This window comes from Physella acuta, unplaced genomic scaffold (assembly GCF_028476545.2).
Source record: "Physella acuta isolate Inbredline_101_S28 unplaced genomic scaffold, ASM2847654v3 ptg000285l, whole genome shotgun sequence".
NCBI classification, from domain to species: domain Eukaryota; kingdom Metazoa; phylum Mollusca; class Gastropoda; family Physidae; genus Physella; species Physella acuta.
The window spans coordinates 517421-589509 of record NW_026731804.1 but is presented as its reverse complement, the minus strand read 5'-3'; the positions used below and the strand labels follow the sequence as shown (position 1 = coordinate 589509).

Genomic DNA, 72089 nt, shown 5'->3' with positions numbered 1-72089 from the left:
TAAGACTATTCAACTTGATCAGATTTGATGGCCACCATTTAAATAAATACACATTGTGGGAAAATACGCCTAACATATTGTTTGTGAGATTTAAAAATATGCCTAAAACATTGTTTTTAAAAATATGCCTACAATTTGTTTGTGTTATTTAAAAGAAAATAAAGTACCATGCTTATAACAAAGTGGCCTGCACTTAGAAGTTACGTTACTGAAGCAACAAAACTATGTACAAACCAAGTGTCTAGCACTGACTGATACACACCAACGTATTACATACTTACAAACAAGTTGGCTGACACACACCAAAATATTACGTACAATGAGCGTAATCATTCCAGGTGATTACAAAAAGGCAGTCATGAAAAAAAAACTAAAGCTGATGTAATATGTCCACAGTCAACTCCACAATCATTAGCAACAATTGAAACAACATAACCAGATGTAATATGTCCCCAGTCAACTCCACAATCATTAGCAACAATTGAAACAACATAACCAGATGTAATATGTCCCCAGTCAACTCCACAATCATTAGCAACAATTGAAACAACATAACCAGATGTAATATGTCCCCAGTCAACTCCACAATCATTAGCAACAATTGAAACAACATAACCAGATGTAATATGTCCTCAGTCAACTCCACAATCATTAGCAACAATTTTTAACATAACATTTCTTGCGATATAAAGGTTTGTTTTCGGCATATTTAAAATTTTTATTTTGTTTGTAAAAGTTAATTGTTTGCTTCTTTTGCTTTTTCAAAATTGTAATTAAATATAAGAACAGATAGGCTACTAAAATAATAAAATTAGAACATATTCCATACTAAAATGGCTAGTAGCTAAAAGATTAAAACATAATTATAGAATTTAAAACATGACTGAAATGACAGGAACATGTTTTAAAATTAGAAGTAAATAAGGAAAAAAAGGAAAAAAAGGAAATGTTTAAAATGAATAAATAAGATTATATCTTCATGCAATTTTGTTGGATAAAAGAGTGGTAAAACAAATGTACAAGTATCTTGAACAAAAGATTACACAAGTTTGTGACTGGTATAGATAAATGAGTTTATGGCTCCTGACATGAGTTTGTGAGTGATAAAAGTGAATGAGTTTATGGCTCCTGACATTTTGCAGCTAAAGTTGGTGACCGTAATGACGCTGGTTTGAAAATAAATTACAGTTACTCTAAGAATTCAACAAAATAAATTGTAAAAAGCTGAAGACAATTGATAAACTGGTGTCTTAACTTGTGCTAAGCCATTTTTCCACCAGAAATATAGTAGTCAGGCCAGGTATGTACAGAACATATTTACAAGTTCAACAATCAAGCTATTTCCTGCACATTGAGGCAACTATCAACAAGCAACAGCTAGCACAGGTAAACATGTGGCATCTGCAGATTTCATTGAGTCATTTAGTAGGGCAAGATTTATTTACTAACACTTGCTCACTTTCAAATAAATCACCCTGTACTAGAATAATTTCTTTAAAATTTGAAAAAAATCACAAAAATGCAATTTTCAACAAAGCTTTGGCTACACATCTTTCAGCTAACACAGCACACACAAACAGCGCGCACACACACATACACACCCACAGAGAGTAGGCTCAGCACTAGGATTGTATCCAAGGTTGTTAAGCCAAATGCTACCCCAGAGAAGGTGTGGCATTAATGTTGTTAAGCCAAATGCTACCCCAGAGAAAGTGTGGCTACCCCAGAGAAGGTGTGGCTACCCCAGAGAAGGTGTGGCTACCCCAGAGAAAGTGTGGCTACCCAGACGAAGCAGAAAAACAGCTGAGACCATGTGAAAGAACTGATGAATGCTCCGATTCAAATGCATTGAGGCACATTTACAAATCTAGGTCGATACCCCGCAGCAGCGAGGCCTCCAGTGGAATGTCAAACTCTGTGAGTGAGTCCAGGATGTGCATGACAAAGTTGATGTTGATTGGGTTGCGCAGGAATGAGTTCTCCTCGTACATCTGGGCTGTCACTGTTGTGTTGGCCATCAGTGGGAGCCAGCGGTGGAGGCAGCGCTTCCTACAGAATACATTGGCAGGTCATTAACTAGCTCTAGGTCATCTGAAGGGGTAGCTATTATACTATACATGATCAATGCAGATTGTATTACCTGATCCACTCTACTTCACCTGCCTTGTCTGAAAAGGGGGGGGGGGGCTACTTAACTATACATGATGAATGCAGATTGTATTACCTGATCCGCTCTACTTCACCTGGCTTGTCTGAAAGGTGGGGGGGCCAACTCAACTATACATGATGAACGCGGATTGTATTACCTGATCCACTCTACTTCACCTGCCTGGTCTTAAAAAAGGGGGGGTGTAATCAACTATACATGATGAAAGCAGATTGTAATACCTGATCCACTCTACTTCACCTGTCTGGTCTGAAAAGGGGGGGGGGGGGGGGATACTCAACTATACATGATGAATGCGGATTGTATCACCTGATCCACTCTACTTCACCTGCCTGGTCTTAAAAAAGGGGGGGGGTGTAATCAACTATACATGATGAATGCACATTGTATTACCTGATCCACTCTACTTCACCTGCCTGGTCTAAAAAGGAGTGTACTTAACTATACACAATGAATACAGATTGTATTACCTGATCCACTCTACTTCACCTGCCTGGTCTAAAAAGGGGTGTACTTAGCTGTACACAATGAATACAGATTGTATTACCTGATCCACTCTACTTCACCTGCCCTGTCTAAAAAGGGGTGTACTTAACTATACATGATGAATGCAGATTATATTACCTGATCCACTCTACTTCACCTGTATGGTCTGAAAAGGGGTGTACTTAGCTATACACAATGAATACAGATGGTATTACCTGATTCCCACACAGATAAAAACTTGAAACTTGCCATCCTTGCCCACTGTGTCGGAGGCCGTGTTGATCTTCCCCACCAGGTCACAGAACAACCAGTAGCCTGCCTTACAGATCTCTGTCAGCTGGAGAGAGGAGCTGCCAGACAGGGCGTTCTCAAAGAAAACTTTCAGGCGCTCTGTGGAAAAACAAGGGGTTCATTGAACTTTTACACAACAAAAATATCTTTCTACAGAAAGACAGACAAGAGACCAGAGGTAGACAACACAAATATTGATAGAGAATTGTAATAACCACATACAGGAATCACCTAAATGCTTGATATGTTGAGTTGTAACTTGTACAATAAATTATGTTGTAGATAACTTATGTAATCAATTATGTGAATGTGGCCTACTTTCATTTTCTATTTACAAAAAAATTACTAAAAAATAAGTTCATTTTTCATTTTCCCAAGGTAAGTGTCGTTTTTCACGCACAAAATTAGCCTTAAATTTTACTTGAAAAATACTAAGAATATTCTATTGTATAGAGCATTTATTTATGTTTACATTGTCACGTTTGAACTTGAAATAAATGGTAAAAAAAGACAGTCTATGATATGGTGTGGGTACTAAAAAAAGATCATGGAAAAAAATAATTCTGGTAAACTTTGAGATTAATTTAGCACCGAAATGTATTCATTATTTTTATTTTCCTATTTAAAAAAGCAGACAGCAAGTAAAGATGAAGTAACAAAGTATTTACCCATGTAGTCCCAAATAAAAATTTTGTTCCTAAAGAGTCGCGACGACCTGAAGCCAAATTGAAAGACTTGCTCCATACAGTTGACCAGGCCCTTGTCTCCACACAGGAGAAAAGTGATATTTCCTCGCTGGGGGAGAAACATTGCCGGGTGCTTACTTCCAGTCAAGTAATTTAAGTAGACTTTTACATGATTTATCTTTATCAGTTTATGGCAATAAATGAGTGCATATATGACACACAACACATTGGCATGTTTACCTCTTTCTCAGGCTTGTAGAAATGTTTGACCAAATTGTTGACAGCCTGGCCGAGGTTTTCTTGAATTTCTGCTAGACCTGCATCTGGGGGGTCAGAACATGACATGTATCAATGTATCTAACAGGTCATAGTTCAAGGTAACTAGCAGGTCACAGCACAAGGTCACAGATGGGTCACAGCACAAAGTCATTTACAGGTAACAGTTCTAAACTACCTAGCCAATTAGCTAGAGTTAACTCACTTGCATCTTGAGCTTTCCTTGGAGACTTGGGTGAACATGTCCTGGGTGGGGAGGTAACAACAACTTCATCTACAGAGCAGGGAGAAACAAAGGTATAACATCTGTGTCTAAACTAATGCAGATAGAATCTACATTTTGTTCATGTAATCAAGTAGAACTTGACAGCTGGACCAGACTAACAATAATACAGTCTGGATAGTGTCAATAGAGTTCAGTTTATAATTCACATTATGCTAAACCATCCATGGCCTAAAACAATCTATGCAAATGTTACTTAAAAGTCCCATAGCCAGCCATACAGACTAAAATTGTTTCTTGTCATATAACCAGCTGTACAAACATACCTTCTGTATCAATGGTGTGGTGCATCAGCTCAGCTACGAGTAGTCTCTCAGTGCTACCATCATCAACACCACGACCCAACCATCTGCCACAGTTAAACCTGACAAATAAAACAGTTTCATAAGCTACCATCATCAACACCACGACCCAACCATCTGCCACAGTTAAACCTGACAAATAAAACAGTTTCATAAGCTACCATCATCAACACCACGACCCAACCATCTGCCACAGTTAAACCTGACAAATAAAACAGTAGAGTTTACTAAGCTACCATCATCAACACCACGACCTAACCATCTGCCACAGTTAAACCTGACAAATAAAACAGCATAGTCTCAAGTTAATCTCTCTGGCAGATAAGGCTCGATCCCTTCCAACACTAAAAATTAAGAACAAAGAAGAAGAATCAACAATTTCCTAAGCTACCATCATCAACACCGTGACCCAATCATCCACCACCACTTAAGTCCATAATAACATGATCAACATAAATCAAAACTACCAAATTAAACAAGTTTTACCAGCAATGGCTATTCTCATGAAAAGAATGTAAACCACCTCACAGTAAACTCTACCTGTATGTATGTCCAGTGAGCTCATTCCTGACCAGCACGTATTCCACCAGCCACCTGGGCATCATACCACTGTTGTCATGGCCTATCCTCAGTGTCGTCAACACACCTAAATTTTTATGCTAACAAAACAAAGACAAAAACTATTATGATCATCTAATTTAGGCCCTACAAAAATATACTATAAAACTACATATTAACACTAAACAATTTTAAATAGATTATTTTATAAATACTATATTTTCAAATTTCTATTTTTTTTCTAGTTGAGTATGACCTTTTAAAATAATATTTAAGAGATTTCTAGCACAATTTTTTTTACTAATCTCAAAATTCATCTCAATTTTAAATAGATTATTTTATAAATACTATAAATTTTCAAATTTCTATTTTTTTTCTAGTTGAGTATGACATTTAAAAAAATATTTAAGAGATTTCTAGCACAAATTTTTTTTGACGCACCTCAAAGTTCATCTCCAGCAAGCTCTTAGCGACGTCAATGGTTCCAGTCTCCCCAAGCTGGCCAGCAACTGAGAGCCAGACATTGGCACTTGTGGTAGAACAGCCCAGCTTGGTGCTCGGGTAGATCAAAACACGATAGGGTACCACTGTCAACAACAAAAATTTACAGCTGATTTCTTGTATACATGAATAATGAAATAACATTATACAGCTCTACTGAAAACAGCAAAATTATTTTAAAATTTGCAGGAATACACTAACGTCAAATGTGTATAAGAGTTTAAAACCATTTTTCACCATATGGTACACTCACCGGTATTGGGGAATGTATTTGTAAAACAGAAAAAGTCCACAGCATTCAGTGATAACAAATGATACAAAAACTGTTCTCTTTCATCTTCACATCTCAGGAAGGCATAGCGTTTGTACAAATTTCTGAAAACAACAAACAATGCAGTCTAGCACAAGTAAAAATAGGCAACTAAGTCTGATTAACAGATTGTTATTTGAGGTTACAGGTGAAAGGTATAATAAAAATAAAATATATGAAGGGACTAGAAGTTATTTAAATACTTATTTTAAAACCTTTAGTTTGAACTATCTTTTTGAAAATTTTAAAAACCTGAGAAGATCTGTATCAGCTAATAACTGTTTCAGGTGGCCAGATAACATTTTCCTTTCTAAAGCCAAGCGAATTAATGCCCTGGTTTTGCCAACATCAGTGTGGATGTCTGACATTTGTTGTATTTTCCTGATTAAAAAAGTAAAAAAATTACTTAACATAATTAAATTGATCAATTTAAAAAATATTAATTATTTGCTTTTTTTTAAATTAATTTCTTAAATTATTTAAATTAGTGGTTAAATTTATGAAAAAAAAGAATAAAACATTTTAAGAAAGAAAAAATGAGAAAATTTGTTTCTAAACAAGTAATTTTTAAAGGACAAAGAAAATAAATATTTAATAAAAGAATTACAATAAAACTTTATCAAAATTCGACATGAGAAAATTATTTGCACTTATATAAAAATTTACTCTTCAATGATTTTAAAGTGAAATCATGAAAATGAGGAATTTCAACTAATTAGATGGCAGGATATTTGACTCACTTCATATCAATGAGCAAAGATTTCGGCATAGGACGAAGCACAGGTAACTCTATTCTGCCTTGACTCCCTCGTCTTCTGTGAGTCTTCTCAGGTGGACGGTCTTGTAATTTGTCAGGGTCCACTCCAATGTTGGACAAATCTGGATTCAAACATGCAACATTCAAACCTCTTTTTAGCAATCACTTGTGATGATTTTTCAAATTGTAAAATAGACTTATTTATTTATTTCATTCATACTTATTTACCTTGTGCTTATAATTAATTTTTGTTCAAGCAATAACTTTTTAAGTAATTTAAGTAACAAAGTTATAATATAAATTTATAATATTAAAGGACTCAATCTCAAATATTTTGAAAATGTACTTTTTTTCTAAGCTTTTTTTTAAATGACTATAGTTACCATAAACATTATGTGTATTTAATTTAACCTTAAATATTGTAATTACAAATGAGAGCAAATTAAAAGAGCTAATTATGGACCTCACCCAATATAATGATAATTATATGAAATAAAGCTCCATAAAACTGTTTCAGCATTATTTAAACGTAATCTAAAATGATAACGCTGTACATGTTTATGATCAGGCAATACACATTTTTTTGTTATATAATCTCAAGATGAGATGTCAGAAGTATAGAGAGAAGAATCCATTTCCCAACATGGTGTAGAGAGAAAGACTGGCAGGTGTTATAAGTCTTAGACTGTTGCTTAGCAATAGGTTTGGATTCAAGTTCTCCCCACAACAGCCATTAAAGATGTATGTTTAGGTTTTCCTGATGCCAGAAGATGTATGGAGGTCTAGCCACTTCATGTCAACATTTTTTATTTCATTTGGCTGAAAATTCTCACAACCAGTATACTTTTAAAAAAATTTCAGCACAATAAAAAGTTGTGACGTGGAGTGGCATTTTAAAATAAGGTCACACATATGTAGTGACAGCTGAAAGTTAATTAACCTAATTTATTAAGCAGATAAATATGTTAAAAAATTTTATTTAAGAAATTAATAAATTGTTTTAAAAACTCAACCAAAGGAAACATTGTGAGAAACTAAAGTCAGTTAGCAAAAAAAAAAAATTAGGTTGGCAGGCTGCAACAAATAGCCTGCTAAAATCAAAATTCATACTTAACAAATTTTCATAACGTTTGAACTCTTATATTACAAGATTTTTAAATTTAAAAACTCAATTTAATTTTTTAAACCAATAAATAAAATGTATATACTTAGAGATCCCCAAGAAAGCTCTATGAATTTAGTCACAAGAAAATATAATAAACACTTGGGTAATGATATAAAGATACTTGAAATAGCATATGATTAACTACCTAATGAAAATATAAAAATACTTAAAGAAAAATATATTGAAAAAAGCTAATGTGTTTATCCAAAATGGGTAGGCCTATGCACAGAAGTAGGCAACACACACTGGTCCATAACAATTTCAATTTATTCAATAATGGTAACAACAGTAGGCACAGAGGCCTTTTTCCAACTGGTTATTTTAAAAAATGTAACAAGTAAAATATAGTGAAATACTTTAAATAAACAATCTAATTGTTTCACTTCTTATTTAAAAACTTGAACTGGAGATAACAGAGTAATATTTAAACAAGCAACTTGATTGGTTCTTATTTCAACCACTCAGAACATTAGAAATGTAGATGTTCAAAGTAATGCTGGTGACTTGTAACTTCAAATATACCTCAAAAACTTATCTCAGAATTCAAAACTATAATGTTAAGACAGACATCGGTTACAACAAAGAGTTAAAGTTTGGAACAACAATTAAGTACAACAATCGTGACAGGAAAAAAACACCTTGAAGAATGTATGTTGTTTGACTGGGCATGCCTAGCTACCAATGGACCAATCAAATTGATATCTAAGCACAACAAAAATGCATGTTAACCACACAATCTCTTAGCTACTGAAAATTTGACGAGAAATTCAATAAATCTTTATTCAAAACCAATGAGTAGTCTTTAGTTATAAATCAAACAGTTGCCTATGTTTTGAATATCTGTTGTCAGATCATTCTATATTTCCAGCAATAAATAACTTTTAATTATACAGTGTAGTTGCCTATATAGAGTTATTTTTTTCCTTTCACAACTATTTCTGTTGAGTGTTTCAGTCTATTCTAAATAATAATACATTCATATAGTATTTATATCAATCTTAGCAAGTAATATAATCCACTCATCTATACTATAATGTTTTTAAAAAGGCAAGTGAAATGAAAGTATAATGAATATTGTATTTGAGGGTTGAGTAATCAATTAGCTTAAGCAGCAAAATGTGCTTCAGTTGTCCCCAAAACCTTAATGAGAGAATAAAACAGTTTTCATCTTTTCAAAAGGAGAAAATTTTCAAATAATTTTTTTTAGTTGCAGAATTACCTCACACAATTTGTTAATATAAAGTTGAATTAGATAAACATGCAAAACACAAAATGAGTCACCAGCAAAACAACTGATTCACCTCTTAAATGTCATTTCTACACATTTTTCATACTAAATTTTGTACACAAGATACTGTAAAAAGCAACAAGGTTTGTATTTTTGTATATTCAGTTAAAGCAAGAATATTTAAGAGGACAACTGTAGACTGTCATATTTAATGTTGTTACTTTAGAAGAAGAAACCAGGTAAATGTGAGATGGCCTATAGACGCTAGAGCAAGATGGCCACACCTGGCTTAACCAATAAAATTTAGCCAGCAGTCAATCAAAATTCACAAAAATAACAAACTCAATCAACTAATACAAACATATTTAAAAGAAACACCTTATAAAGGTTTAATTAGAGAATAAAAGTATCTAATCTTAAATTATCCTACCACTCCTGAATGACAATGTGGTTTAGAAAAATATTCATATTTTTTACCCAAAAAAGGATGTCCCAGCATTTTTTTTTGTCTACATTTAAAAAAAAAAAATTAACAATACTCATCACCCATCTTACAATTACTTGTCTTTAATAATATATAAATACACCTTTGGTTAGAAGCTCAAATGTGTTGTTATCCTCATGCATTCTAATTGACCACTATGTCTACATATGGGAGGTAAGTGAAGATGAACAAAACACAATACACAGTCTACAAGTTGAGTCAACAAAAGAGTGCTGTCTCATGCAGCTAGTCTAGCAAGTGGCCAAAGAAAGAAATAACAAATAAATAACAACAACATGAACTGGCCTGCAAGGATGGCTGCGAGCTACTTACTGCTTAGGGAAATAGACCGACCCAGAATAGTAAATGATCCATCAACCAAAGATTTGATATCTATCAAGCTATGGCGCTTGGGCAAACCTTTAAACAGCAGTGGGGATACAGAGAGTTAGCGTGGGTCAAGGGTCAATCTTTACACATAAGTTTGATATCTATCAAGCTATGATGCTTGGGCACACCTTAAAACAGCAGGGTTGATTAAGAAAGTTAACATGGGTCAACCTTTATATATTGATTTCCTTTACAAGGGTAGACAATACTAAATAAAATGGTAGATGCTATTGTTTACTATATATAAGAAAGTAAATAGGCTTATAGCTATTCTAAATAGAATTAATATTAATTTAAAACAAGACAAACGGTTTTACACAAATACAGATCATTGTGGTTGTCCATTTTGGAATTAATGTTAACTCAGTATTTTTAGTTTAATAAAATGTCCCAATAGTTTAGCACTTTAAAGACAAATTTTTAATAACACTGATTTCAATAAACTAATATACACTGCAATGTAATAAAAGAAGGAATGTGATTGGCTGACACTGATAAAAGGGCAGATAACTTGATAAACAAGTTGTGCTTTAACCTCAAGCATTCATTCAACTTAAAATGTGCATTACTAGAAAAAAAAATTAGTTCACAAATATGGTGGGAATAGTCACAGCTGTATAATTAAGTAACAGACAAGCCCCAAGTTTAAATCAGACACACGGAAATATCACTAGAAATCAGACACACGGAAATATCACTAGAAATCAGATACACAGAAATATCACACAAAAATTAATGGAAATTTTCCAACATTAAAACAAGTTAAACTTTATAAAAATTATTAAACTATATTTAATTTTGATGCTTTAAGTTGTGTCATGAGTAAATGAGAATAGTCGTTCTTTGAATATTGGCAGCATTTTAAAATATATTTGCTATCAGTTAATAGATAAAGTTTAATAGGAAACAAGAAGAAGATAATATAAACTATATGTTTCAACTGTGAAGATGGAACAAAACCCTATTTATCTACAGCTCCTGCCACACTGGAACATGACAGAACCACATTTGTCTACAGCCCCCGCCTCTACTGTTTGTCTACACCCACAGCCCACAAGCAACAAACAAACAAACATACCAGGAGTCAAGAGCTTGGGGTCTACTGGTTTATTGTTCTCATTTCCTTCTTCGATTTCTTGGTAGCTTAACAAATGAGACCACACAGCAGATTTGCCCTGGGAAATAAAATTATTTTACATTTTCAGAGACACAATCAAATACCAAATAATCTTCATTTTCTTTTTAAATGTGTAAAATGTAACTTTGTTTACCTTCTTAAGTAAACTGTAACATTATTTAATTGTAAACTTTGTTACCAACTTAATCTGTAAATTGTGGCTTTGTTTACCAACTTAATCTGTAAATTGCAGCTTTGTTTACCTTCTTAATCTGCAAGCCGTGGCTCCAGATCCTCTCTAGAAGATCACACAAGCTGGCTATCAGAGTGTTTTCCTCAACTCCTGTGATACTGGCTTCACTGTGTCCCAGCTCCACAGCTTCTTGACCCATCTTCTCCACCAGCATCTTCTTTGTCTACACACAAGGATTGGTTACATTATCCACTTAATATTTTGTCTACACACAAGGATTGGTTACATTATCCACCTAATATTTTGTCTACACACAAGGATTGGTTACATTATCCATCTAAAATTTTGTCTAGACCCAAGGATTGGTTACATTATCCACCTAATATTTTGTCTAGACATGGATTGGTTACATTATTCACCTAATATTTTGTCTACACACAAGGATTGGTTACATTATCCATCTAATATTTTGTCTACACACAAGGATTGGTTACATTATCCACCTAATATTTTGTCTACACACAAGGATTGGTTACATTATCCACCTAATATTTTGTCTACACACAAGGATTGCTTACATTATCCACCTAATATTTTGTCTAGACATGGATTGGTTACATTATTCACCTAATATTTTGTCTACACACAAGGATTGGTTACATTATCCATCTAACAATTTGTCTACACACAAGGATTGGTTACATTATCCACCTAATATTTAGTCTAGACACAAGGATTGGTTACATTATCCACCTAATATTTTGTCTAGACCCAAGGATTGGTTACATTATCCACCTAATATTTTGTCTACACACAAGGATTGGTTACATTATCCACCTAATATTTTGTCTACACACAAGGATTGGTTACATTATCCACCTAATATTTTGTCTACACACAAGGATTGGTTACATTATCCACCTAATATTTTGTCTAGACCCAAGGATTGGTTACATTATCCACCTAATATTTTGTCTACACACAAGGATTGGTTACATTATCCACCTAATATTTTGTCTACACACAAGGATTGGTTACATTATCCACCTAATATTTTGTCTACACACAAGGATTGGTTACATTATCCACCTAATATTTTGTCTAGACCCAAGGATTGGTTACATTATCCACCTAATATTTTGTCTAGACCCAAGGATTGGTTACATTATCCACCTAATATTTTGTCTAGACATGGATTGGTTACATTATTCACCTAATATTTTGTCTACACACAAGGATTGGTTACATTATCCATCTAATATTTTGTCTACACACAAGGATTGGTTACATTATCCACCTAATATTTTGTCTAGACACAAGGATTGGTTACATTATCCACCTATTTTGTCTAGACCCAAGGATTGGTTACATTATCCACCTAATATTTTGTCTAGACCCAAGGATTGGTTACATTATCCACCTAATATTTTGTCTAGACACAAGGATTGGTTACATTATCCACCTAATATTTTGTCTAGACCCAAGGATTGGTTACATTATCCACCTAATATTTTGTCTAGACACAAGGATTGGTTACATTATCCACCTAATATTTTGTCTACACACAAGGATTGGTTACATTATCCATCTAATATTTTGTCTAGACCCAAGGATTGGTTACATTATCCACCTAATATTTTGTCTAGACCCAAGGATTGGTTACATTATCCACCTAATATTTTGTCTACACACAAGGATTGGTTACATTATCCACCTAATATTTTGTCTACACACAAGGATTGGTTACATTATCCACCTAATATTTTGTCTAGACCCAAGGATTGGTTACATTATCCACCTAATATTTTGTCTAGACATAAGGATTGGTTACATTATCCACCTAATATTTTGTCTACACCCAAGGATTGGTTACATTATCCACCTAATATTTTGTCTACACACAAGGATTGGTTACATTATCCACCTAATATTTTGTCTAGACATGGATTGGTTACATTATTCACCTAATATTTTGTCTACACACAAGGATTGGTTACATTATCCATCTAATATTTTGTCTACACACAAGGATTGGTTACATTATCCACCTAATATTTTGTCTACATACAAGGATTGGTTACATTACCCACCTAATATTTTGTCTAGACACAAGGATTGGTTACATTACCCACCTAATATTTTGTCTAGACCCAAGGATTGGTTACATTATCCAACTAATATTTTGTCTACACACAAGGATTGGTTACATTATCCACCTAATATTTTGTCTACACACAAGGATTGGTTACATTATCCACCTAATATTTTGTCTACACACAAGGATTGGTTACATTATCCACCTAATATTTTGTCTAGACATGGATTGGTTACATTATTCACCTAATATTTTGTCTACACACAAGGATTGGTTACATTATCCATCTAATATTTTGTCTACACACAAGGATTGGTTACATTATCCACCTAATATTTTGTCTAGACATGGATTGGTTACATTATTCACCTAATATTTTGTCTACACACAAGGATTGGTTACATTATCCATCTAATATTTTGTCTACACACAAGGATTGGTTACATTATCCACCTAATATTTAGTCTAGACACAAGGATTGGTTACATTATCCACCTAATATTTTGTCTAGACCCAAGGATTGGTTACATTATCCACCTAATATTTTGTCTAGACATAAGGATTGGTTACATTATCCACCTAATATTTTGTCTAGACCCAAGGATTGGTTACATTATCCACCTAATATTTTGTCTACACACAAGGATTGGTTACATTATCCACCTATTTTGTCTACACACAAGGATTGGTTACATTATCTATCTAATATTTTGTCTACACACAAGGATTGGTTACATTATCCACCTAATATTTTGTCTACACACAAGGATTGGTTACATTATCCACCTAATATTTTGTCTAGACCCAAGGATTGGTTACATTATCCACCTAATATTTTGTCTAGACATAAGGATTGGTTACATTATCCACCTAATATTTTGTCTAGACACAAGGATTAATTTCATTAGTGTAAGTTGACTAATGTCACTAAAACTTACATTCCTTCAACAAAGTCTCCACAAACTTTTAGTTGGTCTGGGCCATGCTAGCTGACCAATGTCACTAAAACCTACCTTAGTTTTACATTCCTTCAACAAAGTCTCCACAAACTTTTAGTTGGTCTGGGCCATGCTAGCTGACCAATGTCACTAAAACCTACCTTAGTTTTACATTCCTTCAACAAAGTCTCCACAAACTTCCAGTTGGTCTGGGCCATGCCAGCCTGAGACATGTCTGGCAGCTGGGGTTTCCTTATCCTCATGTATTGCTGAAAGTGGAGGTGCCATCATATTAGTGGCTTTCATAGAGATCAACAGCAATAAACAATATTTATGTTGATTTATCATCATATTGATGGGTTATATGAGGAGAGATGTGTGACATTAAACAACAACTATTTAATCATCATATTGATGTTATATGAGTTTTTCATCATATTGATGGGTTATATGAGGAGAGATGTGTGACATTAAACAACAACTATTTAATCATCATGCGCGGCTCCATGACATACATTGGTCATTTTTTTTTATTGAACAAAAACTTTATTTGTAAGTAAATCACAATAAAACAAAATGTGAAGTGTTCTTCTGTGTTAAAAAAAATATAATGTTAAATACTATTGTAAAACGAAATTTCTGTTTAAATAATATTTTATTCTCGCATAAGTTATATTGTGGTATGAATTAATCATATTGTAAATGTCTAGTGACTAAAAACTTATGTTAGGCTACAGTTAACTATGTAGTCCAGGATCAGACATGACATTTAGGTGAGCTTGTCTTCTGTATGTTAGTATATTTGTACTAATTGTTCTATACAAATATAAAGAGTATGATTATGATTACGGTAGTACTCATGAAAATCAAATCTAGTTCTTACTAGGTGTCTCAATGCTTAAAATAAGAAAATAGACTTGTAAAACTTTAGTTTATCACAAGAAAAAGTTGTGGGGGTTAAGGGAATGTCAGAGTAGATCTTGGAAGAATTAGTAAAAATAAACTAAATATCTAAGGATTAAAAAGAAAGCTTAAATAAACTACTGTCGACAGTCTGATTTTAAAAAAATACAAATGCTCTATCTCCTCCTGAAGATTAACTTATCAGAATAGTAATTTTGCCAGGTTTGCTTAAACCAGTAAACAATTTATTTTTTTACAGTAATCATTTCAGACTTGGTAGTAAGTATTTTAGTCTAGCACAAAAGCATAGCTGTCAAGCAAAAATTCATAAACCACTGTTCCATATTTATCTAATACTGAACAAAATAATACACCTTATGCTAAAGTTTGTTTAAATTCATATTTGTTACAGAAATAAAAGGAAGCAAAGAATCAACTGAACAACTGTTATATCTTAGTTGTTTTGTTGTTCACAAGTTAGAATAACCTTTAAAAATCTCTCAATTAATAAGGTAAAACATTTCAACATTTTATATAGTTAGTAAGTCTAAATATAGAGCCTTCTGTTTCTTGACTATAGACTGATTTCCCAATTACAAATACTTACCTCAATTTATTCATATAAAATAAGCAAAGATGAAAGAGCAGTTATAATGCAAGCATGAGTAATGGATTAAATTAGCAGAGGATAAAAAAAAATGAAACCCTCATCAGATGTTACCTTCACCAAGGCAAAATATAAATGAAACTTCTATGGAAGCCTATGATTAGCCTACATGTGTTATGGAGATGCTATGAGCATCAGCTAGGTGTGTCAGTACTTACAACCCATAATGGGGCAGGTTTTTCTTCAACTGAAAACTTAAGGGATAAAAAATACATTTGTCACACATGTTGAGATAAAATTAATATGAGGTAATTCAACGTTTTTGTTACTTAAACCAAGAGAAAACTGGAACCTTTGGCAATTTAGCCTAAAGTTTTCCAACATTAAATGTAACTTGGCGTTGTTAATTATATATAATTTTTTTTTAAATAAAGAAATGGTAATGCCAAATGAATAAAGCTAATGGGGAATATTTAGCGTTTTAAAAAATCAGAAATAATTCTTGACGAGTAAGGCAGAATTGTTTGATGACAATCAGATATACCTACAAGTAAAAATCTATAGTGTTTTATTAAAATAAACTTCACTGACATTAGGATAATGTACATTTCAAGAGCCTTCAATTGGTAAATACTTCTTTAATGTTAACAGCCATTTCTTTTTATGCTCAGTCATAATCTGATCTGTTGCCTATTTTTTCTAGAAACCAAAACTTCAACAATTTCGTCTTTTATTTTAAAAGAAAGTGTGACAGAAAAACCAGAGTACCTGAGAAGAAATGAGTAAAATTTATTCAGTGCTGAATAAGTGTTTCTCATTATTCACTGCTGAACTAGTTTTCTTACCTCTTGCTGCTCAGCCTCTATGTTGGCCTGTAAATGCTCCTTGTGTTGAAGCTGTCTGTCTTTTCTTCTCCATTTTGCATTATCACGAAACTTTGACCTAACAAACACAACATGCATGATAAGCTGAAATCTTATGCTAATTTATTTTTTAAACTAACATGGCAAGTAATAAAAGTATTTTGTAGAATAATTTCACTTAAAATGAGTAGCAATAAAATGATGAAATGAAACTTACTTAGAATTAGCAGGCTCAGAATACAACAACTCTTTGCTCAACAATGGAAAGACACCACTAACATACTGACTAGGTGAAATATGACTGGCTATTTCATGAGGCTTGCTGGCTATAAAGTTTATGTTTCTTGCCTTCTTCTCAATATATTGCTCTGAAAAAAATATAAAGCAGGCATAGATATTTAGCATTTGTGACATAATGCTTTAAATATGAAATAGCTAGGAGTTGAAGATTATTGCTTATTGATGACATTTGTATCTCTACATTGTGGCTCTCTACATTTTTCTAACAGGTAGGTCTGTGATTTAATTAAGGTAAATGCGACAGTTGGAAAGAACTTACCAGTTTCCTCTAAAGTGCTACAGGGATTGTAGGTGATGATTCGTGGCTCACCCCCAGCGGCCTCCTTTAAATCCTTGATGCGAGCATCAAACAGGTGCAGACAAGGATCTGTATCCTCCCACTGGGAGATGATCTTGTTGTCCATCAGGGTGGTGAACATTTGTGTTTCTATGAAAGCTGACAGGAAGGGAAGATGAGCGGCGGGCTGGTCGCTAAGAAATGCTGCCTTGTCAAAATTGTGGATCGTCTCCCTGTTGCTGAGCCAGGACTCCAGGTCCTGGGAGGGGTTGATGACAAAGTTTTCATATGACGCAAACATGTGCACAAAACAGTTGAGAAATATCTCCCTGACAGCGTTGTTAAACTTCATGTTGTTTATTTCTGAAAGTGGCATGCTATTGGAGTCATAGGCTTCAGGGAGATCCCTTTCTCTTTCGGTGTCTCCTGGCGTGTCGTCCAGCACAATATCTTCAATGGAATCCCAGACTCCAGTTTTTTTGGCAAGACTAGCAATTTTGTTCCATGCTTCACTGTTCTGTAGAACTTCTTTCCGTTTGGGAGAGTTTGGCCAGCTCCCTGTGTTAGTGTTTAGAGAATCTTCAGGCCTTAGCGAAGATTTTGTCCCAGGTTCCCTGCGAGGTGTTGTGGGATAGCTCCTGGACATTTTCTCAGCACCAATGAGGTTTTGGTATTTGTTGATAACCTGAGTCAGCTCAATCTTTAGGTCATTTTGGTATGGAAACATGGGGAGGTCCTCTGGGTACTCTGCAGACTTACTATCAATATCCACAAAACACATGTTGGCCTGGAGAAAATTAGAATTAGCAAAAAATATAATTTTATTACATTCTATGTATTATTTACTTAAAGATGAACTGACTACCGACTAAGAAATTAGGAAGTTTTTTTGCATGAAAACAGAATGTTTTTGACAATAAATCAGGTTTTTCAAGGAGGAAATTAGACGTTCCCAGGAAACACGACTGTAAATAAAAATTAAAAAGTAAGTTTTAAAATATTTTTGATGAAAAATTTTGCTCAAAGGGAAAAAGAATTTCTTTAAAAAAAGTAAACGTTAAATCTCTTCCAAACTTTTTACCAGTTATCTTCTTTCTTCTTCTTCGTTCTTAATTATTAGTGTTGAAGGTGATCGAGAATTATCTGCCAGTGCGTTTGAACTCGAGACTTTGTTCAAATTTATCAACCATGAGCTTTTTGCCGACTCTACCACGCCTCCAACACAATTAAGCGTTACGTGTCAACTGGTTATGCGCCATTGAGGCCATTGACTCCGATTTCAGCCTGCTTTTCTTTTTGGATTTGCTTCCATAGCCTTTGTCCAACCAAGAACAAACTACAAGGCAGCAGTTGTTTAATTTTGGAGTTGTCTCTCCTAGAAGAGTGGCTGTCCCTAGCTAACGAGCCTCATCTGCACGGGGGTTTGAACTCGAGACTTTTCGGTTTAGCAACCATGAGCTTTACCGCCTTGACCACGCCGACCCCCATACCAGTTATCACCACTGCTATTTATAAAGAAAAAAAACTAAATTACTTCAGATGGAAGAACCAGCTGAGACTTGTCTGTGTTGGATACTTTGTACAGACCCATGATAAAAGGGACTGGAGCGTCAAGGAAATGCTGCATGGAAGCTGGTAGTATAGGCACATAGACTAGTTGCCACTGGAAGGGAAACACCAGTGTACACATTCCCTCGGCCACTAGCATTAGTCGTTGATAATCTAAAATAATATGAGAAACATTTCATAATCATATGCATCAGCTCAAGACTGATAAAATTAATACAACTTGATAATTAACATAATTCCACTAAAGATAGATTTTTTTTTTCAATATTGACATCTTTTTGAAGAAATAAACTAAATCTTTTAAAATGCATTTTTCCTTGATACTACTCATCTACAATACCTACCAGATGAATACAATAAAATCTGATGCTCAAGTAGAACACATTTAAAGACCTCAACCACAGTATCTATTCCAAGTAATTTAAACAGCTCATACAGAGAGAAATCAAACAAAGGCAATTCTTGAGTGCCTAGAAAATGAAAAACAAAAAAATATATTTACATTTTGCATTTATCACCAAATAAATATAACAAAAATCTTAGTAAGTGAATGTTGTACTCACTAGGTCTAATCACACATACAGGACCAGAACAGCCAAAAAACTTCATGCTTCTGCCACACGGTGGAAGAGGGATATCGTATATCACATTAAATACATAAGACTCTAGTGTCATTGCCAGCTGGTTAGGTTTCTGCGAGGCTTCATATAACTGTTGTAAAAACTGCTGGCATGATCTGATAAATAAAAATATTTTTAATCACAAGAACAGATCATAATACTTTTTTATAAAAATAAACTAAAATACATAATTTAAAAAGTGTTTTTTAGTGTTTGATACATGGGATGAAATGTTCAAAATATAATTTCTTTTAGGAAAAATTTATTTTAAAATATTAATTCTTGTTTAGTACTCAGTACTGTTCATATTGTTTTATAAGAGGCTATAGTTGACATTTCAAAATTGATTTTTTTAAATTTACATAATGAAATAAAATAAGTGAAACATCTCACCTCACAAATGGCAAAGGTGTGACTAGACATATACACTTTGTAACATAAAGTTTATCACGGTTGGCATCGAAGAGACATTTGTCCTTGCGTTCTGGCAGGATCATCTTTCTAACAGGTTCTGGGCTATTTATTGAGAACTTAACCACAGTATTTGCTTGGTGCATAACATGTAGTGTCTGCATAGCATCCAACACCGACTTGCTTGTGACTTCTTCATAAAAGACAAGGGCCGAGCCATACGTTTTTGAGCCATCTTCTCGGGTGATGATAAAAGAGTGAAACTTTGGAAGCCTTGATTCTTTCTGTGTCTTGAAAGATAGACCTCTAGGCAGACAGAGCTGTAATTTAAAGAAAAATACATAGAGGTTTAAGGTAATCAAAACCAAAAGATGGCTGGGATTATAACACAATGAAATTTTTGTAAAACAAAAAAAGTACCATTCCAACTGCATTTTCATCAAAAGGATTCCAAGGTACTGATTCAGGAAAATGAGCAAGAACTTTTGACTTGTAAGGACGTTCTAATGGTGGACTTTGCTGGTTGTCCCCTGCAAAAGTAGGTAGGATAATTTTATGCTAACTTATGGTTACTGTTATAGTGTTAACAAAAAAAAAAAAAAAGTATTCAATATGGCAAGGTCCAAGTTAGCATTATCTGTTAATTCCTAAAATGTATGATATAACTGTAATATAGTAATTAATTCAACTTTAAGTGGTCTTGATGTCTCACAGCTAACTCAAAAATACTTCAACATTTTTGCTAATTTGATTCAGATAGAAAAACCCTAAACAAAAACTTAAAAATTACAAGATTATAATTTTCAGACACAGTTTTACAATACAAATTGTAAGCATTTAGCTTACTTTGTATGTTATATTTAATGTGTCAATATTATTTTGAGTGTAGATAAGATATGGTGTAGAATAGATCTAGATCTAGAACAGTGGATCTTAACCTGGGTAAAGACCACAGGCGTTCGGTGAGTCAGTGTCAGGGGTTTGACGGAGGTCAAGACACACACCTGACATTTTTGGCAGTGCAGACAGTAGAACTATTACTATTAAGAAGGGTTTGGTGAAAGCGCATATGAAACTGGTGGGGTTTGTTACCTCCAAAAAGATTAAGGACCACTGATCTAAAATTCTAAATTTAGAATGGTTGGCTAAGATTGGAAATAGAGATGTATGGATTGGATAGATCTAGAAATCTAGCTAGATTCAAGAAGGCCCTTGGAGGCCTTGGTCATACAAAAAAAAAAAAAAAAATAGAAACAAACTAGATCTAGTAGTAGATGTAAAATGTAAATAGATTCTAAATCACTAGATCTAGATCTTTTACTAGATCTATAATCTATAACTTTCCAATCGCTTGATTTGACTGACTCACTGGAAAATCAAACTCGATAGGTCGTCACTCAACTCAATCGTGAAACAAAGTCAAGTGAAATTATTTACTAACCTGACAATTTATCTGGTTCTAATTCACTAGAGTCATCAAGCCCACAAATTATGAAGTAATCAACGAATCTGTTTGACTTTTCCTGAGCAGCCATAGTATTCATTCATTAACTGTCAAGACTCAAGTCATTGTGTGAAAAAGCCTTTCTTCTTATTTCTTTATTGTCATTTGTTGACTGTATAGCAGTCCACCATTAGTAACATACCAGATTTTAAATTGGCATAGCTATTTTTGAGTATTTTGGTAAGTCATCGTGTTAAAATGTGAGGTAGATTCAGTTTCTAAAATAACTTTGGCAAAATAATAAAAAATAGATTATAAAATTCCATTAATTTAATGTCCTCTATTATTAAATTCCAAAATATTTTAATTTACTTAACAGAATCCGTATTCGTGTGTTTCGACAGTGCTTGTGCTCAAATTGGCATATCAAGTAAAAAAAAATGACGTAGGCCTATGCCTAGCTAAGCTTTCTATTTTTTTTCTGGACGACGAAAGGCCAAATATGTGGTTGTGTAACATTAATGATAGCATTTCGGCCGTAGTTTCTTCCAGTCATCTCTTTGAACGAAATGGAATTTATATAGAAAATATATACTTTTAACAGAGTCCGCCCCCCCCCGAAGAAAGTCTATCGCCCCCCCCCCCCGAAAATTTCAAGTGCCCCCCCCCCTGAGAAAAAAGCCTGGAAGAAACACTGCGGCGCTCGCGACGGAATTCTATTTATTCTCACCATTAATAAATTTCGCAATAAAATTTTGATGAAACACGCAGAAAAAAAGTCAACTCTAATATTTTTCGTTTTTCAAAGACTGTTTTAAAGGGGGAGTGGGCCTTCCATAAATGACGTCATACTCTTTTATTTTTAAAACATAGTTTTCTCTCTCAAATGTGTACTGAGCTCATTCTACATTCTTCTTCTTCTTCGTTCTTAATTTTTAGTGTTGGAATCGAGCCTTATCTGCCAGAGGGTTTGAACTCGAGACATTTTGAATATATCAACCAATAGCTTTTTGCCGACTCGACCACGCCTCCATCACAATTAAGGATACGTGTCAAGGATACGTATTTATTTTTGGATTTGTTTCCATAGCCTTTGTCCAACCAAGAACATACTACAAGGCAGCAGTTGTTTGATTTTGGAGTTGACTTTGGAGTGTTTTAAAGCAAATATTTTCAGTGGCAGCATTGGTACTGTCGAATTCACAAATTATGAATTACTGAAAAGTAGAAAAAACAACAACTAAATAGCGGCGTATGATACGCAGTGGGTCGGCTTGTTGTAGCCTATATTTTGAAACAGTGTGAGCAAAATAGCCATACTTGTTTATAACAACTTACCTAATAACAGCTATTTATTTGAACGGTGTAACGTGACTGAGTCATGTGAATGTGCAAAATCTTTACAGTTGCGAAACCCTCGAACTAGACTAGATTTTGATCTCTAGAATCTGGTTTGTGATTTACAAAGCGTTTTAATTCTTTGCTACTTTATGGTATTTAGTAGGAACTGTTGACGCCCTCTTACACTTCCTTTGGTTGTTTTAATTTTGTGACGTTAAAAAATCCCAGCATTTAGGCCTAAGTAACTTATCTTGTAGAGAATAAGTAACATTTATCAGGCCGATCATTATTTTTTACAATTTAGCACAGTTTTTACTATTTAACTACATTCTACAAGTTATAAGAAGATTCTATGTAAGTGTACTAGTAGTGTAGTGTAGTGTGTAGTGTTTGGGTAAATCTATCGTTTTAAATTTAGGTACGTAAAATCGCCCGGGACTTTAATGTGAAAAACAGGTGACTACTTAAATTTTAATAATTATTTCACATTTTGGGGAGGATTTATGTTTTTTAAAATACAAACATGTTTCCTTGTTTCATTTATGTACCTGTTTTTAAACAATTGAATTAAAACTTTTCCGTAATAAATGAAGACCAGCGATGTTTCCAACAGATGCAACCATGCTCATTTACTATAGCAGCCATCATGTTAAAGTTTTATTTTTATAGACTTATAGTGGGAGATTCAGGGGGAAGTCACTCTATTTACAAATGGCTGCTGTTTATATAGCAAATCTTGCTTGCAGACACTGCTGTTTAAAGTTAATTTCTGGCCTATATTTATATATTTAGCTACTGATTTAGGTTTATTATTCATTTATCTATAATATTTGACATAAACATATCACAATACACTTCTATTAAAGCCTTGACAATGAGGTAACGTTTTCGTACATTAATAGCCGCGGGCGATTTTACGTACCCAAAACGATAGATTACCAGTGTTTGTTATTAGTGTGTTAAAGTTACTCTAAGTCTAAACTCTAAACTACTCTAACTTCCTAACTTAACTTACTTAACTTACTTATTACTTAAGTACTAGATCTAAGTAGTAAGTAGTAGTTTACTAAGTAGTAAGTGGTCAGTAGTAAGTAGGTAGGCCTATGTAATATGTATGTATGTACTAGACTCTATGTAGTATGTAGTGTAGATTTCTATAGTATAGGAGTATAGGCCTATTAAAATAATTTAAAATATTTCTCTGTTTAGATCTATAGGTGGTAATCTATCGTTTTGGGTACGTAAAATCGCCCGCGACTTGTAATGTGAAAAACAGGTGACTCCTTAAATTTTAATAATTATTTCACATTTTGAGGAGGATTTATGTTTTTTAAAATACTATCTTGTTTCCTTGTTTCGTTTATGTACCTGTTTTTAAATAATTGAATTAAAACTTTTCGGTAATAAATGAAGACTAGCGATGTTTCCAACAGATGTGACCATTTTTAGTTACTGACTTTATACTTTATAGTTAGTGAAGTGAAGATCTATGCCAACTCAGTAATGGATGTTAACTAACTGCTAAACTAAATTTTAGTTATTATAATAGATAGTAGATAGCCTATGCCTAATCAAAATTTAGGCCTCGGCCTAATATTGAATATTTAGGCCCTTATTATTATTAATAATAATAAATTAATAGGCCTAATAATAGTATTATTATTTACCCTGTTTTGGACCACGAAAGACCGCTGTTTTAGGCTATTATAGATAGTAGGCCTAATAGTTATTTGTAGCCTATCTATACTCTCACACACTACTGTAACTGTTAACTTTGTAAAATAAATTCCTACTAGTAAGCTTAGTTTTGCCGGGGCTTTTAGACACTATATTCTACTTTCAAGAAGAAAAAAATTTAAATGCTGGACTTCTTCCATTCTAGCCAAATTAGTATAGAAAAAAAACAATTATAAAGTACTGATATGCAGTAAATTTACATACATTGTATCTAATCCTTTTTGCAGATTCATGCTTATTTAAAGCGTTGTTGTTTTGAAAATGGATTCTGATGGATTGCCACTTGTTGGTCCTGGAATAGATTATACAAAAGTAACCAATTAGCCTATAGCAGGCAAATTTTTTATTTACTCATCTTTATTAATCAGATTCTGCTAATCAATTAATCAATTACATGTACTATAATTTCTGTGTTGTAATTGTTCTGTACACTTCAGGTTGAAGCCATCAACCAAAAGAGGACCATAGCTTTCATCAACCATTTTATCACACACACTGCTCGCTTCCTTAACCATTTTGGCAATATTTGTGAGGACAAACTTGAAAATTTGCATGGCCGGCTACAGCAGCTAGAGATCTCACTGAGCATACTTGAAGCTAAGGTAAAAACATGCATGGATTTAGTAAAGTAGTCATAGGGCTTTGGTCATCAACAAAAGCCTTCCTTGCAAATAAGTCCTGACCTAGTTTCTCCAACTTTTCCTACTCTACTTGGTACTACTTTCAATCTTTTTCTTGGCTCTTTTTATATTTACAATGGAAATTTTATGTGAGGGCCTGTCATTTTATGTTTTTTGTCTGCTTCATTCAATAAATGAATGTGCATGTATTTAAAGCTGTAATAAATGTTAAAATAGATAAATGCTCATTATACACAATCAAAGTCAATAAAAAAATATTGGAGCAGAGGTATTCAACACTGCATCAATTTGGATCATTACTTTATATAAAGCTATTTAAAGCTATCAATCAATATGATAATTTTGTCTATTAGCTGTCATCAATACCAGGCTTAGAATCAGTGACAGCACCACAGTCCAGCACCCTGGCACCAGCTGCTACTCCAGCTCCCACAGAGAATCCTACACCCACAGCTGCAGCACCTACAGTCCCAACACCATCAGTACCGGCCGCACCTGTACCAGCCACGGTTTGTCTGTTTTTGTCAATCATATACAGTACCTATGACATGACCAGCTATGTTGGAACAGAACATTTTCTTGTTTATCATTAATACAGAGTAGTTAAATGTGTATGTCAAATATGTAAGTCACTAGAAATATACTGTCGTTTAATAAAATCAAGTATGTCATTCTGTTATTGTTAAATAAAACATATTTTTATATAGTAGAAAAGAGTACAGTGAAGTTTAATCTCTTTCAGGAGCCAGCAGCACCAGTAGAGGAAGTCAAACCTCAGAACACAGTTTCACAAGATCCAAGATATATGAAATTCTTTAAGATGTTACAGTTTGTACGTAGTTTTCTCCCTTGAGATTATGCCCCCCTAGAGCTGTGTGTCAGCGTAAATGTCAGAAAGTTGCACCATCTAATATTATTCTTCTTCTTGGTTTGATATTATTTGAGTGGAAACAAAATGAAGTATTTAACTGCTTGAAGAAATTTACTACAAGATAAATAGGTTATTGTTGTTAAGTCAAGACTATATTAACATCTTTTCTAACATAAGATGTTAGACTAATTAAAATGTTTTTTGCCAAATTGTGACAGTGACAAACTTTTTATAGACATTTTGTGTTAGAAACTCTAAACTGATGTTGCTTTAACGACTGTTCAAAGATTTGCAGGGGTGCCACTTTTCCGGGATATCCCGGATTTCCGGATTCGAGAATCATATTTTTTTCCCTTTCCGGATTCGCAAGATTTGAGTTTGAAAATTTCCGGGTTTCCATTTTTAAAAAAAATTTAGATCGTTTTAAGCTTGAAAATTTTGGCATTGTAAAAATCGTTTTTATCGTCAACACTCCCGCTAATGGCCTTTTCCGAAAAAAATGAATAGTAAATGACGTCAGCAACAATCTCACGCGTGCGCCAAGGACCAAATACAAATCGGCTGTATCAGACGGGTGAGGCTGTAGACGAAACTTTTTGATGTCATTCGTGGTGTGGTTGTCTGGCTATTTATGACGATATGGGTTGGGGATAAAACTCGCATTATTTACGTGATGTCATCAATGGGATACCGCTAGGCTGTGTAATAAAAACAACTAAAGCCTACAAGTACTAGATCAAGCTCACTAGCATCGCCGATGGTCTTTAAAAAAAAAAAACCGAAAGATTTTGCTCCAATCAAAAAAATTTTTTTTTTTTTTTTTTTTTTTTTTTTTTTTTTTTTTTTGTATTTGGTATTACCAAAAGAAAAGAAAAAAACAATTTGAAGGACTATTTTATGTATTTTTACCACCTCTTACCCGCTTCTTCAAGGTCGCGCTGTCCGTAAGACCTACGTCACGAGACCACGCAAACACAGTCTGAGTCGTGTCTCTCGGTCAAGGCAGTTCTACAAGTACAAGCGCTGTTTAATTTTAACGTGGTTATTTTTAATAAGGGCCTACTTCTAGATTCAAGAAAAAGAAAAAAAAACTAGAACTGCATCGTTTTATATCATTAAACAAAATATGTAGGCCTGCTATAATTTAGTTATACAATCTAGCAGGGTCTACATCTAATTGTTTTTTTTTTTACTTTGGTAAAACGTCATTGAAATGTTTAAAAAACCTTGAAGTACCGTGTCTGAGAAAATAGCCACTATCACTGCCCCCTCCCAACCGCTTGTAAAAAAAAAATCAGCTTTTCACTTAGTCGGGCGGCTACATCTCTGACATGAGTATTACTAGCGTAGTTACTTCTAAAATTATTTTTAAAATTAACTTAATTCTGTTATTCCGCGATATGGACTTAAAACTTCCACGATATTTCTTCACGTCATCATGTATATCAATGGTGGGGGCGTTGGGGTCGTTCATAAATGACGTCACACTCGTAAGGGGAGGGGGGTTCGTAATTTTGTCATGAGGGGTAGGGGTTCAGATGGTGTGACATCACACTTTTGCATTATCCAAAAGCTATGTTAGAAAACGAATTTTAGCCGTTATTTCGCGTTTTAGAATATTGTTTCAATAAAGTGTAATAGGAATTGATTAAAATACTCTATGTTGACAGAGGTCAGACAAGATTTTTGGAAAATATCGTATTTTAAGAAAAATTCGACTGCAATTTTTAGGGGTGGGGGGGGGGGGGTGTAGGCTGAGGTGTGACGTCATTTTAGAGGGCGGGGTCTGGCTTTTTGTGACAGATATGTGACCGAGGGGAGGTGGGAGGTAAAAATCGTCAAAAAAGCGTGACATCATTTATGGATGACCCCATTGGTGTTGATTGGGAAAACAGGGTTTTAGGTCTTTGTTGTGGCTGTTCATAATTAAAGCCTTGAATAGCTACAGTAAGTCAACCCTGTATTTTAATACAGTGACAATCTTATTAGGGGTCTGCATATAGTGCGCTTATTATTCAATAACAAGACATAGAGGTTAGCAATTGGCTGACTACACACTTTAAATCAAGCTAGGAAGTTCTCAAAAATTAAATACAGTAATGTTATAAAAGCTGGCTGGGAGGGGGGGGGGGAGTTCTACAATAGCACATTATGGGGTAGGCCTAGAGATGGGTGGGACTAACATTGTAAACTAATTTTGTTGTAATCACAATCCTTTAAAGATTAATTTTTATTTCAAGCTTGTTACAAATCATTTGTTTTTTATCATATTGTGTTGATGACTATTTAAACATTTGTTTTTTAACGTATTGTGTTGATGACTATTTAAACAATTGTTTTTGACCTAGGGTGTCCCACCTCCTGCAGTCAAGGGTAAGATGGCAATGGAAGGCTTGAACCCAGACCTACTGGAGTGAGTACTACAGTCTTTGTGTGTTCAATTATAATCTTCTCTCTTCTTCTACTGTGGTCTGGCATTGTGACCACTGGCTGCCTGGATGTCTGCTTACTGACTCCCAGAATTCCTTGATATAACCAACAAACCACCTGCTAAAAATCTGTTCATTGAAACAAAGCCCATCTTATCTTGCAAATATCTAATAGATTTTATTTTCTGCTTAGCTTTTTTAGCCTGTGCTGTAAACCTATAACTATTTTCCAGTACACCAGATGCCCCTGCCCCTGGTGGTGCCCCCCAGACTTCTCAAGACAGTGAAGACGAAGCCTCTGACAGTGATGCTGATTTCAGTGATTAAATTGTACTCATGTTTAAATATTTTCCATAAAAAAAATTTTTAAGAGGATAAATGAATTATCCTCTACTTAAATGTTGAAATTTTTACATTAATTTATTATTCATAAACAACTTTAACTTATCAGAAAATGTTTAGACAATATTTTTTTCTCATTGTATAACTAGGTTATCCAGTTAATAAATTTTATATTTAAAATGCTGATTAAAACATTTGGTTCCTTTCAAATCATGTTTAATTGACCCTTGTTATGATATCAATTTTTTAAGTATTTAGTCCGTCTGAATTTTGTATTGAAGAATAATTGCTATGACTTAACTCAAATGATTCATGGATGTTTATATTTTCAAAAAGGTCTTGCTAAGCCAGAAAATCAGGTCATACTAAATAACCACTTAAGAGATACAATAATAAACAGATTTCTGTTTATATTGTAGGATATGATAAATATGTTTAAAAAAAATTGGTGATTGTTGTGTATGAATGTTTATATATATATTTTTTATTTATGAATTTCTTATTTTTTCCATCTTCGTCAAATGACTGTCATTACATTTTTGTGATACTTCTGACTTTATTCTAAGATATAAAATCAGATGTTCTCTGTACAAGTCTAGCATTTAAAAAATGTTTGGTTGATGTTTTTTGGGTAAATTAGCAATGGAATACAGTGTCCTGTAAACGAATGACATGTGTAATATATTCCATTGGTTGTTTTTAAAACTGCTTTTCTTGTTGATGTCATGATAAAATTGTTGAAGAATTAATAAATTGTACTGTTTCAGAGATGTTTTTAAAACAATGATTTCCCAAATATACTATGATATTAAACATTGTTTTAAAATTTTTGAAAATACTTGGGTCATTTCATTTTATTAAAATCTATTATGTATGGTCCAACAACTTATCATTTATTATATCATTTTTCTATTTCTTTGAGTTGTCGCACCTTTACACTAAATTGAGTTTCAAGGGGAATAATATCACAAATGAACCATTACTCTAATAAAATTTTCATGTTATTTCCCTTGTTTAGATTTAACTTGCTTTACATCCTTATGTGTAGAAATCTTTCATTATAATTAAAGAAGGAAGAAGATTTAACAAAGGTTCTTGATTTAAACACGCATTTAAAAACTTGGAATTAGAAAAGATTTAATTTTAATAATTAGCTGTATGCTAACGTAACTGCTAAACAAAATTATTATTTATATAGGCCTAATATTTTTTATAAGTTTGCCCGGCCTTTTAGTCAATATATTCAGTTTTCAATAAAAACAAATTGAAATGTTGAACTTCTTCAGAAGTAGCCAAATTCGTATAGAAAAATAAAATATTACTAATAAGCAGCTGTTTGAATAATAATTTTCATCACCTGAAAACACATTAATCCTGGTGTATTGTCAAATCACTAAAGATGGAAAATTGCTCATCTATAAAGCTTACATGTACCCCCGAAGAGTTGCCTGAAAGAAACTCTGAATGCGACTTTAGGTTACGATCAGGCGCAAGGTTGAGGGGTATGACCACGACTATATTTAGTATCAATGTGCAGTAACTACGTGCAGATCAAGATCAAATCTGGTAAAAATGCCGATTAAAAAGTCCGTTTTCAAAGACATTTTTCGTTTCCGGTTAAATTTTGAGATGAGGTGGTGATTTTGATTTCGGTTACCAAGCGGTCCACCCATTGAGCTAGCTAGAAGTCAACCCATACAGAGTTTCTTCCGGCATCTCTCCCCAGAAGAAAGTCTACCGCCCCCCCCCCCCCCGAACAAAATGGAAATTATATAGAAAATATATACTTTTGACACTGTCCGCCCCCCCCCCCCCGAAAATTTCAGGTGCACCCCCGGAAGAAAAAGTCTGGAAGAAACACTGAACCCATAGAGTTAGCTAGAGGTCCATCCATAGAGTTAGCTAGAGGTCCACCTATAGAGTTAGCTAGAGGTCCACCTATAGAGTTAGATAGAGGTCCATCCATAGAGTTAGATAGAGGTCCACCTATAGAGTTAGCTAGAGGTCCATCCATAGAGTTAGCTAGAGGTCCATCCATAGAGTTAGATAGAGGTCCACCCATAGAGTTAGCAAGCGGTCCAGCGGTCCACCCATATAATTAACTAGCGGCCCACCTATAGAGTTAGCTAGAGATCCACGCATAAAGTTAGCAAGCGGTCCACCCATAGAGTTAGCAAGCGGTCCAGCGGTCCACCCATATAATTAACTAGCGGCCCACCTATAGAGTTAGCTAGAGATCCACGCATAAAATTAGCAAGCGGTCCACCCATAGAGTTAGCAAGCGGTCCAGTGGCCCACCCATATAATTAACTAGCGGCCCACCCATACTACAGACCACTACATTTAAATTAACTCACTGTTTTTACATTTCAATTTCGCTGCTTTTTTACAAGGACTTCGCTTTCAAATACAGCTGTGATGAGATTGTTGGCAGTTTGTGTGTGAGTGTGTGGGTGGTATTGTGTGGTGTGCAGTGCCGGGGCCAGGTTATTTAGCACCCTAGACAAAACTTGTTAAAACGCCGCCTTTCACACAAATTAATTACTAAAACATATGTATAAGAAAACTATTAATCAAAAGTGACATATTAATTTATTATCAATTGCATAAACGTTATGAGTAGATATTAAAATCAAATTTTACTTGCCTCCTTCGTCTCAAAAGTTTGTACCTTCAATTCCAGTTTGCAAGCGTAATCACATTTTATTGAATTTTTTGCAAAGTCCACGAGTTTTAGAAAATTTTGAGTGCCCCCCCCCCCCCTCCCGGGAGAAAAAAGTCTGTAAAAAATCAATCTATATATATAATTCTCTTCTGGGAGACGCTAGAAAACAAGCTGTAAACGCGCTCCCTACCATCCCCACCCCTACATGGTCTCAGTGAGCTGTGGTTCACGCTATGTTTACCTTCGTGGAGTCGGGTTTAGTGACGGCTATTAGGGGCAGATAATTTAGTTTGAAACGATTTTAAACGTTGGGGGGGGGGGGGGGGGAGGAAGGGGGGGGGGGGGGTTATGGTCCTTAACGAGCTACTTATAGTGTTTTAAAGAAATATTTTCAGTGTCAGCGTTGGTGCTGTCGAATTCACAAATTATGAATTACTGAAAAGTAGAAAAAACAACAACTAAATAGCGGCGTATGTTAGGCCGGCTCGTTCAAAATAAAATCACAGTTCTTGTAGTGATGGGCTCTCTGCAGACCTTCCAAGGTGAGTTCCAAAAAGGAACTTACCTGTTTTAAGCTTGACTGTCTTTATTTATAATTTTTAAAATGTCTAAATTGTGTGATTATGTAACGATTTTTTTTTTAAAAATAAAAGGTTATAAATAACAGATTCCGGCCTAAAATTGTTATATATGAATCCTTTAGGAGAGGGTGAAAAATATGAACCGACAATTAATTAGATGTTTAATTTAAGACTAACCAGAGGCGTAGCGACCCTTCCCGGCGCCCGGGGACAAACTTTCAATTTGGCGCCCCCCCCCCCACTCAAACTTTTGATTTGCACCCCCCTTCAAACTTTCGATTTTAGCACCCCCTCCCCCCTAAAACTATTTATAATGCAAAAATGCAGCTAAAATGACGTTTTGATTTTTTTACAACCCATTTTGGCGCCCCCTAAGGTCGGCGCCGGGGGACATATGTACCCCCCTGCCACCCCCCCCCCCCCCCCCCCCCATCGCTATGCCTCTGAGACTAACACTGTATGTCTACTAACATTAAGTATTGCAATCTACAGCGATTACTAAAGTATTTGTTTTTCAACTTGATAATGCTAAAAAAAAACCTACCAAACTATTTTGTTTAGTTAAGCTCTATATAATTGTTACAATAGCAAATTATAACTTAAAGTTGTATTTATATGTAAGCGTTCTACCTAAGGTGCAGGAATTTGAAATTAATGGTAAGTTAAGCAACGAATTATCTCCCATTTGAAAATACAAATACCAAAATTTTATTCAAGGGAAATAACTGTCACAAGAATAGCTAAATTAACCAAGTGTAACTAAGACATGCTTGAAAAAAACACAATAAAACGTTCTAAATTTCATTATAATAATTATAAGAAAACATTTATATTAGCTATGACAGCTTGTGAAAACATGTTATTCTACATATGGAATACTAAGTATTATACTTAACTGTAGGCTTTGTTTGAAAGTCCGAAAGCGGTAGCTTTATTATAACATACTTCTAATCAATTTTGATAACAAACATTTCATTGTGAATCGATGGATACGAAACATACGTTAAAATTTTGGATCCCTTAAATCAAGGGACGCCTTACAAAAAATCAAACACACATACCTGTTTTAGACATTGCTAGAATTATTGATTAAATATAAGAAATATATAATTTGAAAAAACAAAGTTTATGGTTAGTTATAAATTCCATACTATTTAATCTATATATATAATTCTCTTCTGGGAGCCGTTAGAAAACAAGCTGCAAGCGCCTCCTTGCAGTCCCCTCCCTTTCTCTCTATCACTATCACCACCACCCCACCCCCACATTGTCTGGTGAGCTGTGGTCACGCTAAATGTTTACAAAGCTAAATGTTTACAAATCGTAGAGCCGTAGAGCCGGGTTTCTATTAGGGGCAGATAATTTAGTTCGATTTTAAACTAACAGGAGGTAACTAAGAAATAACTAAGAGGAGGCTGCTTTCACGGGGGGGGGGGGGGCCGGGAAATGTAGGGTTGGGGTTAGGGTAAGGGGGGGGGGGGTTAGTGTTTTAAAGCAAATATTTTCAGCATTGGTACTGTCGAATTCACAAATTATGAATTACTGAAAAGTAGAAAATAAAACAACTAAATAGCGTAGCGGCGTATGATACGCTGCGGGTCGGCTCGTATTATATATTAATACTGTGGTAAGATAAGATTCCTAAAAAACAAACGATTTTTCAGCTAGAGTACGCCTGCCTTTCTTGTTGTGTGTTCCGTCCTGAATTGAAATCATCTTACGTGCGATAAACTCGACTACTCGATTTACTCAATCTACTACATTCACAACACATATCAAACTTCGATACTTAAGTTAAACATAACTAGACTTGATGCTCCAGAACTACGACACCAACTCGACTAACTTCACCAAGCTCTACAAACGGTACTCACAATCAACAACGATTTCACTGGACCTACTACTACACTTTAACAATCAATATAATTCGATACCTTAATACCACAAGAAGCAATACTCCCGAACTCCAAAACTACACTTCATCACCCATTTCTTTATTACCAGATTCCACTAGACCTTCAACTACAAAACAGCCGAATAAAAATCATGAGACTTTAACACTTCGATACTTTATACCTACAAAACCATATCAGCAACAGCCTTCCGCCGTTACTCCCAAATCTAAACGATTTATCAAAACTTAATAAACAAGTATTATACTTTGAACACCCCGTCATTACAAAACTCTATACACCAGGACAGATTTCTAATTCAAAGTCAGAGAAAACGAGACTTACAAGCCTTATTAAAATTTGATAACCGTTTGAAATGTTCGGAATTTAAATTACGAACTTATTTAATCGTTTTCTACATCAATTATGTGACACCAAATTAAAAAGGCGAAGTGACTGGTAAAAAGCGCCCTGACCTTTCCAAATTAGGGAGGTGGGGTTGCATTTTCACTACCGCAAATAAATATAGGCCTATATAGATGGCTGGGCCATGTCCTACTCATGAGCAAAAGAAGACTCCCCAACAAGGCGCTGAAGTGGAACTTACCCGGATACAGTGTTTCTTCCAGACTTTTTTCTCCGGGGGGGGGGGGGGGGGGCACTTGACATTTTCGGGGGGGGGGGGGCGGTAGACTTTCTTCGGGGGAGCGGACACTGTTAAAAGTATATATTTTCTATATAAATTATATACATTTCATTTCGTTCGGGGGGGGGGGGGGTGCGGTAGAATTTTCTCTTCCCCCGAAGAGATACCTGGAAGAAACTAAGCCCGGATAGAGAAAGAGAGGAAGACCACTGGGAACATGGAGGAGGGAGATGGAAGAAGAAGTGCAGGCTACTGGCAAAACCTGGCATGAACTAAAGTGGCTCGCCCAGGACAGGGTGGAATGGCGGAGATTTGTTGCTGCCCTATACTCCACAGGGAGTGATGAGGATTAAGTAAGTAGTATATAGACCAATTTTGGGGTGGGGTTGCAAAATTGATATTTCGTCCTGGGTGCCAAAATAGATTGCTATACCTTTATAAAAGTTATTAATTATTTGGTACTTTTTTAATAATAGCGATTAAACCTTTTGCGTCTCCCTTGGGATGGAGCCCTAGGCGACTGCCTAGTTGGTCTTATAGGTAGCGCCGGCCCTGGTGGTGTGTTTGTGTGTGTGTGTGTTTGTGCGTGTGTGTATGTGTGTATGTGTGTATGTTGCTGTTGATTTTAAAAGTTCTTTTTTATCATTTTAATATTCCATTTTAATGTATGTAAATCTTGTTTTTCGTACTTTGAAGAAAAAAATATTTCCGATTGCTTAGAATTTCAACTTAGACGTCGCACTTTAGTACGGAGAAACTAGAACAGGTCATACATACGTTATAAGAAGAAAAAAAATGTTGACGTAAGCTTACAAAATGGGGTGGGGTTAAGAATTGTATAGACTCCTCCCATTGTCTCAACAATTTTTTTTTTTAAATCTCAGGTGTACTGAAGAAATGTATAGATCTATATTTGATATTAATATTGTAGTCACATACTTGTTCTCATTTTTATGGTGAATATTTTCGTTTGATCTGGCTTTAGTAGGGTCTCTAGTAGCCAACATCAACAAGTTGCCGTTACTACATCAGCCTAACTCAACTTTCTAGTAGAAAACATGATGTGACTGTTTGCCCCAAATACAATTTTGAGGCAGCATCATGTTTGTTGTTTTTCGAAGTCTTGATTACATTTGAAGGTCAAAACTAAATAGTCTTTCCATTCATGGAGTGCTATGATCAGTTGGCCGTGAGGGAGTTATTTTGGTACCAAGTGGAGTCACAAGGTCGAGTCTCACTTATTGTGGTAACTTACGGTGTTGTCACCTATTGCGGTAACTTATGGTGTCACCCCGCCTCCCCATCAATTGGTGCATCAGAGTGTTATTGTCTATAGCCAGCTGCTCGTTCAAAGTCAAGCAGATGTATTTTCTCTAAACAAAACTCTTTTCCATATGATGTTATCCGGTAACAGGGAACTTTTTGCTTTGTTATCTGAGGGAAAAAAGTTCACTTAACTTGTTTAATTTGTTATGTGAACATATCGGTTGCATCTCGTTCAACTCTAAAGGGGTCAAATATAGAAAGTAGTCAAAAGTGTGTCTTTAAGCCCCACTTTCCTCTTCGTGAAAATAGTGACTAGAGCAAAATACTCGTACAACCAATGGGGACAACTGCACTATACACACATTTCTCACTATTCTAAAAGTACATGTATTGTAAGAAATTGTAAACAAAATAAAGATGACGTTTCATGATTCAGTGGATTACCAAAACGGAGGAACGCATTGTTTGGTCGTAGATTCAAACCTTTTTCCAGTTTTGTTTTGGTTTTTTATTTGTTGTTGTTTGGGTCCTAGTTTTTATTATTTCACGCTGCTCGGTTTATTAAAAACCTTCCAGGGCCTCTCGGAAAGTAATCGATACCTGCCCTGACCCAATTCTTTTACGTCACCCAAGCACTTGTGTACACAGCACAAGAGCAATGGAAAAAAAAACTCGCCTTAAAAAAAAATTCTGTTTTTCCCGCCACTACCACCCTGAGATAATTGAAATTTGTCACGTTTGATAACTCCTTACACGAACGCTGACAAGAGTTATTCACCATGTTATTCCGGCTTGCCGCGCAAGGGACATAACTTTTGTGACCGTCTGAAAAGAGAGGTAAGTAAGTGTATAGATTATTTTTATGCGATTAAGAGTTGACGCGGGAGTCCGGGGCAAAGGATTTTAATTGAATTGAAATTTCTTTATAAAGGTAAACAATGAGTATGAGAACATTATAAATACACGCTAAAATCTTCTATACAACGCTTGCAAAAACTAACCGGCAACTTCCGGAAGGGGGACAAATGTTAAGAATGTTTTATAATCTTAAATAATTAAACTCATATATTTGGGTCTACATTTACTAAATTTATGTTTCTCATCCCCCTCGATAAACATATTATATATTGACATACATTTTACACACACATAGACATATATATATATATATATATATATATATATATATATATATATATATATATATATATATATATATATACACATATATATATATTATGTATATATATATATATATATATATATATATATATATATATATATATATATATATATATATATATATATATATATATATATATTTATTTATTTATTTATATATATATATATATATATATATATATATATATATATATATATATATATATATATATATATATATATATATATATATATATATATACATATATATATAGTTACATGCTACGTAATCTAGAATAGCCCTGTGGCTATGCAAATTAAAATTTAAAAAGGTCGTTTTTTTAATTTCTTACGTTTGAAGCTAATCCGTTTCCGTTGTGACGTCCTGTAGCCAGCTAATCCTTATCAGCTTAAGTCTGCCATGTCTTGGGTACAGACAGTCTCCCTACCTCCCCACACCCACCGCCACTGATCTCCGCCCATGTAACTCCCCTACCCCACCCTCCTGCCTGTACTGTTGACAATCACTGAACGCCGTGTTTAAGAAACTTAAGACTCGGGCTTGAAACGATATCAGCCGGTACATTTGGTAGCCCGGGTCACCGGGTGTACTGAGACACTTGGGTAGCAGGACCGTCTGTGTAGTGAGGTGTGTTCGGCGTGACTGACACGCAGACTGACACACAGACTGACACACAGACTGACACATACACACAGACTGACACACAGACTGATACACAGACTGACACACAGACTGACACACAGACTGACACACAGACTGACACACAGACTGACACATACACACAGACTGACACACAGACTGATACACAGACTGACACACAGACTGACACACAGACTGACACACAGACTGATACACAGACTGACACACAGACTGACACTCAGACTGACACACAGACTGACACATACACGCACATACTGACACACAGACTGACACACAGACTGATACACAGACTGACACACAGACTGACACACAGACTGACACAGAGACTGACACATACACTCACAGACCGACAGATCAAGCTGTTTTGACCGTCCTTATGTATGTTACTGTGAACACCTCTAGGATTTACATTTTTTCTAAGGGATCTAACTCCTGTCTGATTTGACAAGTAAATTGTGACAACATATACGACAATATTTTCATATTCTTGATCTCACTCCCGTGAAGCCAAAAGGTTTGTTTACTTTTATAAATAAACCGGGAGTGATCTCCCCTAAACTTTCTCGAATATTCTTATATAAAACAACAAGGGATGGGAACTCGGGATATAGACATTATTTTTAATCCATTTTAAATACTTAAACTTTTTAAAATAGAATAAAATCTCGTAGGAAAAAGAATTGCACACCAGCGAACGCCAAATAAAGATGTTCATAGTAACACGCAATATTATTAGTACTTCATAAATTTACATGCGTTTTTTGAGAAATCGGAAATAGCGTAAATTAGTGCTTACGGTCAAAGGAAATTACTCAAAATTTAAAAGAAGGTAGAGAATTAGATCTTTTACTTACGTGTGAAATTTCTTTTATCTATGTGAAATAGTACTCAAGTTATAGACTTTTGAAAAATTCAAAGTAGAAAAAGTACCACTTCCGGTTATCGGAAATCGCTCAAAAGTTGATACGGATCTACGATTTTGATAAAATACTTATATGTGAAATTTCATCAACCTAGCTGTAACGGTACTCAAGTTATCGTGTTTACACACACAGACACACACACACAGACATACGGACAAGATTGCAGAATTATGTTTTTCCGTATCAGTGAGGTATTAAACGTCGAGATTTGTAAAAATCTCGATTTTTGTTTTTTTGTACGATTACAAGACTTTCTCTATACTTCGTATATTATACGAGAAAGTAAAAATGAGTGATCTTGCAAAAGGGTAGCTACGTGGTTTATCGTAAATTTTTATTGTGATGTACGGTGTAGGCCCTACACTGTAGGAAGTTGTAGAGAGCAGTGTTATATCACAGGTCCTTTCTTTATTCTTTAACCGAAAACTATTTCGGCGCTTTAAATTTGTTGAATGACGCGACACAACTGGTTTCAGTTCTGTGGTTGAAAATAAACGTAAAAGTGTATAGTACCACACATTATGTTGTCAGTTGTGATGATAGGGGATGGGGTAAACAAAACACAACTTACTGCATGTAAACCTTTTATTAACAAAAGATATTAGCTCAGCGCCACTTATCATAAATTATTGTAGCAACGCCCCCATCCACATCTACATGAGTGTCCACTTCGACCCACCATTACATGAGTGTCCTGTCCAACTCTACTCACGCCACTGACCTTCTTGATACCCTTGATACCTGAAGTCATTTATCTAGTCTCAGGCGTCATCCATAAAAAAGAAAACTTTGCCCACCCCCTTTCCCCCCACCCCAGAGGCGTAGCGAAGGGGGGGGGGGGGGGCAGGGGGGTACATATGTCCCCGGGCGCCGACATAAGGGGGCGCCAAAATGGGTTGGAAAAACCAATTAAAATCTCAATTAAACTGCATTTTTGCTTTATATATATACAAGATATATGGGGGGGGGGGTGCAAATCGAAAGTTTTTGAGGGGGGGGGGGTGTGGTTTGCAAATCGAAAATTGAAAGGTTGATCCCGAAGGGGCGCAAAATTGAAAGTTTGTCCCCGGGCGCCGGGAAGGGGCGGTACGCCTCTGCCCCCCCCCCCTATTGTCATTTATTCACAGAAAAAAATCACCCTAACCATCTACCTCAAAAACTGCAGTTATTGATTTCGGACCAGCGATTTATTTCTGAACATTATTTCTGAAAACACAAGTTAATTAAAAAGATAAGGAGAGACTAGAGTTGTTTTGTAACTGTGCTCACAAGACACGGATATTTCCGATTTAGGAGCCGTCCCCATCAGCTCAACAAGCCTCAACACGATAAACTCCGACTAACGGGATGTGGTGGAGGGTGCTCACGAAGATAGTGGTCAGATGGCCGCGTATTATGCTATCAGAAGCGAAAGTACAAATAGTAAGGTTGTTTTTTAAGTTCCAATTAAATAATAAATCAAACCTAAGGGCACAACAGGAGCACAAGTACTATGTGTGCTTCCCAGTGGCGTAGGTAAGGGGGGGAGCTAGGGTGGGTCACAACCCCCCCCCCCCCATAGACCCCTCGGTATATATATAAAGTATAAGGGGGGTGCAAATCGAAAGTTTGAGGGGGGGGGCGCAAATCGAAAGTTTGAGGGGGGGGGTGGTGCAAATCGAAAGTTTGAGAGGTGGGTGCAAATCGAAAGTTTGAGGGGTGGGTGCAAATCGAAAGTTTGGGGGGGGGGGGGGGTGCAAATCGAAAGTTTGAGAGGTGGGTGCAAATCGAAAGTTTGAGGGGTGGGTGCAAATCGAAAGTTTGAGTGGTGGGTGCAAATCGAAAGTTTGAGGGGTGGGTGCAAATCGAAAGTTTGTCCATGGGTAAAAATTGGAAACCCCCCCCCCCCTTGAGACGATCCTGGCTACGCCACTGGGAGTGCTTTCTCTTAACGAAACTAAGCCTATAGCATTTTTATAGTTTATCAAGCATTACAAATCAGTACCATTGTTTTGTTGAGTGCTATTAAACACTACACATCAGGTCCGTTTAGTTGAGTTTAAATAATACGCATCAGCTACATTTTAGCCTTTATTTTCACTATCAGCAAATCTTAAGAGCACCTTGGAAAACCCTCAGATACGCATGCGTGACTCAATGATGGTGACCCCATGTAGCCGGAAGTGCCAGAGTTTGGTGTGTAGGTCTAGAACTAGTGGAAGGTGAAGTTAGTGTAAGTGGTTGGGTGGGGTAGGTCGGGGGGGGGGGGTTGTCGAGCCTGTAATGCGGGTTTAGTTAACTATTTAAATGATGTAAAGATATTAGAATTACACTGAAGTAATATTACAAAAAATTTAAAGATAACATAACAGTTGATGAGATAACGAAAGAAAATTTGTTATGATTCATTTAAAAGTATTAGATTGTTTATTACAATAACATGGATGTAAATACAACAGATGTAATTAGTCTATTAGCTTTTCTTGTTAATTTACAAAAATAAATAGATCTACATATTTTTTAAATTTTAACGGAGTATTTGTTCCTGTAAATCTTGAATTCCAATATTTCAACATTCCGTCTGTGATAAAATCAATGCGATGTTGAAGGTTAGGATCGATTAACTGTTCTGGGCTGGTTAAACACTTTCCGATTTCTCGATGGGATCGATACTGTAACTCAATCATTCGATTGACGACAATTTGTCACGCTACGCTGCACAAATTCTACCTGATTTGATTACCTTGATATGGTCTGCCGGTTTTACCGGCCAACACTGGGGAAATGGGGCTTGTAGGGTGGGATAATAGAGGGGAGAAGTGACTGATGACTTTGGGAGGGGTGGGGGGGTGACTGGTGACTTTGGGAGGGGTGGGGGGGGGGTGACTGGTGACTTTGGGAGGGGTGGGGGTGACTGGAGTCTTTCGGAGGGGCGGAGGGGGGAGAAGTGACTGATGACTTTGGGAGGGGGGAGGGGTGACTGGAGTCTTTCGGAGGGGGGGGGGGGGAGAAGTGACTGATGACTTTGGAAGGGGGTGACTGGTGACTTTGGGAGGGAGGGGGGGAGGAGATACAGCACAGATGACTCCTGACTGGGAAAGAGAAAAGTGACTGGTGATTATAGCAGAGGGGACTCGAGAGAAATTGACTTGACTGATGAGTGTAGGTAGATGACTGATGACTGTAGGTAGATGACTGATGACTGTAGAATGCGCTGCTTAAAATAAACATGGGGAATGTTGAAAAATTCCAGTGACTTTTTCATTTCGCTAGATCTAATTTTTCTTTTATGGCCGCCATTTTTCCTCATATATATATAGCTTCCTTGAGTGAATTCAATACGGATTACGTTGACTGTTCATAAAAAAATATTATTGGAAATCCGAAACACCTTCAGGCGAATTTCTACCAGCAAATATTGCTATGTGGCCGAGCTAGCGTGAAGTGAAATTTTCTGGTCTTCTGCTTTCGCCAATAAAGCGCACCGATCCTCGCGCTGTATGTTTACAATAGGATCTCTCGGCGCTTAGAATAACCTTTTGAATCCGGGCTACCCAGGATTTGTATCTTATCTCTCGCCAGATCTGAAGGGCTGGACGTGAAGGAAAGATTCTCCACTCTCTGAGAAACCAGGCTGTGGATAAGAGACGCAACTGAACTGATCCTCCCTGTATTCAACCAGTCTACAGATAGGGGACACAACTGCAAGTTTCTTATCGTGCTTAAATGGAAGGGACGCAAACGCGCTGTTTGAATCTAAAGTGTTTATTTAAACAAATTCAAACTGAGGTAAGACCTTCTGATTTTTATCTGTCATATTAATAGCTGTACTATTGTTTTTCAGTCAATTATTTACAAAGGTATTGTGGTTAGTGTGTATTTTATTTTATGTTTTAGTTAATAATTTCCATAGACATAGTGGTTAGTGTATATTTTAAAACAATTTTAAATTTTCTTAATAAGCTACAGTTGTTGATATCATAAACTTAGTTTTTTAGCGCCAGACCTATGCACGAATACCTCCAACTTTGACCAACCGCGCAGTGTATCAAAGCCTACAAACTGGTGGGCGACAACCTGCGGCTCGCGAGCTGCATGCGGCTCTATTTCTGTCTAGGTGCGGCTCTCCAGTTCCTTGCACATATATTAATAGTTATATTATTTCCTTTTCAAAACTAACTAAAATTCATAACTAAAATTATACTGTAAAGAAACACACCTAATAAACAGAATAAAACACTAATCAGAGAAGAATGAGAACAGGTGGAGTAGAGAGTACACGGACAGCTGACAGCCGTTTGGGCACAAGGCCCAGCTCCACAGCCGTGCTGTAGCCAGCCCCGTGGCAACAATTCCATGCTTGCGACAGATAGTCAAACACATATCCAAGCCAGTTTGTCGGAGTTTGCCGTGTTGAAGCCTGCCTGGCTAACGTGAGACACCCCCTGAGCCGGTGATGTCCGTAAGCTGATTGGAATAGTCCTCTATAGTTTTATTTTTTTTATTACTAATGTCATTATTCTGGCGAAACAAGTGTATGTTTTTATATGAATAAATAGTATTTCCTATTTAAAATTATTTATTTTAAATAACAAATCAAATTTATTTACCTAATCGTAATCAAATAATAAAATATAGAAATAAAAATTTTTATTGGCTCTTTAAAAACTGGAAAATTTTGTAAATTGTAACTTTTGGCTCTTCCGTCTCATACGATTGCCGACCCCTGCCCACAAACAAACCTCAAGCATGTTTTATTTGCTAACATATTTTTTTTTCTACTTTCATTTTATTTAAAAAAACAATACAGTCCGAGAGAAACACGATCATCATTTTCGTTTGCTAGTTTTTATTTTTGTGATATCTAAAATATAATAAACCGGGAGTGATCTCCCCTAAACTTTCTCGAATATTCTTATATAAAACAACAGGGGATGGGAACTCGGGATATAGATCTAGTTATGATTTTTAATCCATTTTAAATACTTAAACTTTTTAAAATAGAATAGAATCTCATAGAAAAAAGAATTGCGCACCAAGCGAACGCCGAATAAACATGTGTATAATAGTGCGGAATATTATTAGTACTTTATAAATTCACATGCGTTTTTTGAGAAATCGGAAAGAGTGAAAATTACTACTTCCGGTCAACGGAAATTACTCAAAATTTGACAGAAGGTAGAGATTTAGATCTTTTACTTACAAATGAAATTTCATTTATCTATCTGAAATAGTACTCAAGTTATAGGCTTTTGAAAAATTCAAAGTAGAAAAAGTACCACTTCCGGTTATCGGAAATCGCTCAAAAGTTGATACGGATCTACGATTTTGATAAAATACTTATATATGAAATTTCATAAACCTAGCTGTAACGGTTATCGTGTTTCCACACACACAGACACACACACACACACACAGACATACGGACAAGATTGCAAAATTATGTTTTTCCGTATCAGTGAGGTGTAAAACGTCGAGATTTGTAAAAATCTCGTTTTTCTTTTTAGCACAATTACAAGACTTTCTCTATACTTCGTATATACGAGAAAGTAAAAATGTCTTTAACATATAGATTGAGCACCCAGAGCAATTATCGGCTTGTTTTTTTATTACGTCACATAATGTACTGGCAGTATGAAATCTCTTGCTACTGACAGCTGTAATACGACACCTAGAGTCGTGAGAATTGCCCACTTGTTGATACGGGTCGTGTAAAACACAAACCTGCGGTCTGGGTTACAATAACGAAACAAACTACACGAGCACATGTCTTGTGTATTGTAGGAAGAATAGGGTTAAAGTCCATGTACAACGAGTCCTGACTTGATCGTGGGGCAGGTGAAGTAGAGTATTTTGACTGGGCAAATAAAAAAACTGCGTGATTAGAGCAATAGCCTAGGTTGTTGTACGATTTTTCTCCCTCCCCCCCCCCCCCACCCTCGACATCAGGGCTGAGTTGTGACTCCAGGTCTGATCTAAAACCTTTTGGGTCAGCAGTAGCTTGCTTCACCGCTCGACCATAACACATGTCTAGTGGACCCAGTCTAGTCTATTTTCTTGTCGACTCACCTCGTCATCGGTTGACTATTCCATCAAACTTGCTGGCTGATTTTACACACACTTGTCTCGCTTGAACTCATAGCCTCTAACGTTGGGGTCATACAATTAAATTCTGTTTTAATCGATTAGCATTAACTACTCGGTAATTTTAAAGAATTTTCACGAAGTGGGGGTCGATTTTCGATAGCAAGCGTAGGGGGTATAAATCAATATATTATTTCACAATCATTGCTAATGTTTCTGTAATTGAGGTAATGAAAAACTTTGATTATTGAAATATAACACTGCTGCCTGCCGAGCTAATGGGTTCGTTAGGGCAGAACAGAAATCAAAGGTCTAGGAAAAAATTGTTTTAACAAAACTAAATGTAAAAGCCATGAGAGGTTTCACAATGTTTTTTTTTTTTACATTGATTTATAGGTTAATCATCCAACTTGAGGTCCAATACACACCAAGGGAGAGCTGTTCAAAGGGACACAATCTACAAAGTTTCAAGGGACACAATCAACAATGTATAAAGGGACACAATATATGCAGTATTAGGGGACATAATCTATACATTTTTAAGGGACGTAATCTACAAAATAAAAAGCGATGTAATCTACACAGTTTTAAGGAATGCAATCTACAAAATATTAGCTGACGTAATCTACAAAATATTAGGGGACGTAATCTACAAAATATTAGGGGACGTAATCTACAAAATATTAGGGGACGTAATCTACAAAATATTAGGGGACGTAATCTACAAAATATTAGGGGACGTAATCTACAAAATATTAAGGGACGTAATCTACAAATCTTACTGAACATGCTGGATAGGAGGACAATGAATCTCATAAAGTTGACACTTACATAGGATTTCGTTCACGGTGAAGGGCCAGGGACAACGTGGTCACGTGGTACAGGACTAGAAGAATGCCGTCAAGCGAGACACTGGGCTACAGCTCCATGAACGTGCACAGGGCGTCACGGATCAATGAGATTGAGGGGGCTCGCCTAGAGAAGAAAATCAGCTGTTTTGAGCAGGCCAGGCTCCACCAGGTCAGGTTGACTAATCAGGTGAGTGGCAGGTCAGTTCATCAGGTCATCAGGTCATCAGGTCACCAGGTCACCAGGTCAGGCTGGCAAATAAGCTGAGTGGCAGGTCAGTTCATCAGGTCACCAGGTCAGGCTGACAAATCAGGTGAGTAACAGGTCAGTTCATCAGGTCACCAGGTCACCAGGTCAGGCTGACAAATCAGGTGAGTGACAGAACAGTTCATCAGGTCACCAGGTCAACAGGTCACCAGGTCAGGCTGACAAATCAGGTGAGTGACAGGTCAGTTCATCAGGTCACCAGGTCAACAGGTCACCAGGTCAGGCTGACAAATCAGGTGAGTGACAGGTCAGTTCACCAGGTCACCAGGTCAGGCTGACAAATCAGGTGAGTGACAGGTCAGTTCACCAGGTCACCAGGTCAGGCTGACAAATCAGGTGAGTGACAGGTCAGTTCACCAGGTCACCAGGTCACCAGGTCAGGCTGACAAATCAGGTGAGTGACAGGTCAGTTCACCAGGTCACCAGGTCACCAGGTCAGGCTGACAAATCAGGTGAGTGACAGGTCAGTTCACCAGGTAACCAGGTCACCAGGTCAGGCTGACAAATCAGGTGAGTGATAGGTCAGTTCATCAGGTCACCAGGTCACCAGGTCAGGCTGACAAATCAGGTGAGTGACAGGTCAGTTCACCAGGTCACCAGGTCGGGCTGACAAATCAGGTGAGTGACATGTCAGTTGATCAGGTCACCAGGTCAGGCTGACAAATCAGGTGAGTGGCAGGTCAATTCACCGGGTCACCATGTCACCAGGTCACCAGGTCAGGCTGACAAATCAGGTAAGTGGCAGATCAGTTCATCAGGTCACCAGGTCACCAGTTCACCAGGTCAGGCTGTCAAATCAGGTGAGTGGCAGGTCAGTTCATCAGGTCACCAGGTCACCAGTTCACCAGGTCAGGCTGACAAATCAGGTGAGTGGCAGGTCAGTTCATCAGGTCACCAGGTCACCAGGTCAGGCTGACAAATCAGGTGAGTGATAGGTCAGTTCATCAGGTCACCAGGTCGGGCTGACAAATCAGGTGAGTGACAGGTCAGTTCATCAGGTCATCAGGTCACCAGGTACCAGGTCACCAGGTCAGTTCATCAGATCACCAGGTCAGGCTGACAAATCAGGTGAGTGATAGGTCAGTTCATCAGGTCACCAGTTCCCCAGGTCAGGCTGACAAATCAGGTGAGTGATAGGTCAGTTCACCAGTTCATCAGGTCACCAGATCACCAGGTCGGGCTGACAAATCAGGTGAGTGACAGGTCAGTTCACCAGTTCATCAGGTCACCAGATCACCAGGTCAGGCTGACAAATCAGGTGAGTGACAGGTCAGTTCATCAGGTCACCAGGTCACCAGGTCAGGCTGACAAATCAGGTGAGTGACATGTCAGGTTGACAAATCAGGTGAGTGACAGGTCAGTTCATCAGGTCACCAGGTCATCAGGTCACCAGGTCAGGCTGACAAATCAGGTGAGTGGCAGGTCAGTTCATCAGGTCACCAAGTCATGTGAGTGACCGTGATGTCATTAGATTTTTAGACTTGTGTCACGCCAGCACTTGTTTGAGACATATGATGACATATGACAGACATGTCAGCATATGTCTGAAAAATTTCATCATATTACTGAAAAATTTCATGTCTGACATGTCTTTAGAGCTCAGGCTTGTGTCATCAGATTGATGTCACACCTGCGTCATCAGTTGTTTGCCATGCGTCATCATGTGTCACGTCGAGCATGCCATAATTTGACTGACCATCGTATGACTCCACTGATCCTAGAACTGACCATCGTATGACTCCACTGATCCTAGAACTGACCATCGTATGACTCCACTGATCCTAGAACTGACCATCGTATGACTCCACTGATCCTAGAACTGACCATCGTATGACTCCACTGATCCTAGAACTGACCATCGGATGACTCCACTGATCCTAGAACTGACCATCGTATGACTCCACTGATCCTAGAACTGACCATCGTATGACTCCACTGATCCTAGATCTGACCATCTCGCAATTATTTGACACATCTTCTTGCTTAAGTTACTCATTTATTTTTAAATGACCTAATATTTTATTCACTCTATATCTCGTTCATCCCCCCCCCCCCCCATCTCCAATATCAATTACACACCATTCATAAAAAAAACGTCTAAGTTTTCTACGAATTCTATTTGAATTAACTTTTCGTCCCATCCTCCCCTCTTTATGTGTATACATGTGTATACTTTATTCATGGAAATCTCTCTCCCCCCCCCCCCCAGTCCATTATCACCATTCATCACAAAACGTCAAGTTTTCTACTTGAACAAACTTTTCTTCCCATCCTGCTCACTGTATAAATGTTTATAGGGCCTATATTTTTTATACTTTATACATGTAAATCTTCCCCTCCCCCAGGCCATCCGACTGCTGACCGTGTCTCTGGACTACATCCAAGCCTCCAGTGGACACAGTCCCGAGGCCCGGACCTCCCACAGCCCAGGGACGGGCGACACCCTGCCCTTCGTCCTGTATGGCGAGAGAATATGGAACCGGAAGCGGAGACGGATCACGCGACCCACGTCTGCTGTGGTCACTCGCTGGGGGGACCCTACGTTAGGTTCGTTGGCCTTGACCTCATCGGACACTAACCTGAGTCAAGGTCAGTCTGTATCTAGTATAGGCCAAAGTTGGTCTGCTTCTAGTATTGGTCAAAGTCGGCCCGTATCTAGTATAGGTCAGGGTTGGTCTGCTTCTAGTATTGGTCAAGGTCGGCCCGCATCTTCTATAGGTCAAGGTCGTTCTTCTTCTAGCTTGGGACGAAGTCGACCCAGCTCAGCAAAAACTTCCTCTCACGAGACCACATGTGATCAGACGGCAAGACGGACTGAGTGCATGTCGCCATTTTTGACCCCCCGGGAACGGGCGACGCCCCATCAAGACTGGGAGGACGACACGGCGGAAGTGACGAAGAAAATCTTCAAGAACCAGGAGCGGGAACGGTCCGGCAAGGGCCACGGCGTGTATCAATCGGCCGGGGAGGTTTTGATCCAGCAGTCGTCCCGCAGCGTCCGGGGACTCATGCGGCAGATCAAGATCTCGGCCACGCCCATCTCCCAGCAGCTCCAGGCTCCAGAGGCCCGGCCAGGTCACGGTGACCCGCGGCTCATCACACAGAGACTAAGTACAACGCTTGACCCGACGCGCCAGAAAAAAGTTCCACCGAACGCCAAAATCTGGCACTCATAACTTGACACTTGGTCGCAGCTAAAAACTTGACAATTGGCCACAGCTAAAAACTTGACAATTGGCCACAGCTAAAAACTTGACAATTGGCCACAGCTAAAAACTTGACACTTGGTCGCAGCTAAAAACTTTCGTCACAGCTAAAAACTTGACAATTGGCCACAGCTAAAAACTTGACACTTCGTCACAGCTAAAAACTTGACACTTCGTCACAGCTAAAAACTTGACACTTCGTCACAGCTAAATACTTGACACTTGGCCACAGCTAAAAACTTGACACTTGGCCACAGCTAAAAACTTAACAATTGGCCACAGCTAAAAACGTGTCACTTGGTCACAGCTAACTTGTGACTTGACAAACATCGTACTGCAGTGTTACATAAAAATGAAATCGAAGCAGACAAAGTTAGAACACGTATTAACGCCCCTGATACAACATAATCTCCACTAGCATGGAACGAAATGTGTGGTGTAACAATTTGTCAAATACACGCCAAAAATACGTGTCAGACATCAGTGGTGTAACCCTACGCGGGAGTTTAGTTCAAAACACGTTGTGATTTATTGACAAGTCTAAAACATTTTTTTTTATCACACCCCGTGAAGTAATACCCTGTGATACCACATTTGTTGGTTGAATGAATCTAATTTTATTCCACGACCCCCACGACCCCCACCATCGTTCACACAAAGATCTGCTGCCTCGTTTTAAACTTGAAGTAGGCCGTGCACAGGCGGATGAATTTGAATGTGTATCCTCTACAGCCGAGTGCACCTAGCGGACTGCTCGAGTGCCGCATGCTCGTACATTCTCTGCTTCAACAAAACGTCTGCCTAAACAAAACGTCTGTCCTCGCTGATTAACCTTAACGTTGTTTTAACGTGTCAAGACTATGGGCTGTCAGATCACCCCGTCGCTAACAACTCGCTGTACGTCTCCTGGCTGAGCGTTACCTCGCTTAACGCCACTTCAATTAGCCTTATCCCCTTTCATGAGTTGCTGTCATAAACTTGGCCCCGTGAAGGGCTACCTGGCAACAAACACTCGACCCATCATCTCCCCTCTTCGCTGGCAACCCGTGGCCGTACCCATAATGCTCGTTTGTCTTACGTCGTCTGCCGGACCAGCGACGGCCGGGTGACAGGTGAAGGGTGAGGTGCGGCACTAACTCTTGCCGGAAGCACCTCCACGTGTGGACCTGCAGTTCCAGGTAAATATTTCCGCTCGGGTGAAACTTTTAACAGCACAGCGCACCCAGTACTGGTCGACTCGGCTGAGCGCTGATCTGATACACTTGCACTAAAGACCTGTCCTGATACACTGCACTAAAGACCTGTCCTGATACACTGCACTAAAGACCTGTCCTGATACACTACACTAAAGACCTGTCCTGATACACTTGCGCTAAAGACCTGTTCTGATACACTGCACTAAAGACCTGTCCTGATACACTGCACTAAAGACCTGTCCTGACTGCACTAAAGACCTGTCCTGATACACTGCACTAAAGACCTGTCCTGATACACTACACTAAAGACCTGTCCTGATACACTTGCACTAAAGACCTGTCCTGATACACTGCACTAAAGACCTGTCCTGATACACTGCACTAAAGACCTGTCCTGATACACTTGCACTAAAGACCTGTCCTGATACACTGCACTAAAGACCTGTCCTGATACACTACACTAAAGACCTGTCCTGATACACTTGCGCTAAAGACCTGTCCTGATACACTTGCGCTAAAGACCTGTTCTGATACACTTGCACTAAAGACCTGTCCTGATACACTTGCGCTAAAGACCTGTTCTGATACACTGCACTAAAGACCTGTCCTGATACACTGCACTAAAGACCTGTCCTGATACACTTGCGCTAAAGACCTGTTCTGATACACTGCACTAAAGACCTGTCCTGATACACTACACTAAAGACCTGTCCTGATACACTACACTAAAGACCTGTCCTGATACACTGCACTAAAGACCTGTCCTGATACACTTGCGCTAAAGACCTGTTCTGATACACTGCACTAAAGACCTAATCGAGCGCAGATCAGATGGGATTATCCAGGTTTTGTGTTCCAGCCACCAACAACTAAAGAAATCAATCAATATTGTATTGAACCCATTCGTTATGGTTTACCTTTCATGCAATAAAATATCTTTTAAGTTCTTAGAACACTTGCAATGTGTTATTTTATAGCTAGTTGAACGTGGTGGAAATACGTACATAGAGTTTTTAGAGAGAGACAACCAACTCACTAACCTGAGCTGTATGTTTTAATGTTAAATGATGAGTTTCTTCATTTAAACATACAATCAGAATGTCTATTTTGTGAACACTCAGATTTCATTGACTAAGACCAAAGGTCTCAAAACTACGGCCCGCGAAGTCCTCTCATCCGGCCCGCGGAGATCTTTTTGTCCAAGGAAAAATCGTGTGTTGGTGATGGCTGAGGAAGTTTGCCCAGAAAAATCAAAGACATACCTGGAAGAAACTGGCCCCCGAACTGAAATTTGATAGTTAATGCGGCCCTCGGACTGAAAAGTTTGGAGACCCCTGACTAAGACAATAGGATCTAGACTTGATGAATCAGAATTCATGAGAAGTGTATTGCGCATTTTAAACATTTCAAATCTCGTTTAGATGAAGCAATAACATTGTCATAGCTGATGGAATAGTTCTTCAGTGTGCCTCAAGAGACCACATGAACTACAACAATTTTTTTTTAATCCGCTGGAATTTATAAACATGTACTTTTGGCATATTATATCACGGTCAGCAGTAGAAAAATCTGTCACACCGCCGGGAAAAAAAATACTCTCTCAATCAGAACCAAGTAACAAATGTATGTGTATACTTACAGTTGTATTCTAAAGGCTTCCATATGAGTTAATGAATTTATTCTATTTGTACGTAGACGTGGGCTTATAATATCACGAAAGACGCGGAGAAAGCAATAACATAACCGGGTTATTGAAATGGAGAAATGAACTCAATGTTTACTTCATTGATAGCCACTCTGCGGTAATTTAATTTCAATCAATAAAAAAACTCGAGATATCGCATACAAATAGATATCTGGTACATACGGAAGTGGGGGGGGGGGGAATAGGCTTAACAAATTTCGTATGCTAAGTACCACAGGTGACGTTAGTGAGTTCTAGTGCAACTGAAGACAGAAGCTTGTTTACCTGTGTGACTCCGATCTGTATAAGGTCTACCTATGTAGTAACTAACCTATGTAATGACTAACCTGTGTTTTTAATGTCTACCTGTGTAATATCTACCTGTGTAATGCCTACCTGTATAATGTCTACCTGTGTAATGTCTACCTGTGTAATGGCTACCTGTTTAATGACTAACCTGTGTAATGGGTTACCTGTGAAATGTCTACCTGTGTAATATCTACCTGTGTAATGTCTACCTCTGCAATACCTGTTTATTCTGCGATTAAGGCTATCTACATTTGAGCAATCTAGCGAGAGAACTTTGAAAAACGTTAGAGATAAGTGTCTGAGTCACGGAGACTTACTTTTTACTTGAGCCAATCATTGAAGCCATGCTTACACTTACACGTTTAGATATCATTGTAAATTTGTAATGTGGTGTAAGTCAAGTCTGTTAAGTCATTTATTTTTTTAATTACTGTGTAATCGTTATGTTGGGGTGGGGGGAATACAATTACATAGATAGCATTTGATCAGCCGCATACAAGACATAATTAAATCGACTCTGTTCGAAATCTCAGATAGTCTAAATCAGGGGTCTCCAAACTTTTCAGTCCGAGGGCCGCATTAACTATCGAATTTCAGTTCGGGGACCAGTTTCTTCAAGGCATGTCTTTGATTTTTCTGGGCAAAGTTCCTCAGCCATCACCAACAAACGTGTTTTCCGTGGACAAAAAGATCTCTGCGGGCAGGATGGGAGGACCTCGCGGGCCGCATTCGGCCCGCGGGCCGTAGTTTGGAGACCCCTGGTCTAAATGTATGTTAGCGCTAAATATAAGGAGACTTTGCTGTGGCTCAATACAGGTCTGTTTATATATGTTTCTGTACGTCGATGTACGCCTGTTTAAGTCTACGTATGTTTGTGGATGTCTGTATAAGTGTGAATATGTCACTGTATGAGCCTTTGTCCGTGTATTCTCTGTATTTCTCTGTATTATGTGTTATGCCCGTATATAATGATGTACGTAGTGTGTATGTAAAGACCCCCCTCCGCTAAAACAAGGAAACCAAGGGTAAAAAAACAATGTGTTTGCAATGGAAGACGGTCAGGAAGTGATTCCTACTGGTCACGTGACCACACAAGAGACGCCCACATGAAGATAATGAGATTAAAGGGGGGGTGGGCTAAAAAAAACGGCGCCGCCCTCATCAGATGCGGATGATAGGATTAAAACATCAGGAATTGCCGGCTACACGCATGCGCGAGCCGGGGGTGACGGAGCTCGTGACTCGGACACACGTGACCTACATCCGTCGTACACACGGGGTCCACGTGACGTGTTAGCCACACTCTACTGTACCTGCATGCTGTAGGTACACTCGAGTGTATCAAATAAAGTCTCGAAAGGGACCACTCGAGTGCCTGCATCCCGTGCTGGAACAAATCCACAGAGAATAAATTATTGGATTCATACTGTGTTTTGAGGGGAATGTGTTGATTTAACAACCCATGGTGTGTGTGGGGGGGGGGGATGTGATTTAATTTGACGCTTCTGTTGTTTTAGGCCCGCCTGTCGCGCCGTGGCCAAGTGGTAGAGTCTTTGGGAGGTGACCCTATAGTATCGAGTGCGGAACCCAGGCGACCCTGAGTCCATCCACCTCGTTTGTTCACTTCACTCGAGTTTAAGAAATTATGCGAGGCTGGTAATACTGTAATATTTATATTTCAAGAACTAGATAAACTCTACTTCACCTGATCGACTGATGTGATGTTTTTGACAGGGGGCAGCTTGTGGTGTTCAGCTGAATATATGTTGACATAAGAGCTGGTTAACGAAAAAAACGGAGAAAATGGCGGCTGTTTGCCCAAATTTGTGCAGGAAAAACCCACGCGTCTCTTCCATTGACGGAAACATAAAACCTGCTGCATGCTGATCCTTAAAGAAGGTGGGGGTAGAGTTGATCTGTTTATGTTTTCAAGGTATATGAAAGAACGGTTCGGCCAGTTCACAGCTTTTGTTTTCTCCAACTTCGGCTAAGCACCAAGACAAGATGGTTGGCACAATCATTCAGACAAAATGGTTGGCCCCATGTTCCAAATCATATGGTTGACCCAATGATTCAGTAGAAATAGTTGACTCCGTAATTAAAATAAGATGGCAGACCATATGATCCAGATAAGATTGCTGACCCCCATTGATATCCAGAAACTGCTGTATTGATTTCGATTTAACAGTTCTTGAATTCAAAAAGTTTTATTATTACCAGGTTGTGAACACGGAACGGACTCGCGTCATAATGTTATCCCAGTACTTCCGATTTCACACCCGAGGTTTTTTTAAAAATGAGACAGAACAACCCCACGAAATGATGTGCCCTTATATTATATGTATAAACAGTGACACAGCCAGGATTTAGTCAGGGTAGGTGTGGGACAGTGGCGTAGCGAGGTCGGGTGTCACCCGGTGCGGCACTTAATGGTGTCACCCCCCCAGAGGCATAGAGACCCTTCCCAGGGACAAACTTTCAAATTTTCGATTTGCACCCCCCCCCCTCAAACGTTCGATTTGCACCCCCCCCCCCTCAAGTTTTCGATTTGCACCCCCCCCTCAAACTTTCGATTTGCACCCCCCCCTCAAGTTTTCGATTTGCACCCCCCCCCCCTCAAACTTTCGATTTGCACCCCCCCCCCTCGAGTTTTTCTCTATATATTTTGCTATTTTTTGCCTTGGTGTCACCCCCCCTAAATGGTGTCACCCGGTGCGGTCCGCACCCCCCGCCCCCCCCCACGCTACGCCCCTGGTGTGGGATCTCCTCTACCCACATTTTTACAGCGCCTGGGTTAGCGCTACACTCCAGATTCATTACCCTGGTCTCCAAAAACTTTTGTTTTTCAAATCCCCCCCCCCCTTTAAAAAAACTACCCCACTCCTCAAAAAAACTACCTCCCCCCCTCCTACACTCGCGGTGCGATGAATAGAAAAGTTATGTAACACGATGTGACAAGAACCGCCATAGAGCGGCACCGTCCCCCCCCCCTCCCAAACCTCCATTGTTTGTTGACCCTCTAATAGACAACCGCCGCATCATCTTGCAGGGGGCTGTTAACCCTTTGTTAACCCTTTGTTAACCCTTTGTTAACCCTTTGATAGACATCGCGGACCCCCACCTAGGCTGTTATTTGGAGTGAGCTATCCGTTACACCGTGCGGCCCACGAGATAGCGGCTCTGTGCCACACATGGCCATTTCCTCATGGCTCTCTAATGAGCCGCAATTTGGCTCACAATTGGCTCGCTTCCCAACGACCCTCGGTTTACAGTTTTAACCCAAACAAAAAAGCTAATGAAATAATGACTGATTTGATTCGCTGCGAAGAGCCGGATACTGTTTTTAAAGGCTCTGTGAACGAGAGAAACTTTTGTGGGCTGACCTTGGTTGAATGTAGGTGGTGTGGCCTCTGGTGTGTTCGGCCTCTGGTGTGTTTGTTGGTGAATTGAAAACCTTTGGAAGTCGGTTGGTACACATCACAATATAAATAGGATTACAAACGATTTAGTGTATGCTACATTCCGATTAATGGTCTACTACATCTGTATTCAAATATTACTACAATTAAATAGAATAAAAATTTATTTGCAGCTGAATACCCTGAATAAAATTGTATAATTATTTCAAAAGAGTGGCTCATTATAATTGTTACAGAAAATAAATTTTACAAACTTTTATTTAACATGTTTCCCCCATCTGTCTATAGGCCTATGTCGTGCTTCGTTATGGGTCGTAACTCGCAAGCGAAATTTCGATCACTTTTACCGACCGATTTCTTTCAAACTTGACACGTGGTAAAGGCTCACTACAGTGCAATATGACATAAGATTTGACTTAATTAGATGATAAATTTCATGTTGTTAAATTAACTGGGGTATCCTTCAGTTGCGTTACAATCTTGACACGGTATTTCGAGTAGATCCGTGTCTTGCGACCAGTTAATTAGCCAAATATGGTTCATTAACTAAATAATTTGTGTTTTAGCCAAATGTTATTTGGTAACCAAACAAGTGGTAACTTTTACAGTCACTTTCTTATTTGGCTCTGCTTACAGTGAGTCATATGTGGACAGTGATAGCAGCTACAAATCTACCAGCTATGAATGTAGCCATAAAGCTACCAGTTATTAATGTAGCCATAAAACTACCAGCTATCAGTGTAACCATAAAGCTACCTGTTATTAATGTAGCCATAAAGCTACCAGTTATTAATGTAGCCATAAAGCTACCAGCTATCAGTGTAGCCATAAAGCTACCAGTTATGAATGTAGCCATAAAGCTACCAGTTATTAATGTAGCCATAAAGCTACCAGTTATTAATGTAGCCATAAAGCTACTAGTTACTAATGTATCCATAAAGCTACCAGTTATTAATGTAGCCATAAAGCTACCAGCTATCAGTGTAGCCATAAAGCTACCAGTTATGAATGTAGCCATAAAGCTACCAGTTATTAATGTAGCCATAAAGCTACTAGTTATTAATGTATCCATAAAGCTACCAGTTATTAATGTAGCCATAAAGGTACCAGTTATTAATGTAGCCATAAAGCTACCAGCTATCAGTGTAGCCATAAAGCTACCAGTTATGAATGTAGCCATAAAGCTACCAGTTATTAATGTAGCCATATGATAAAGCTACCAGTTATTAATGTAGCCATAAAGCTACCAGCTATCAGTGTAGCCATAAAGCTACCAGTTATGAATGTAGCCATAAAGCTACCAGTTATTAATGTAGCCATAATGCTACCAGTTATTAATGTATCCATAAAGCTACCAGCTATCAGTGTAGCCATCTCTACTGGTCATAACTCACGCCTGTCAGGCGAGCTTGGCGTCACCCGCCGCCTGCTCGGGTCCCGCCGTTCTCCAGCCCTCAATGGGAGCTGTGTGTTCCCTATCTGCTTCTTCCTGCGCCCTCCACGGCCCGGCATGAAAAGGGGGGTGTCACAAACGCAGTAAATCACCCCCCGCCGCCGCCCCGCTCCGGCATGTTTTCCGAGTGTTGTTTTCACAAAAGCAGAGCCGGGTCACTGCAGTTTCTCCACGGCGACCCCGGATGACCCTCGAGATAAAGCCACGCCCACTTTGCACGCGTGCCTGCGTCGCCATGTCCTTTCTGATCACGTGCTTCCGCCGGCTGAAGAGGACGGAACTGTTGTTTTTCACTTTGTCACTATTTGTCTGCCCACTTCGGTCCCTCTGACTGGCTTCTGCTGTCCGTGGCCGGGGTGGACGGTGCTGTTAATATGCTGCTTTGATGGTCATTCAGGGTCGGACCTGACGGGTGATAGCATCGGCTCCAAGAAACAATAAGTGACCCATTCAACGGCCGTGCACCAGATAAAGCCAGGGGACACCACCCACGGTGCTCAAAATGCAAAGTAAAATAATTGGCTGATCGGCCTTGATAGTGGCGGAGAATCAGGGGGGATAAACACGGTTTGATATCAGGGGAGATAAACGGGTTTTGTTATCACAAGTAGCAAGTTCATCAAGTAACAAGTAACGTCGACAGAAATAAATGGCAAGTCTATGGTAAATTCAATTAATGTTCTGCACTTGCTTTTAATAGCCTAACACATACAAGCATTCACATTCCCACGAAATATAACAGGAGATATTACAGCTGGATTCTTTGGTATAATTGTTTCGTTTTTATCTTTATATTTGGAGGAGGTTGGAGGGGGGGATGAGTTGGTGGGGGATTGTTAAAAAAAAAGACGTTATCCTCTTTTCTCGATCAAATCAAAGTTTCTCTATCAAGCCATCATTCTATTTAAGTTTACTTGAATGTGTGTGCGTGTTTGTGTGTGTGTGGGGGGGGGGGGGTTAAAAGTCGTTTTCTTCTTTTCTCGATTAAATTAAAATATTGTTACTAAGTCAACATTGTATATAAGAATGTGCGTGTGTTTGTGTGTGAGGGGATGGGGGGGGGGGAGGTTGTATATTGTGACTGCAGTGTAAGCAACTGGTGTGAATGTAATCTCAAATAGATTTTCCATTGGGCTTTCGTATTTTAATCTCATGTTTATTAGATGACATGTGTAGGCTGTGTTTCTTAGTATTGGTAAACAAAAACAAACAAACAAACAAACTGCGTTTAATTTATAGAATACCTGCATTTACGGGAGGTTTTTTCTTCCTATTTAAAAATTGAGGAGGTATATCTACGCTCATCTATAATACGACATCCGACACATCACGTTATAAAACCCAACCCGTTTTTAAGTTTCAAACTGTCCAGGTTGCGTGGCTCCCATGATCTACGTCACGTTGTCATGGTGACGCAGTGACTCCCAAACCAGCACAATGGCGGGGCCTGACGTCCAGGCTCACTGCAAGACGTCAGGCTGACGTTTAGCGGCCCGGCGGTGACGTATATGGGCTGTCCATCTGTTTCATTAACCTTGGTCAAGCGCGCGCGGCGTGGAGGGGGCTCCCCGTGTTTACCTTGGCGTAGTGATCCCCGGGCTGGTCACGTGTTCGCTGTCTGGGCCACGCTCTGTTGCCACTGCAGTCCATTACCCCGACATATCCCAGCGCGGGCCGAACAAGTTCCACAGCAAATAAAACTCGTGGGTTCTGATCCCCCCACCCCCACGGGATTTAAACGAAAGAAGCGCCACCTGTTGCCAAGCCACGGAGTTATGCCCCTTCTTATCCAACCAATCAAATGCTTCGATTATTGCCCAATTTGTTCAATTATAGAACACAACGATTACAAGGGGAGGGGGGATTACAGCCGTTGGCCCGACCCCGGGCTCAGCTACCCAGGCATGTCAGGACAAGTTTGTGAAACCAACGCCGTTCTGTGTTGACTTTCATCTCAGTTTCTCTCACGACGGTTTCGCCACTCCATTCCCAGACTCCATCATTCCGTAATTCTTCCGCTCTTGTGTTCCGTATCTCTCGGTTTTTTGGAGGACGTTCGGAAATCTGTCGCGTCGCGTGGAGTGGCGTGTTCGTGTTGGTCCGGCTGCGGCGTGACGTCACTTACCTGAGCTCTCAGCCTGCGGGAGCCTGACCTGAGCTGGAATTAGGACAACTCACTCACAGATATAATCTCAGGCGTTAGGGGATTAACTGTTAGGTCAACGACACTGGTCTAATCGGAGGGAGAGGATTAACGGTGAAATCCTTACCGGATAAAGTCGAAATATTACGACTACTGGTTGGAGAAATATTGGTCTAATGCAGGGGTCTCCAAACTTTTCAGCCCGAGGGCCGCATTAACTTACAAATATCAGTTCGGGGGCCAGAGTTTATTTAAGGCAACTTTTTAGGGTCGTGGCGCCCTCCCCCCCCCCCCCCCCCCCCCCCGAAGAACGTCTGCAGCAGAAGCCAATTTTTATACCCACTCTTCATCAGACAATAATGGCTGTGACTTGCCTTTACTATCAGGAAGTCACCTATTTCTTTTCTTAGATACTCTGCTCAGAATTTTTTCGCAAAATTAGCAATCTTACTGATGTGAAATATGGTATATCTTGCGATTTTGTGTTTGTCTCTGAACTATCTATGGTCAGATATCCTCTTCGGTAACAGTGTCATACATTATATGTAGGTAAGCCTGCTCTTGTGTTATGTTCATGTCTTCATCCACACCTCTAATGAACACAAGAAGTTGAGAGGTGGAACAACTGCCCAGCGATTCATCCATTGCAATTGAAAAATGGCGAAACTTGCTTGAATTTTTTGCTATTTGAGTCGCAATGTTTTCACCAATACCTGCAACACGGCGAGTAATTGTATTTGCACCTAAAGCTACATTTTAAAATTGTTTTAAATTTTCTGTGCAAAGTTCCTCAGTCATCTCTAACAACATTTATTCAGTGGACAAAAAGATCGTCGCGGGCCGGATAAAATGACCTCGCGGGCCGCATCCGGCCCGCGGGCCGTAGTTTGGAGACCCCTGGTCTAATGTTATGATTCGCCAGATGGCGACACACGGTAGATCTCGGTTTTCTGACTTCACTTAATGCAGTTAATGGACACCTTTTTAGAGGCTCGACAGTAGCTAATGCATGGGCAGAGAGCAAGGCAGGTAGACAGAGGCGTAGCGAGGGGGTGTGGGGGGTGTGGGGGGTGGGTTGTTGGAAAAACAAAATGGGTTGGAAAAACAAATTTAAAGTTTGAGGGGGGGGGGTTGTAAATTAAAAGTTCGAGCGGGGTGCAAATCAAAACCTTGAGGGTGGGGGGTGCAAATCGGAAGTTTGAGGGGGGGGGGGTGCAAATCGAAAGTTTTAGGGGTGATGCAAATCGAAAGCTTGAGGGGGGGTGCAAATCGAAAGTTTGAGGGGGGTGCACATTTAAAATTTGCTCCCGAGGGGGGCGCCAAATTGAAAGTTTATCCCCGGGCGCCGGGAAGGGTCGCTACGCGTCTGCAGGTAGGTAGAGAGTATCCGTGCTGGACAAGGTGGATAACATGAGTTAGAAAGAGAAAGTGAGGACGGAGACAAATTCTACAACCTACTTCTGCTCGAACAAAATACAAATCCGTCTGTTCGTGAATCGAAAAGTGAATTTTCTGAGGTCTCAAGCACCCCCTCTCACCACCCCACATTGTCGTACAATCTGGTTATTTTTAATGGTTGTGTTCATGTCAAATAGTTCACAGTGGATGTCTAGCTGGTCTGTAACAGGTGGCGGCATGTCCAGGTTTTTGTGTTAGCCTAGCAATGGGCCAGCTAGTTCTTCTATGACGCCGTGTCACAATATGAGGTTATACAAATGTTATTGCTTGTATATAATCTGTAGCTGTTGTGATATATCAAGACAGTCAATGTTATACAATATGAGGTTATACAAATGTTATTGTTTGTATATAATCTGTAGCTGTTGTGAAGTGTCAAGACAGTCATTGTTATACAATATGAGGTTATACAAATGTTATTGTTTGTATATCATCTGTAGCTTTTGTGATATATCAAGACAGTCACTGTTAGCGCTTGCTGAGACTACTTGCAAAATCTTATGCACAAAAGTCAACACCGTTCAGCTTTATCTTGGTACCAAAAACAGGTGGAAAGTAAAAGTCTCATGACGGTTAAACACTTGCAAAATATATTTCCCTTCAAAGGGAGTAGGCCTACATTGGTAGATTTTGTTCCAACTTTTAGTGCATTTGTTTTCATTCGTGATTTATGAATATATTAACGCCTTTTTCTTTAAAAAAAAATGTTATTTTTACGTGAGATTTGTTATATAAAATATCATAATTTGTATTTATTTTTCAACTCTTTTGTATGAAACTTCATTTAAAAAATAATATGCTATCCTTATTTTTAAAGAAAGATAACCGTGTTTATTCCATATAGCCAGGATTCCTGGTGGGTTCATTTGAAGCCTTTTGGGATGGGGGACGGGAGAGTAGACGATGATAAAAAAAAAAGTTTATTAAATTCTTAAATTCTTTTCGTCCAGGTACGCAAACTTCCCCTTCTGGGGGGGGGGGGGGGGGGGGAGGGGGGTGCCCGGGGAGGGCAGTGTCCTCCCACCCCTAACAGATGCTTGAAAGAAACACTGCATATAACAATGATAAAATTACTTTTTTATGTTAACCCTGTTGAAATAATTTAAGACTATAGATAGTAAAACGTTATATCAAAACGTCAAGATAATTTTAGACCAGGGGTCGGCAACCTGCGACTCTCGAGCCGCATGCGGCTCTTTTAATGTCAAAATGCGGCTCTTCAACTCCATGCATTATATATTAATAATTTTTTTAATCTTATCTTCAAAACTAATTAAATTTTTTTTTTGCAACAGTAATGAATGATATAATAATAAACATAAACAAAAAAAACACTCGCTTTTCAATTAGAATATTTAGTTACTCCATATTTCAATGTACATCCTATCAAATTGTCCATCCCGAATTGAAACATTCAACTTCATTGTGGATATCACAAATTAACTATATGACCTAAGTGTAAAACTGCAAGGAAAGGAAAACCCAGCCTATGCCTTGCTTGATGAAGTGGATTGTTTCGAAAAAAAAATGTAATTTTTTTTTTGTTGAAGACACGGAGAGCGGTAAATTACTTAATTTCGAAAAATCTTTTAAAAATATTGTAATGAAACCAATGCAACTATTACCATGAATTACTTCAGCATTACAACAAACACAACGAAGGATGGATTCACTGAGAGATTTGAGCAATTCAAAACAAATGGCGTTAAAAGTAGATTCTCTCAACACGAAAACAAATGAGATTAACTTTGAGCTATTTGTAATTGAGGCTGGTTGGATTCAAATGAAGTTGCTGGATTTGAAAAACAAATATTCGTGAAGCGGTAAGTTCACAGAACTCAAGAGCAAGTTAGAAGAGTTGGAGTTCCATTATATCATGCACGTTACAAGTAGGATGCACAGTTAGCCACCTCTAAAAGAAATGCCGCGAGTTGAGGCCCTATCAGGGGCGTAGCGAGGGGGGGGCGGGGGGTGCGGACCGCACCGGGTGACACCATTTAGGGGGGTGACACCAAGGCAAAAAATAGCAAAATATATAGAGAAAAACTCGAGGGGGGGGTGCAAATTGAAAGTTTGAGGGGGGGGGGGGTGCAAATCGAAAACTTGAGGGGGGGGGGTGCAAATCGAAAGTTTGAGGGGGGGGGGGTGCAAATCGAAAACTTGAGGGGGGGGGTGCAAATCGAAAATTTGAAAGTTTGTCCCTGGGAAGGGTCTCTATGCCTCTGGGGGGGGGTGACACCATTAAGTGCCGCACCGGGTGACACCCGACCTCGCTACGCCACTGGGCCCTATTATGTTAAGCATGGAATAGTCTTCCAGGATGCTACCTCGAGGTGAGAAAGTTGGCATTTGGAGTGCTGACGATTTTCGGGTCAACATATTCATGCGAGCAAGCGTTTTCTTGAATGAATATAATGAAGAGTAAAGAAGGCAACTAACAAATAAAAATGTTTGAAACTGAAAACAACAAGTTATGAGCAAGATTTAATCAAACTTTAAAACCGCATGTCAGGCCAAACTATTGTAATTATAATTTAATAATTAAAGTTATATCATTTGATTACTGATTTTATTATTCTAGCAGAACTAGCTAAAATACTTTAATATTTTTTGTGCGACACATGTATACGTTTTTATTTGAATAAATGTTAATAAATAACATTACATTTATTGAATTTTTGAAAAAAAAATAGATTCCATTTGCGTTATAAATTTATTTATATTAGTTGCTTCCCATTTAAATTTCACTGTAATCAAGGGAAGCATCGGTATCGTAAAACACACGCACTTACAGGCATAGACGCCATACCTCATTCACATCCTAATCGTCTGAGGCGAAAATAAAAATAAAAATATAAAGCAGAAGTGATCCCCAACTAAACTTGCTCGTATTTTTGTTATACAACAGCTATCAATACAGGCCTATACCTGTTTCTGGGACTGTTCAATTAAATAACTATATCAGAATTAAAATCACAATCCCAAAATCACAATTAAAATCACAATCCCAATTAAAATAACAAACACGACATCGTCCATGATGACGATCACGAACGTCAACGATTAAATAAACTCGCTAGTGATAAATATAATATGCTCAACACAACTCTGTCTAGTAAATAATAAAAGATACATTTGATTGTTGAAAATTGAAACTATTTTCTTTTTGTTAGTTATTTCCCATTTATAAATTATTTGTAACCAGGGGACGCAATAAACGTCAAAAGTTTTTGCTCAAGAACACAAATTATATTGCAAAGTAAACTAAATAGATTGTTTTATTTATTATAGTCAACACAGGTATTAACAGGGTGTTAAGAATTATTTTTTCCATGGATAATAATTTTTTTGATTTCTGAATAATTAATTTGCTCTAAAATATGTAAAAAAGCATTAGCTTAATGATCTGCTGTTTTTTTAAAGATGTGAAACTGCTGCATCGCGTTACCGAGTGTTGTTTAATAATTGGAGTATATTTTGGATCCCTTGAGATCAAGGGACAAGATCTAACTGTTTATTTTACTCAGTCGTTGAGTTGAATCGAACTGTTTGTCACTTTGAGTATGCAAATAATATTGTTTTTTAATAATTGAATGACATGAGTTACTTTATCCTCGTTTAAAACGGTTGTTTTTAATATATTGCTTTTCGGCAAACCTTGTATGTTTTTTATGTAAACCTACCTTACAATTTCCCTGGACTTTCCACTTAACGTAGAGGAAAATAGTTAAAAAGCTTTAGGCAGGTGGTAACACAAATATGTTTTTTTGTTATTTTTTTGTTTTGTTTTTACCACAAATACTGGTAGACCAAAACAGCCAATATGGACAAATTTAGCTTTAAATTTAAAAAATCTCAAGCAATAAAGTGCAATTAAATACAGACAGCATTAGTAACAGGAAAGCTGAAGTAACGATGGTACGCGGTAGATGGTTGACAACAGTTCCAAACTCGGAATTTAAAACGCAGGTATGCTAATAGCTCAATGATGAAGACATTGAGAGGGACAGCAACATTGAATTATGAGGAAGCTAATCTATCGTACATGGTGATTAAGTCAAACAAAATATTTGAACAAATATTGCTCATCGCAGATTTTGTCCCCCCAGAACGACTGTGTAAAACATTTAAGTGAAACATATCAGAAAAAAAACAATATAAAAGGAATTCGAAGATGTGTGAAGTTACAGAGCTGCAAGAGGACGCTCTCCCTTATTTTGTGAGGCCTTCACAGTCCGGAGCTCTTTTAAATCTACGGATGGAAGATCCTACATCAGGGGTCGGCAACCTGCGGCTCGCGAGCAGCATGCGGCTCTTTTGATATCAAGATGCGGCTCTCCAGCTCCTTGCACAAATACTAATAACGTTAATCAAAAAATAAAATATTTGAAATAAAAAAATGTTAGTGGCTCTTTAAAACCAGGGAAATTTTAAAATTGTAACTTTTGGCTCTTCCGCTTCAAAAGGTTGCCGACCCCTGTCCTACATCATTATCTAAAGACCCAACTTCTCCGTTGCATAGACGCCACACTTCATCCATAACGATATCGGCATGCAGGAAGACATTCTGGCTATCCTGGAACGATAGGATAGAGGAATAATGTGTTCTAACTGCTTGACACATCCATGACGAGCTTTAAATTTAATATTTTAGATTTCATGGTGGCGTAAAATTAGCTGAAGGACAATTTATCGCGGATATTCCCTGAACGAAATAGAGACAAGAAAATATTTCCTTTGTTAGTTGTTTCCCATTTTAATGTTCATAGTAGACAGGGGAAGCAACAAAAATCCTGAATTTTTCCAAAAGAGCAAAAGTAATAATATATTATAAACTAAAATATTTGTTTGATTTATTTTATACTAAGCAATTATTCAAATTCTTTTCTTAGGCAATAATTTATCCATTACAGCTAGGTTGATGAAATTTCATATATAAGTATTTTATCAAAATCGTAGATCCGTATCAACTTTTGAGCGATTTCCGATAACAGGAAGTGGTACTTTTTCTACTTTGAATTTTTCAAAAGCCTATAACTTGAGTATTATTTCAGATAGATAAATGAAATTTCACGTGTAAGTAAAAGATCTAATTCTCTACCTTCTGTCAAATTTTGAGTAATTTCCATTGAACGGAAGTACTAATTTACGCTATTTCCGATTTCTCAAAAAAACGCATGTAAATTTATAAAATACTAATAATATTGCGCACTATTATGCACATTTTGTTTTGGCGTTCGCTTGGTGCGCAATTCTTTTTTTCTATGATGTTCTATTCTATTTTTAAAAGTTAAAGTAATTAAAAATCATGTCTATATTCCAAGTTATATAAGAATTTTCGAGAAAGTTTAGGGGAAATCACTCCCGGTTTATTATCAAACAATTCTAGAATTGAGTAGAATAATTGTTTCAAACCTAGTAGACAAATTTGTGAGCTACCGGAAGTTGCGGGCGCTGATGCGGGACATGCGCAGTAAAGCACCAGGAGTCGACGGCCCGTGGCTCACAGATGACATAAAAAAACAAAGTTTCCAATTACAAAAATTTTTTTAGATGTGGGGAAGTTGTGTTTACGCTGATTTTGTCATGCGTTGTTAATAGAGAAACTGTATTCTTCTCTTCAGTTTGTAATCCTGCTAATTATATTGTAATTATAATTATATGCATGGGTGAGGCTCAATCATGACGTCTGAGGGTCAATATTATAATCGTAGGGGTCAACTTTATAATTGTGGGGGGTCAACTTTATAATCGTGGGGTCAACATATAAAATAATCGTGGGGTCAACATTATAATCGTGGGATCACCATTATAAAATAATCGTGGGATCAAGCTAATGAATTTGATCCTCACTCCGTTGTACAATGATGTTGTTATGGTGGTACTAGGGGGAAGGGGGGGAGTCGTGTTTGGACATCCATCCATAAGTGTCACCACTTCAACACTCAATGTTTGATACACAAGGACATCCATAGGTGTCTCTACTTCAACACTCAATGTTTGATACACGAGGATGGTCGATTGGATCTCCCGGCAAGGTTTCTTTCAGGCATCATCTCTCCTTAAGGGTCGACCCCCCTCACCCCCCCCCCCCCCCCACACACACACACGTAGGGCCTACACCGCTCACTCCCGGACGGAATAGAAACACTTTCTTATTTATATAGATTTATACTTCCACCCCACCCCGGAAATTTCAAGTCGGCCCCTTCCTCCCCCTCCTACAAATTCCCATTTCGGAAAAAAAATCTCAGTATGCTGCAATGAATTTCCTAACGAGTATAATCAACGTATGCAACAACAAAAAAGTATTAATGTTATACACAAACACACACATTTACATTTTCTTAAACTAATTTTTTTTTTTGTAAATGGCTTTTATAACTGCTCACTTTTTTTGCGTTTTTATTTACACAGTGTAAATTGGGATTTAATTTGATTTGCCTTTTTTTTTATACATTTATATGCAATTTCATTCTATTTTTTCTCAAATTTACGATAAAAAAAATTCATACTGAAATTTAATATATTCGTGTTTTTATCTGAGCCTTTGAGCGGATGGAGACAAGTTACAAAACGTCGCACCAACAGACGCACAAACACAAACACGCACAAGGCGAGGACAGCTACCAAAACATGACCTAGCCGCCTGCTGTCCGCCGTGAGAAAAAAACGAGGCAGGAGCTGTCTTAAAAATATGCAGGATCGGCCCGGCAGCGTCGTGATCATCCTCAGCGTGGACTGTGGACATTTTTATTAGTCAAATTCTTTTAATCACAGGGCCGGCACCGCGGTGCTGACAAGCCTTTTGTGTCGCTTGTAATCCGCGGAGACCTGACACCCCACTCGTCGGGCGCGGAGTGAGACAAACTGTGAGAATGTAGTCCCCCGTTCACCACATGCTTGGCTTGGGGCATGCTGGTTCATTATGAGGGACGGAAGAGGGAGAGGAGCTAGGGTTGCACACGACGACTGGGGCGGTGTCTGTGTTGCGAAACTGACCTAATTAACGTGTTTTCGTTAAGGTTAATGATAGGGGTGACATTCATCTCTGTCAATCATCATCCCCCCCCCCCCCCCCGGCTCTGTAATGAAGAGAAAAGGCAAAACCAATGAAAGGATTTTCCACGCAGGCGTATGAATCCATAGCACTGATTGAAAAGTGCGCACCGCCGGCTGACGAAAATGAGTGCGCCTGCGCAGGACTACTGTCACGTGAGTCGCGTCGTTACGTGCGCGCGCCGCGTTATTTATTGTTGTACATCCACAAAAGTTATTCCGGAGTAGACTTAGAAGACTGGGCTGTTCGGCCCCCCCCCCTCCCCTATGGCCGAACTGGGATAAGGGCGCTACAGACAGCGTAAAAATAAATAAGGGCCAGTTACCGAGATCACAGCAGCGTGTTCCGTTGGCACTTACGTACCGAGTATCGCCCCTTTCAACTCTTCCCGTTTTATTTTCGGTGCAAAGATTTGATTGGCTTATCTCTCAAAGGACGAGAGGGGCCGACACGTTTTATGGAATAAAAATAAATGAATTTAAATGATGCGAAGCGCGTGTTGGGCTCGCGATGATTTAGATGTCCCGTAGCTCTCCCCCCCCCACCCCCCACCCCCGTACCTCCCAGCCCTCACCCTCACCCACACACCGCAGATCCGTGAGTGACACAATAATCTCATTAAGATTATCTTTCATTTTATTCTGACCAATATTACACCGATTCAACAGTCAAAACTAAAGTTTAATATGTTTCCGATTCACTGGCATAAAATGCTGCCTATACTGTTACGCGAAATCGTCCAGAATAAAGTCAAATCTGACAACTTTTTAACACTTTCCCAATAAACGACCACACGAAACTTTCCGCACTTATGGGGAGGGGTAAACTGCGATCTTAGCTTATTAACAGACTGATTATATCAAATTCGTCAAATGCGATCTAAATCTAATGGTGGACGAATTATAGTCTTTCGGTAAACTGCGACCCTAATTATAATAAAGCTCCAAGTATATCTCGATTGGCATCTTGTAGTTCGTATATTGGTTGGTGTCAGATGGTGTCAGATGTGTCACATGATGTCAGATGGTGTCAGATGGTGTCAGATGGTGTCAGATGGTGTCAGATGGTGTCAGATGGTGTCAGATGGTGTCAGATGGTGTCAGATGGTGTCAGATGGTGTCAGATGGTGTCAGATTGGTTGGTGTCAGATGGTGTCAGATGGTGTCAGATGGTGTCAGATGGTGTCAGATGGTGTCAGATGGTGTCAGATGGTGTCAGATGGTGTCAGATGGTGTCAGATGGTGTCAGATTGGTTGGTGTCAGATTGGTTGGTGTCAGATTGGTTGGTGTCAGATGGTGTCAGATGGTGTCAGATGGTATCAGATGCTGTCAGATGGTGTCAGATGGTGTCAGATGGTGTCAGATGGTGTCAGATTGGTTGGTGTCAGATGGTGTCAGATGATGTCAGATGGTGTCAGATGGTGTCAGATGGTGTCAGATGGTGTCAGATGGTGTCAGATGGTGTCAGATGGTGCCAGATGGTGTCAGATGGTGTCAGATTGGTGTCAGATTGGTTGGTGTCAGATTGGTTGGTGTCAGATGGTGTCAGATGGTGTCAGATGGTGTCAGATGGTGTCAGATGGTGTCATATGGTGTCAGATGGTGTCAGATTGGTTGGTGTCAGATGGTGTCAGATGGTGTCAGATAGTGTCAGATGGTGTCAGATAGTGTCAGGTGGTGTCAGATGGTGTCAGATGGTGTCAGATGGTGTCAGATTGATGGGTTGCATAACAAAATTGTTCCCTGTCTGTTATTAAAAGAAGCGAACTGGCCGAGGCGTACGGGCAATGTCAGATGTGCTTTAAATGGACACTTATTATTACTTATAATGGCCGGTCACTTTGCGAACTAGCCGGAACAGCCTTGCCAATATTCGATGTTGATTCTGGTGTGACGGCGTTATAATTATTTTGACCGCGGATTTTTATTGTAAGTGTAATGTATTCCTCCGGTTTGTATAGCACTCTATACAAATGCCGACATGGACAAAAGCCGACATGGATAAGAGGCCGCCATAAAGGCAGACTGACCAAGATGTTTAGATCATGACTAATAAAATTAGGATTGTTTATATAAGTTCATGGGACAGTCGCTGTCCTCCCACCTCTGATGGGCATGAGCAGTGTTCCCTCTAAGCTGCGCGGCTGCGCGGCCGCGCAGCACTTTCAAATGTGCCGCGCAGTCATTTTCTGATGCCGCGCACAGATTATCAGAACGTCGGGCAAGTCTGATTCACTAAAAAAAATTATGGTCAGTGGCTTGAATTAAGCGACATTTTTAGTACCTGTTTTGTTAAACGAACAGTCTTTGTGTTTTGGGGCCTCGACCAAACTGATACTTAAAGCTTGTGACCCCTGGGGGAGGGGGTGACCTCGGTTGTCATACCACAGGTCTAGTTAATGACTTAACTCTCAACTGAGCGGGGCGGGTACCGATGTGATGTCTGGGTGACCCTCCCTCTGCTTGATTTAATGGTTTACCCCAAAACTGACCGTAAAAGGGATTGTGGCTAGTAGCTGACCATGCAAGGTTTTATTTTCTATTGTCACTGCCCTCCCCCATCTCCCAACCCCACCCACCTCCTTGATACTATGACGGTTTATCCAAGTCAGATGCAAATTCTAGGTTACTTAAGGTGGATGTGTTTTACCCTGTTTGGTTTAAGGATTTATATACTGTATATCCAATTCTTGGGATTATTACGTGCACCTGGATCGAACTGTTACAGTATTCACAGACTGGTTTAGTAAATAAGGAATAAAAGTTAACTACTCAGTGCTTTTTTGATAATGTTGAAAAGAAAAATGTGTGTAACAAGCGGTAAAACAATGCAGCAAAAAAAAAAAAAAACTGAAATCATTTAAACTGGAATGGCTCAAAGTTAAAGTAACAAGCGATACGCCAGATTCTAAGAATGTTTCAGTTGAATTAAGAAGCATCTATGAATATTTAGATGAGATTGGACTGAAGTGTAAGTTCTGTGCTGCTAATACTTGTAACAAAACCAACAAAGACAACGAATTTGTCACAGGAAAGCGTTGGGAATCATGGAAGCTTGACTACTGTAAACGTCATTTACTGTATCGTGTTCACGAAGAAAATGTTGCGATTTTGTACAACCGCTCAAATGGGACTGGTCTTAAACGTCTGCTGATTGAAACTAACACTGAGCGAGAAGAACGATTTGAACAAAATGAGCGCCAGCGGTCAAACGAGGATCAAGTTCGAATTCTAATGGATAATGTTCTTCTCGCCATTAGGATGAACTCCTCGATGCTGTCGGTACAACTGATTCATAACCACATGGTGAAGTATGTTTCTATACCAGACAGTTGGCAGAACTTCGAGTAGCATCGTTCCACACGCTTATAGTTGATGAAAGTACTGACATAACAGTACATAAAATGCTAATCTTTTATTTTAAATTTCGTCCAGTCAATTCTTTATTCTACAAAACCGTTTTTGGCGGAATAATTCAGCTTACCGCATGTGATGCCTCAGCTCTGGAGGCAGCCATAACACAGTACTACACTGAACATCAACTTGACATGAACCGCATGGTAATGAAAACATCAGACGGGGCATCGGTTATGTTAGGCCGTAGGAAGGGATTAGCTGCTTTACTGAAGGCTAAGGTCCCCCATCTTGTTGAACAGCACTGTGTTGCTCATTGAGAAGACTTGGCACTTTCTGACGCTTGGAAAGATGTTAACTTGTTTAAAAATATTGAGGTTCTCTTACTCACGGTTTACACCTTATTTAGTCGATCTTCGGTTAAAAAGGGCGCACTTGAAAAATTGGCCAAGATGCATGATTTGGATGTAATTTCTTTTCGACCAATTCATGAAGTTCGTTGGTTGTCACGTCACTTTGCTGTCAGTGCTTTTGTTAGAAATCTTGATGTTTTAGCTGCTTACTGTGAAGAACAAGTCCAAGACTGCACTGATCCTGTTTGTTGTTATGTTTTGAGATCATTAAGAGATCCCCTGTATCAAGTTGCGCTTTATACCGTTAATGATGTATTAACTGAATTAGCTAATCTATCAATGTTGTTGCAGCGAAGTAATTTATCATCTATTGAAGCACATCAATTTTGCATTTCTAAAATACGCAAAATAGAAGCACAATACCTGAGTGAAGATATATATTGGAATGATAAAGCCAAGAGAATTTTGAATGAAAACGTAGGAATCGGCACAAGACAAATCACACAGTTTATACGATCAGTCTGCGATCATTTAAATGTAAGGTTTCCAGGAGATGAACTGCAGTTTTGGTCAGCTTTTGATCATACTGGTTTAAAAAATTGTGCATTTGAGTTTGGCGTCAAAGAGATCAAACAACTGTGCGTTAAGTGCAAAGACTTGTTAAATGAAGAGTCATTTATCACGCAATACAATGACTTCAAATTTCAGGTCAGTGAAAAACTCAAATCAGGTTCAGTAAATTCACTAACTGAAATCGCAGGAGTTACTTTAAACGATGAACAATTTAGCTCATTGGCAAAGTTAATTGACATATGCTGTACTTTTCAAGCATCCAGCGCTAATTGCGAGCGAGGTTTTAGTCTTATTAAAGTGCAAG

The 72089-nt window shown here is 38.2% G+C and overlaps 3 protein-coding genes across 6 annotated transcripts in view; 2 read left to right on the top strand and 1 right to left on the bottom strand.

Moving 5' to 3' along the window:
- The window catches only part of LOC131939616 (DENN domain-containing protein 5B), a 22986-nt gene extending 1428 nt beyond the window's left edge, over positions 1–21558 (bottom strand). Inside the window, exons 1-26 of one of the 3 annotated variants that reach the window (XM_059298027.1) lie at positions 21219–21558; positions 20198–20307; positions 19760–20097; positions 19310–19482; positions 19091–19216; positions 18712–18899; positions 17160–17964; positions 16818–16968; positions 16583–16679; positions 15956–15991; positions 14389–14496; positions 11265–11417; positions 10963–11059; positions 9828–9914; positions 7826–7846; positions 6601–6739; positions 6113–6241; positions 5804–5925; positions 5491–5636; positions 5032–5150; positions 4456–4553; positions 4112–4180; positions 3871–3953; positions 3613–3739; positions 2869–3043; positions 1–2049 (exon numbers count right to left, since the gene is read on the bottom strand). The exon at positions 1–2049 is cut by the window's left edge and continues 1428 nt beyond it. In XM_059298027.1, the coding sequence (XP_059154010.1) occupies positions 1860–2049; positions 2869–3043; positions 3613–3739; positions 3871–3953; positions 4112–4180; positions 4456–4553; positions 5032–5150; positions 5491–5636; positions 5804–5925; positions 6113–6241; positions 6601–6739; positions 7826–7846; positions 9828–9914; positions 10963–11059; positions 11265–11417; positions 14389–14496; positions 15956–15991; positions 16583–16679; positions 16818–16968; positions 17160–17964; positions 18712–18899; positions 19091–19216; positions 19310–19482; positions 19760–20097; positions 20198–20307; positions 21219–21321 (3990 nt within the window). In that variant the 5' untranslated portion in view covers positions 21322–21558 and the 3' untranslated portion in view covers positions 1–1859. The remainder of the gene's footprint in view (positions 2050–2868; positions 3044–3612; positions 3740–3870; positions 3954–4111; positions 4181–4455; positions 4554–5031; positions 5151–5490; positions 5637–5803; positions 5926–6112; positions 6242–6600; positions 6740–7825; positions 7847–9827; positions 9915–10962; positions 11060–11264; positions 11418–14388; positions 14497–15955; positions 15992–16582; positions 16680–16817; positions 16969–17159; positions 17965–18711; positions 18900–19090; positions 19217–19309; positions 19483–19759; positions 20098–20197; positions 20308–21218) is intronic. The other 2 variants (XM_059298028.1, XM_059298029.1) reach the window with 2 other exon arrangements.
- Positions 21559–22737: 1179 nt separating this feature from the next.
- Positions 22738–29404, top strand: LOC131939639 (WASH complex subunit 3). Its single transcript, XM_059298073.1, has 7 exons — positions 22738–22916; positions 24527–24611; positions 24737–24901; positions 25294–25449; positions 25683–25772; positions 28160–28224; positions 28474–29404. Exons 2-7 carry the CDS (start codon positions 24561–24563, stop codon positions 28565–28567), a joined length of 621 nt encoding a protein of 206 aa, XP_059154056.1. The 5' UTR covers positions 22738–22916; positions 24527–24560; the 3' UTR covers positions 28568–29404.
- Positions 29405–37771: 8367 nt separating this feature from the next.
- Positions 37772–50926, top strand: LOC131939642 (uncharacterized). 2 transcript variants are annotated; one of them, XM_059298083.1, is made up of 5 exons: positions 37772–37989; positions 41960–42166; positions 42625–42839; positions 44858–45499; positions 47923–50926. In XM_059298083.1, exons 4-5 carry the CDS (start codon positions 45356–45358, stop codon positions 48751–48753), a joined length of 975 nt encoding a protein of 324 aa, XP_059154066.1. In that variant the 5' UTR covers positions 37772–37989; positions 41960–42166; positions 42625–42839; positions 44858–45355; the 3' UTR covers positions 48754–50926. The 2 variants fall into 2 exon arrangements, with proteins under 2 accessions (XP_059154066.1, XP_059154065.1); XM_059298082.1 differs by lacking the exon at positions 42625–42839.
- The last annotated feature ends 21163 nt before the right edge of the window (positions 50927–72089 follow it).

Excerpts from the sequence above, each read along its gene's own strand:
- LOC131939639 (XM_059298073.1), top strand. The coding sequence starts at position 24,561 with ATGGATTCTGATGGATTGCCACTTGTTGGTCCTGGAATAGATTATACA. Across the intron at positions 24,612-24,736 it reads CTGGAATAGATTATACAAAA|GTTGAAGCCATCAACCAAAA; the intron begins GTAACCAATTAG and ends TGTACACTTCAG. Across the intron at positions 28,225-28,473 it reads TTGAACCCAGACCTACTGGA|TACACCAGATGCCCCTGCCC; the intron begins GTGAGTACTACA and ends ACTATTTTCCAG.
- LOC131939642 (XM_059298082.1), top strand. The coding sequence starts at position 45,356 with ATGCCGTCAAGCGAGACACTGGGCTACAGCTCCATGAACGTGCACAGG. Across the intron at positions 45,500-47,922 it reads AGGTCAGGTTGACTAATCAG|GCCATCCGACTGCTGACCGT; the intron begins GTGAGTGGCAGG and ends CCCCTCCCCCAG.